The sequence below is a fragment of the Pantherophis guttatus genome, chromosome 14 (assembly GCF_059756535.1).
Source record: "Pantherophis guttatus breed Tessera chromosome 14, ASM5975653v1, whole genome shotgun sequence".
In the NCBI taxonomy this organism is placed as follows: Eukaryota; Metazoa; Chordata; class Lepidosauria; order Squamata; family Colubridae; genus Pantherophis; species Pantherophis guttatus.
In genome coordinates this window covers 4,362,808-4,423,755 of record NC_142076.1, presented here as the reverse complement: position 1 = coordinate 4,423,755, position 60,948 = coordinate 4,362,808, and the positions used below count along the sequence as shown (strand labels likewise).

Sequence of the window (60,948 nt, the reverse complement as noted above, 5' to 3'; positions counted from 1 at the left end):
AGCTCTGAAGACCTGCTGGGTCCTCTGAATTGCACGCATGCACACCGGAGGCCCGAACACCAGCTGGGGTGCACACGCATGCGCAGCTGGTGAGTTGGGCGACAGCTCGCGTGCCCGGACAGATGGCTCTGTGTGCCACCTCGGGCATACGTGCCATAGGTTCGCCATCACGGTACTAGATGGTGTAGAAATGGATAAACTTACACTGAAAATCAAACCGAAAGATGACACAGAATATTATCAAATATGGAATTTATTCTACCAGTGGTTGGAAAAAGGGGTGGAGAGTAAGAACGGAATCTGTATTATTAAGCAAATTAAATACTCGGGCAACACGAACCTTATTAAGCAATAAGAAATGCAATTAATAGAAAATTAATAACATTTATTTTTTAAAAAGAAAAGAAAACAGGTGATTCTGGATGATACAATCAGGATAACAGATCTAGAGGGCTCCAGACTGGGGAAATAGCATGCTAAAGGTTAGAAATGTGGGCACCGGGCAGGGGTGAAATCCAGCAGGTTCTGACAGGTTCTGGAGAACCGGTAGCAGAAATTTTGAGCAGTTTGGAGAACCGCCTCTGGCTAACCCCAGAGTGGGGTGGGAATGGAGATTTTGCAATATCCTTCACCCAGGAGTGGGGTGGGAATGGAGATTTTGCAATACCCTTCCCCCAGGAGTGGGGTGGGAATGGAGATTTTGCAATATCCTTCCCCCAGGAGTGGGGAGGGAATGGGGATTTTGCAGTATCCTTCCCCTGCCACACCCACCAAGCCACACTCAGAGAACCGTTAGGGAAAAATTTTGAATTTCACCCTTGGCACCGGGTAATTGTCATATTCAGAAGATAGAAGAGTACCAGTCTTACTGCCCTCTTTGTGCCTTGGGGCTGCATCTCCTTTTGAGATATATTCAGCTGTTGCCAAAAGAGATATGTTCTTTCTTAAGAGGGCATTAAGAGGGCATTTTTCAGGATGTAAAGCTTTGCGCTTGGCTGAATCTGATGCAAGACAGGTAGTCCTCGGCTTACGACCACAATTGAGGCCAAAATTTCTGTTGCTAAGCGAGACATTTGTTCAGCGGGCTTTGCCCCATTTTATGATTTTTCTCAGCCCAGTTGCTGTTAAGTGAATTGTTAAGTTAGTAACTTAGACGTCAAGTGAATCCTGCTTCCCCATTGATTTTGCTTGTCCGAAGGTCGCAAAAGGGGATCACATGGCTACTGCAACGGTCATAAGCGCACCTTCCGCCGCGCTGTGAAGACCTTTTTATTCCACCAGGCGGGCTTGGCCTAATCCTTTCCCTCTTTTTTAATATGTAAATTTTAATTTGTTTTAAATTATTGGGGTGTTTTAATTTGTCAGGGCCAAAACTATTTAATTCGATTTTATCTGGTTTTTTAAATTTTTTGTATCTATGTATTTTATTGTTTGGCTGTTCACCACCCTGAGTCCTCCGGGAGTAGGGTGGTATACAAATCAAATAAATAATAATAAAAATAATAATAATAAAGATGAGTCAGTTGTCAAGCGTCTGAATTTTGATCATGTGACCAAGGGGTATGCTGCAATGGTCATAAGTGTGAAAAACGGTCATATCAAAAGGCACTTTTTTCAATGCCGTTGTAACTTCAAGCGGTCACTAAATGAAATGTAGTAAGTCAACGACTACCTGTATGCTAGAAGGCAAGTCTAGGCTCGAAGTGACCTTTGCTTTGAGCCAAGAAATAAGCTTGTCCAGTTTAGAAATGGGGGCATTTCACATTCAGAAGATAGAGAAGTACCAGTTCTTACTGCAACTCACTTTGGAGCAGAGGGACATCAGGTGTGAAATGGGTTTGAATCCTTGCCCGGCTCTCAAGCGTTCTCATGATTTACTCAGCCAATATACACTGCAGAGAAAGAAAGAAGTAAAACAAGAGAAACTCTATCCAGTCCCAAACTCTTGTGTGGCAAGTTGGGGAAGGGGATGTGAGGCAGGACGGTTATCAAGGTAGATGCAGATACTTCGTTGAAGCATTTGCAAAATACAGGCAGATGAATCTCTTCCAGGTTCCCCGGTGTGCTGTAAGAAGTCACATATATACAGCTCAAGAAAGAGTTTCCAAATCATGAGATATGAGATATTTACCCTAGTGAAAATCTACAGAGCGTACTAAAAAGCAGAGACATCACCCTGCCAACAAAAGTGCGTACAGTCAAGGCTATGGTTTTCCCAGTTGCAATGTATGACTGTGAAAGTTGGACCATAAGGAAGGCTGAGCGCCAAAGAATGGAGGCCTTTGAACTCTGGTGCTGGAGAAGACTTCTGTGAGTCCCTTGGACTGCAAGGAGATCCAACCGGTCAGTCCTAGAGGAGATCAACCCTGACTGCTCTTTAGAAGGCCAGATCCTGAAGAGGAAACTCAAATATTTTGGCCACCTAATGAGAAGGAAGGACTCACTGGAGAAGAGCCTAATGCTGGGAACAACTGAGGGCAAAAGAAGAAGGGGACGGCAGAGAACGAGGTGGCTGGATGGAGTCACTGAAGCAGTCAGCGTGAGCTTAAATGGACTCCAGAGGATGGTAGAGGACAGGAAGGCCTGGAGGAATGTTGTCCATGGGGTCGCAATGGATCGGACACGACTTCGCAACTAATAACAACAACTCTAGTGAAAAGAAGGACCTGGGGTGACATGATAGCAATGTTCCAATATTTGAGAAGCTGTCATAAAGATGACTATTTACCAAAGGACCAAAAAGAAAGATGAGAAACAATGGATGGAAACTTACCAAGGAGAGAAGCAACCTGGAACTAAGGAGAAATCTCCTGACAGTGAGAACAATCAACCAGTGGAATTTCTTGCCTTCGGAAGTTGTGGGAGCTTCATCCCTGGAAGCTTTCAAGAAGAGACTGGACAGCCATCTGTCAGAAATGATGCAGGATCTCCTGCTTGGGCGGGGGGTTGGACTAGATGACCTACAAGATCCCTTCCAACTCTATTGTTTTATGATTCTATCATTCTATTCTACAAAACTTTCCTCTGAAATTCCTTTCACAGGAGAAAATAGTTCCACAGAATGTTCATGGTGCTGGCGAAGGCAGTACTTGGCACGATGTCAAGACATATTTTTCATGTTAAGTGTCCACAGTTGGCAAGTGTTAATCTGCCCATGGCTTCATGTCTGATAAGACAAACAATACTGTCAAGTCTTTTAGCCTTCATAAGTTATCTATTTGTCTGTTTTTCTTGTCTAACTAGGAATTTTATGAAGATCAAAAACCATAATTATCTAAAAACATTTCCCCCCCTTTTTATATACCCCATGTCACTGCAGCCTGGAATATTTCAGTTCTGCTCTTTCTGTGCTGTATCTTACTACTAAGGTCTTCCCTTCTAATATATTATACACTTCTAATCATCTTCTATTAATGACCCCATAATCCCCTGCAGGGTAGAGTTTGGGCAACTGAATGGAGCTAGCAGAGTATTTACTGGCCGGATGCCCTTCCTGTTGCCAATGCAGAGTTTTGTTCAGCAGACACATTCTCAGCGTGCCCAGAGAGAGAAATATCTGTCTCTATCTAGGATCGAATTCATAGCCTCCTGATTATAAGCCGAGAGCTCCACCTCTAAGCCACTGCACCACTCATATTAATCAGGATTGAACTCCAGGTTGTGGGCAGAGTTACGCATTGTTGCAGTCTAATCACAGTGCCACCACATCAAACATTAAGAATGAAAAAAGAAGTGAGGTTCAGAATTAGGAGCACCATGGGATATGTTGAACCTAGAGGTTAATGAAAACAAGCATCTTAAAAGAAAAAAACAAAACAAAATGCCTTCTTCCTAATCAGCCAAACTATAGTTGGAGAAAAAGGGAATTGCCCATCACCTTGAATGGCTTGAAATTTTACATCTGGAAATCCTCTGTGTGAAGGATAGTCCAGTCTGGGTCCTGGCCATTGGCAGACGAATGGCCAGGGAGCAGGGGTGAAATGCTCCCGGTTCGGACTGGATCGCCCAATCTGGTAATGATGGCGGCGGATGATTCGGAGAACCGGTAGCAAAAATCCTTGCCCCTCCCCCATGCCCAGCTGAGCCACGCGATCATCAGAGGCTTTTTTTTTTACTTTTAAAAGCATATTTTCTCCTGCTGAAAAAAATGCTTTTAACAGTAAAAAAAAAAAAAAAGAGGTTGTAGAAAAAATGCTTTTAAAAGGCTCTGACGATCCCAGGCGAGTTGCCTGATCGTCAGAGCCTTTTAAGCATTTTTTTTTACAAATGCTTTTAACCGTGTCGTGCCTTTGCGGCCTCTGACCCGGCACCGAACTCACCTAGCTCCTTGGTTCTCCGAGGAGCTTAGGGAGATGAAGCGCCGGAAAAGACGCCTGGAGAGTAGTTGGAGGACCAGCCGCTCCGAATCCGACCGAACACTGGTGAGGTCTCATATTAAGACCTACCTAGTGGCAATAAAAGCGGCAAAATCTAGCTATTTTGCCGCTCTTATCGCGTCATCAGATAATCGCCCGGCCGCCCTGTTTAGGGTGACCCGCTCCCTCCTCCATCTGGAAGCGCGGGATGACCCCTTGCAGGGCCGAGCTGAGGACTTTGTGCAGTATCTGTATGATAAAATCGCTCAGATTCGGGAAGGGCTGGCCTCTGACTGGGTATGTCCGGATGGGATGACTGAGGCAGGTCTTGAGAGTGTTATCTGGGGGGAGTTCGATCCTGTGGCTCCCGAGGACATGGACAGGGTCCTGGGACGGCTGAATGCGACCACATGTTTATTGGACCCGTGTCCCTCCTGGTTGGTACTGGCTTCCCGGGAGGTGACACGAGGCTGGCTCCAGAAGATTGTTAACGCTTCTTTGAGTGAGGGGGTCCTGCCGGCCGCTTTGAAAGAAGCGGTTGTGAGGCCCCTCCTCAAGAAGCCCTCTCTGGATCCGGCTGTTTTGGCTAACTATCGTCCAGTCTCCAACCTTCGCTTTGTTGCGAAGGTTGTTGAGAGTGTGGTAGCACAACAGCTTCCCCGGTACCTGGATGAAACTGTCTATCTAGACCCGCTCCAGTCCGGCTTCCGACCTGGGCACAGCACGGAAACGGCATTGGTCGCGTTGGTGGATGATCTCTGGAGGGCTCGGGATAGGGGTTGCTCCTCTATCCTGGTCCTGTTAGACCTCTCAGCGGCTTTTGATACCATCGACCATGGTATCATGTTGCACCGGTTGGCGGGGTTGGGGGTGGGGGGCACCGTTCTGCGGTGGTTCTCCTCCTACCTCTCTGACCGGTCGCAATCTGTGTTGACGGGGGGGCAGCGGTCGACCCCGAGGCACCTTGCTTGTGGGGTGCCACAAGGGTCGGTCCTCTCGCCCCTTCTGTTCAACATTTATGTAAAGCCAATGGGTGAGATCATCCGTGGCTTCGGGGTGGAGTTCCATCAGTACGCTGATGACACCCAGCTGTACATCTCCACCCCAGGCCACCCCAATGATGCCCTTGAAGTGATGTCCCAGTGCCTGGAGGCCGTGCGGGCCTGGATGGGGAGAAACAGGCTCCGACTCAACCCCTCCAAGACCGAGTGGCTGTGGCTTCCAGCGTCCCGATATAGCCAGCTGACGCCATCGCTGGCTATTGGGGGCGAATCACTCGCCCCCACGGAGAGGGCTCGCAACTTGGGCGTCCTCCTGGACGCACGGCTGTCTTTAGAAGACCATTTGACGGCCGTGGCCAGGGGGGCTTTTTATCAGGTTCGCCTGATACGCCAGTTGCGCCCCTTTCTAGATTGGGACTCTCTACGCACAGTCACTCAGGCACTAGTCACTTCCCGCCTGGACTACTGCAACGCTCTCTACATGGGGCTCCCCCTGGGGTGCACCTGGAGGCTCCAGCTGGTCCAGAATGCGGCTGCGCGGGGGATTATGGGGGCGACGAGGCGCTCCCATGTGACACCTCTCCTGCGCGAGCTGCACTGGCTCCCGGTAGTCTTCCGGGTGCGCTTCAAGGTGTTGGTGACCACCTTTAAAGCGCTCCATGGCTTAGGGCCGGGGTACTTACGAGACCGCCTACTGCCACCAATAGCCTCCCACCGGCCAGTACGCTCGCACAGAGTGGGCCTCCTCACGGTGCCGTCCGCCAGATAATGTCGGCTGGCGATCCCCAGGGGGAGAGCCTTCTCTGTGACGGCGCCCACCCTCTGGAATAACCTTCCCCCGGAGTTACGTATAATAACAGACCTCCGGATTTTTCGTCGGGCCCTGAAAACTTATTTATTTCAACTAGCTGGGCTGGCTTGAGCTAAATTTTAAATTGGTTTTAAATTGGGTTGTTTTAATTTACGGCCAGAATATCTAATTATTTTAATACTGTTTTTTAAATTTTTGTATGCTTTGTTTTTACTTAGGCTGTGCACCGCCCTGAGTCCTATTTGGAGAAGGGCGGTATAGAAATTTAAACAAATAAAAAAAATAAACAAATAAATAAATAAAAGAAAACAAAAGCCACTGACGATCAGGCTGGGATTGTCAGATCCTTTTAAAAGCATTTTTTTTACAACCTCTTCAGCTGAGGTTGTAGAAAAAATGCTTTTAAAAGTAAAAAGAGCCTTCTCTGTGGGGGCACCTACTATCTGGAACGAGCTCCCCCCGGAGATACGGAGGATCCCGGATCTGCGCATCTACTGCCGCGCTCTAAAGACCTTTTTATTTCAACAGGCAGGCCTGGCCTAATTTTCTCCCTCTTTTTAAATTTTTTAAAATTTTAAATATTTTTTAGTATTTTTATATATTCAGATGTTTAAATTTGTTTTAAATTGATTGGGGTTTTAATCTGTCTGGGCCAAAACTATTTAATTTGATTTTATTTCTGCTTTTTAAATTTTGTATGTATGTATTTTATTGTTGGCTGTGCACCGCCCTGAGTCCTTCGGGAGTAGGGCGGTATATAAATCAAATAAAAGTAAAGTAAAAAAAGTAAAGTAAAAAAAAAAAGTTGGCCACGTCCACCCAGTCACATTACCCCCCACAACCAAGCCACACCCACAGAACTGGTAGTAACAAAATTTACATTTCACCACTGCCAGGGAGGCTTCGGAGCTGAGCAAGATCAGCAACCCCGGGGACTCTGCAGGCTCTGCAGTGCCTAAATTCCCACCGGAATGTAGAAAGGCTACAATTTTCAGGGTCAGAAAAGGAGTCCCTGTCAGGCATAAATGCTCTGCCCGTGCCAGGGATCAGCTATAGCGCAGTAGTGCAGGGGTTAACCCAGACTCCCACCTGGTCAGCTCCTCCCATAGACCCCTCCTTACCTGAATCCCTGCCCACAGGTATAAAAGGTGGGCACACTCCCCCATGTCCCAGTTCCTGATGTATCCAAGCGATGATGTGATGAACCTGCAAATAAAAGAGATATATTTTACTTGATGACTCAAGTCTCTTCATTGGGCCTGATCCACCATCCCTCGTAACAAAATGGTAGCAGAGGATGGTTGGTAAGGCCCAAAGATCCCAAGCCACAAGACAAGGACCCATACCTACCTGCAGAATGGCGACACCCCCGAAGCAACGGGAAGGCAACCCACCGGACACGCCAGGGAAAGCAGGATCCTCAACCACCCCCAAAACCACCGCAACGGAAGAAAAGGGGGAGATCCAGAAAGGGAAAAGGGGCCACCACGACGACCAAGAAGGAGAGGAGCTGCGACTCTACGTCCTGCAGCTGTTGAAGGAGAGAGCTGGCGACAAAAACCTCCTTACCGACCTGCGGAGCTTCATACTCGATCGCGAGGCGGCAAGGAGCGAAGAAGGCTCGGACTCAGAACTCGAGGAGCTGGACTCGGTGAGTGGATCGCCCAAGAGGGCACTTCCAACGGCCACTGAGCCCCAAAGCCCCGCTCTAAATTTGAAACGGCAGCCATCTTTGTCCACGTGCTCGGACAAGATGGCCGACCTCCAACCAATCGAAAGCAAGAGTTCAAAATGGCCGGCGCGCGAAAAATGCCGGACCATGAACCAGGAGGAAAGTGACCGGGGAGAGGGGACCGAATCCGACTCTGACCCCTGGTACACCCCCAGCGAGCGGCAAGTGGATAGGGCCATGAAGACCCTTGCCGCCGCCTTCGGCCCAGGCCTCAAAATTACAAAAGAGAAGCCGGAGAGGCCAAAACAAAAGGGAAGGCGAGGAGAGGGGCAACGAAGCACCCACCCGAGAGCCACCGACGCCCGTGCCAGCCCGTCAGCCCACCTACGCACCCCAGGGACACCGCGCCTCCGATCGCCCAGGCCACACACCCCGGACCGCGCAGACTGGGGCAGCTACTTACAGCCATCACCGGAGCCTCAACGCCGCCAGGATCTTCACTCCGGAGAAGCACACCTGGACCCCCAAGTCCGAAGCCGAGGCCTACCCGACCGGCAGAGGCCTCTACAGCGGAGCCGCGATGAACAGGTCCTTCCTCGGCGACGGCGGAGCTGAAATGGACTTCGCGCATGCGCTCTTCCGCCTAGAAGAAGAAAAAAGAAAAAAATTACAAAGCGGGACTTTTAAACTACCGGCAAGCGTTCCCATGCCTTACTGCTGCTATAAGGCACATAAGGAACCATGGACAGCAGCCAGCAGTAAGTAACTTTACTAATAGTGCTGGAAACTTACCAGTAGACTTTCCCAAGTTGAGGATGGATGGGGGCAATATCCTAGAGTGGTCACAGCAGCTCCAGGTGGTGTTTCTGAAAGAAAACATGTCTCATTTTATTAATGACCCCCCAGAGAGGCCATGGACTTTAGAGCTGGATTGCATGCACCATAAGGCATTCTACCTTTTAATTGCCAGTATTTCCCCCACAATTTACCACTGTATTGGCCATAACCTCACAGTATCCGAAATTATAGGGAAAATGTTTGGATTGTTTTATAGTGAGAGTGTGTCCACCACCACACAAATTTCCAAAGACTTCTTTTCCGCCAGACTTAAACCAGGGACCCCCATGAGTGAGCACCTAGTGTCCTTAAGCGGTACCAGAGCAGAGCTACACCTTAGGGGAGAAGTTATTTCCGACCAAATCATGAAGAGTGTGATAATCAACTCTTTAGATCACTCATGGAATAACTTCCTGACACACTTAGACACCGTCAGTCTAGGGATGCTGTCCGTGGAGAGGCTATCCAACAGGCTTATCGCAGAAGATAATCTGAGGAGGAGCCGCCCCGGCCCTCCCAGAGAACACAAAAGTGAGAAGAGAGTAGTCTTCCAAGAGAAACAACATAACACCCCCGAGTGCTACATCTGCGGGTCGAGGGGACACATCAAAAGGGACTGCCCCAAGAACTATAGGGAGAGAGGCAGGCCAGAGCATAGGTACAGACAAACAGAAAGGCACACATCCGAAGAAAGGTATAGGCGTAGAGACTCACCCATCCCCAGGGATAAGAGGGGAAACAGGGACAGTTCACGCGACAGCAGGACAGGGTCCTTATATGGGATAGGGGAGCACACACACACCACACACCAAGACAAAGACACCAGCTCTTGGCTCCTAGACTCGGGGGCCTCCAACCACACCACATACAATCAGAAACTACTCTCATCATTCAAGAGAGAGGATTTTTCTATCAAAGTTGCAGACCAAAACCAGGTTAGAGTAACAGGCAAAGGGACCATTACATTACCAGGCGTAGGGAAAATAGAGGGGGTACTATTAGTCCCGGAGATACCCCACAACATTCTGGCCGCAGTAAAGCTTAGCAAGGAATCAGGGGTTGAGATGATATTCACAAAAGGCAACGTCAAGGTTAGCAAGGACGGGAAAGATATAGGAAGAGTAACCATTAACCAAGGGTTACCCTACATAACTTTCTATGAGGATTACGCCCACAGCATAAACACCAGTTCAGAGAACGCAGAAGACACTGACCAAGGCAGGACTGAAGGTGAACAGATAGGCGGGAGAGAGGTAGATAACGATGGTAACACGACACCAGAAACACAACACAACAAACACACCCAAAAGAGACCATCAATAGGCAAACCAATGCATGACAACTGTGCCCATCTGCTGCATCGCAAGCTTGGACACGCCAGTTTTCCCGTGATACAGAAAATGGCCAATTGTACCGAGGGTGCCATAATAAAAAACTGTGAAAACTACCTCGAGTGCTCGGTGTGCAAGTGTTCAAAACTGAAGGTAAAACCCAGACCCAAGAAGTCGTTACGCGCCGCCAACCAAATATTCGACTTAGTACACATGGACCTGGTAGGGCCCCTAAGGCCATCCATAAATTATAAGAAAAGGTACTTCCTCACCATAGTGGATGACCATAGTCGATATGGCTTCGTCTACACATTAAGAAAAAAGGATGAGGCCTTCCAAAAATTCAAAGAGTTTTATAAAAGAGTAGAAACCCAAAACAACAAACAGATCAAACAGATCATGACCGACAGAGGGTCTGAGTTTCTATCTAAGGACTTCTCACATTGGCTCAGGTCCAAAGGCGTGATTCACTTTACGTCGTCCCCGTTTTCCGCCTTTCAGAACGGGGTCGTAGAACGACGGAACTGCACACTGCAAACGATGGTCAGGTGCGCCTTAGAGGACGCGGGCATTGGCCAACACTTCTGGTCTGAAGCCCTGGTCTACTCCAACTATACATTAAATAGAACATGGTCCAGTGTGATAGGCAAAACGCCCTACGAGATCATGTATAACAAGAAGCCACAGATAGCACACCTACATGTGTTCGGTGTAACGGCTGATGTACACATACCCAAGCAGTTACGCAAGAAAGGGGATAAGGTGTCCAGAAGGCTCAGGTTTATGGGATACGAGCCAGGAACCAAGGGCTTCAGGTTTGTGGACAGTAATAATAGGTTTGTGATCTCTAGAACAGCGGCATTCCATGAGCAAGCCAACTGGTCCAGATTACACCTAAATGAGGTACCCACCGAGCGGGAGGATAGTCCAATCGAGCAAACCCAAAACGAAAACGAGACAGCGAGTAGACAGGAAGGGAGCAGGCCCAAGCCCGACCTCCAAGGCATCAAAGTTGAGGGATGGAAAGAGAATCATCCCAAGATAAGTGTTGAATCACTGACACAAAGAGAGGCCAGATATCTGCATGACACTGAGCAGGCAGCAACCAGGCCTGTCAGGTCAACCAGAAACCAGCTGCCAAAAAGGTTGAATGATTACGTGATGCACGTGCACACAAACCACGTTACGCCAAACTCCTACGAAGAGGTACTGAGACTACCCCAGGGGGAGAGGGCAAAGTGGGAGTTAGCCATGGCCAAAGAACTGGACAGCCTGAGGAAGCTGGAGGTATACACCCCCACCAAAGTCCCAGAGGGCAAGAACACAATAGGCACCCGGTGGATATTCAAAGTCAAGAACCTAGAGGGCGGCCAAAGCCTATACAAGGCAAGATTAGTTGCCCAGGGGTTTGCCCAAAGGTTTCCGGAGGACTACACAGACACCTATTCGCCCACCGTAAGAACAGAGAGCGTCAAAAGCACCTTGGTCATCGCATCCTTGCTAGGGCTGGAAGTGCACCAGTTCGATGTGCAGACCGCCTACCTGCACGCCAAACTAGACAAAGAGATATACATCAGAGCCCCCCACAGCAAAGAAACCAACAGAGGGGACACCTGGTTACTCCATAAGAGCCTGTATGGACTAAAACAATCAGGCAAACGATGGTACGAATGCCTGGTAGAGGCCCTGAAGTCTATGGGATTCACGGCGACCATAGCTGACAACTGTTTCTTCACCAGGAAAGAGGGGGACTCACCAGAATACATCCTAGTTTACGTGGATGACATTCTATACATCAGCAAACACGAAGCCAACCGCAACACCTTTGCCAGCAGGCTAAGCAAGCATTTCACCCTAAAATACCTTGGGAGGATAAACCGATACCTGGGGATACAAGTCAACCAGACGCCAAAAGGTTTCCAACTGTCGCAGAAAGAGAAGATAGAAGAGTTACTCCATAAGTGCAACATGGCAGACGCCAAGGGATGTGATTCACCCATGCAGGCGGACTTCCTAAAAAACATGCATGATGAATCACCTGAATTTGGAGACAACACGCTGTACAGGTCAATCATAGGCTCCCTCCTGTATATCGCTAACTGGACAAGACCGGACATTGCTCTATCCGTTAATTTGCTATCCAGGCACGTGAGCAAACCCACCACATACCACTGGGACGCAGTGAAAAGGGTGCTAAGATACCTGAAACAGAGTGTCAATGCATGCTTAACCCTAGAGCCTGAAAAACCCGAAGAACCCATCCTCTCATGCTACGCTGATGCTGACTGGGCCGGAGACGCCAAAGGCCGCAAAAGCACATCTGGGTACATATTCTACTTAAATAACTGCCCGGTGCATTGGTACTCAGGCAAACAAATCCTGGTGGCAACTTCGACTACTGAAGCTGAATACATATGCCTCTCCAAAGCCGCCAACAACCTCATCTGGTTCGACAACCTACTTGCCAGCGTGTGGAGAGAACCAGCTTACCCAATAAATATCTACGAAGATAACAAAGCCGCCATAGAGATATCCATGTCCGACGCTGTAGGGCAAAGGTCAAGGCACATAGACATAAAGTATAAGCACGTTAGACAGCTCTCCAGAATTGGTTTCATAAAGGCCATACACTGCGATACAGAAGAACAGACCGCAGACATACTCATGAAACCCCTACAGGGCAAGCAACACTCACACTTAGTTTCCAAGCTCAACATTCACCCCAGGGTACCAACTAGTCAGTCAGGCCTACAGACACGGGTCAGGCATTTAGAGGGGAATTTGTCAGGCATAAATGCTCTGCCCGTGCCAGGGATCAGCTATAGCGCAGTAGTGCAGGGGTTAACCCAGACTCCCACCTGGTCAGCTCCTCCCATAGACCCCTCCTTACCTGAATCCCCGCCCACAGGTATAAAAGGTGGGCACACTCCCCCATGTCCCAGTTCCTGATGTATCCAAGCGATGATGTGATGAACCTGCAAATAAAAGAGATATATTTTACTTGATGACTCAAGTCTCTTCATTGGGCCTGATCCACCATCCCTCGTAACAGTCCCAGCTCTGCCTCCCCCACAGCCATGTTGAGCCTGGAAAGGGGTTGGAGGGATGCACAGTCTTGTTCGCTAACACGCACAACCCTCCCCCCCACCAATACATACATGCATAAACACATACAGTAGTGACCAAAATTGTGGAAACCTTTTGGGAAAAGTGTTTTTTTAAGATTTGATGGCTAATAACACCACTTTTTTTTGGAGTTTCAAGATCATCCTATTCCACTGCTGGAATGGCCTGGGAATAGCCCAGATCTTCACCCAATTGAAAATCTATGGATTCGACTAAAAGAAACTTATTAAGTCGGAAGCGACCCAGCAATAAAACCCAGTTAATAGAAGCCATCCTTCAATCTTGGTTTCACATGATAACAGCTGCAGAACTCAAAGACTTGGGTTCACTCCATGGGAAGCCATTGTAAGGCCGTCATTCATGCTAAAGGTTACCCAACTAAGGATTAACTGACATGGGGATCATTTTTGTATATCTCGTTTTTTCTACGTGTTTCACTTTTCTTCTTTATACTGTAACTGCTATTCTAATAGCAAATCCTTCCTAAAAGTTATTGCATTACATTCTTGATTAAATTATCTTTCCATTGATATATAATTTTATGGTAGTACTCTCTAAAAAAGGGGTGTTATTATTAGCTAGTTTTAGAAAATACACTTTCCAAAAGGTTTCCATAATTTTGGCCACTACTGTAAATGCAACATGGACAGCAGAAGCACACTGACTTCAAGTCCTTTGTGGACTTGGGTTTCCAAAGGGATCCGCCGGTTGATGCAACGGCCTCATATAGACCCAGCGTCAGGCGAAGGGACGGTTTGGCATTCCTGCCCCCCCCCGATACACACACAACGTGCCTGGCTGGGGTATTCAGGGCACCTTAATTAGTTGTGCATTCGGTAGCCTGCCATTTTTCTGTCCAATTAATTCTTTTATTGGGGACCGGATAAAGCGAGACAAAAGCTTTGTAAGCCCTGACAACTCATTAGCATTCAACTTCTCTCACTCCGCTTCTTCTCACCAGTGGCTGCCCACATCTTGCACTCGTGCAGAAAAAGAGGGGCTTTTCCCTCCCTCCCATTACTCTTTAATTTAGAAATAAAGATGGCTTCCTTTCCTTTCTGCCCTCAGATTAACTCTTCCTTCCGCCATCAGGGAGGGGATGCAGAGTCCAAGAAAGATTCAAGGCAGCTATAATTGTCCGTAAGACCAGGGCTCCCAGATCCGGGTTGCAAAACTCCAGATACTTTTAGATGCCAGTGAATTGATATAAAAACTGTTTCTTTCAGCCCTTGAGAGTCTCAACATCTTTTTGATATTGTGGTGATCAAAACTTATTCCAAGTGTGGTGTTACTAAGGCTTTGTAATGCAGTACTAGTACTTCAGGTGATCTTGATTCTATCCGTCTTTTAATGCCGCCTAGGATCGCATTGGCTTCTTTGGCTGCAGCTGCAAACTGTTGGTTCATATTTAAGTGATTGTCCGCTAGGACTCCAAGATCTCTCTTACCATTCCTGGCATTAAGCCAAGCTTCACCTAGACTGTACCTATAGTTGGTTTTTCTTGCCTAAGTGTAAAGCCTTACTTTTATCTACATTGAATTTCATGTTGTTAAAGGTAAAGGCAAATGTTCTCCTTACACATATGTACTAGTCGTTCTCAACTCTAAGCGGCAGTGCTCAGCTCTGTTTCAAAGCTGAAGAGCCAGTGCTGTCCAAAGACGTCTTCGTGGTCATGTGGCTGGCATGACTAAACGCCAAAGGCACACAGAACGCTGTTACTTTCCCACCAAAGATGGTCCCTACTTTTCTACTTGCATTTTTTACCTGCTTTCGAACTGCTAGGTTAGCAGAAGCTGGGACAAGTAACGGGAGCTCACCCCGTTACGCAGCACTAGGGATTCGAACCGCTGAACTGCCGACCTTTCGATCGACAAGCTCAGCGTCTTAGCCACTGAACCACCGCGTCCCTCAGCCACTGCATCCCTCTTCATGTTCTTAGATAGGGCCTAGTATTCAAGTCTGTCCTGATCTCTTTGAATCTTTCATTGTAATGAGGGAGAGAAAAAGGAATGAAAAATATTTTGCCCAGTGCTTGTAGTCACAGTTAGTAAAACATCTTACATTACTTGTAGACGTGAATATGGAGATGATATGAAAAGCAGAGAAATTTGCTCCTCGTGGAAGAACAAAAAAAAAAATCTCCCTCAAATCGGAGCACACAAAGAATTCAAGATCAGTACTTTAATTTTATTGAAGTGGGAAGTAGAAATGCTTGTCCTTTCATCTGTGGTTACAAAAAGAGAAGTTGAAGTTCCTCCTTTCTCTTCCTCTTTTGAACCGAATTCCGAAAGGACAGGGAAAATTTTCAAATGTTAGGAGCAGGTTCTTGTTGGGATTTCCCATCAAATGGGCATTTTTACAGATTAACAGAGTTGGAAGGGACCTTGGAGGTCATCTAGTCCAACCCCCCGCCCAAGCAGGAGGCCCTACACCATTTGTGACCGATGGCAGTCCAGTCTCTTCTTGAAAGCTTCCAGTGATGAAGCTCCCACAACTTCTGAAGGCAACTTCTGTTCCATTCGTTGATTGTTGTCACTGTCAGAAATTTGAATGAAAGTGAAGCCCTAAAATAGCACTCGTGGAAACACGCATGATCCATGGAATCCTCAGGCAGCAGAGTGGTCCCTAGCTATAAGGACAACTGGGAGGAGGAATTAAATTTGCCTTGCTTTGACTTCCAACATTGGTAAGACATTTATCCAAGATCATGAATGACAACCTCAATTAAGAGTTGTCTAAGCAAGTCCTGAGAATCTTATAAACAAAAACTGGCCCAGGGACAGAGAGAGAAAAGAGAGCCAGCTGGTGTAAGTGGTTAATGTACCAGGCTAGAAACCAGAAGGTTGCAAGTTCTAGTCTTCCCTTGTGCACAAAGCCAGCTGGGTGACTTTGGGCCAGTCCTTACCATCCTGCCTGCTATTCCTTGGCATATTGCATCCTCTTTTCAGCCAGGATCCCCAGAGAATGTTTAGAATAACGGAGGCACAAATTGTGGGTGTCATGAAAGAGCAGCCAACTTTCACTTTTCTAAAATTTGCAGCATGGTGTGTGGGAGTAGGGAGGGGAGGGTTATTATTATTTATTTTATTTTATTTTATTAAATTTTTATACTGCCCTTCTCCTGGACTCAGGGTGGTGAACAGCCAAGAATAAAAACATCACATACAAAATTTAAATTTTTAAAAAAGAATTAGACAAATTTTGGCCCAATTAAATTTAAAACACCCCAACTAAAATCAATTTACAATTAAAAATATCTAAAAATATCTAAGGGGTGGAGGGTTTATGCCCATCTTGATGAAATAAACACTTATGCCTTAAGTGTTCAAATACTGTAAGTAATTTGTCCATACTTTAGGAACAGATGGACAAACCTTTCCTTCCTTCCTCTCTCCCTCCCTCCCTCTTTCCTTTCTTTCTTCCTTCCTTCCCTCCCTCCTTTCTTCCCTCCTTCCTTCCTCCCTCCCCCTCTTCCTCCCTTCTTCCCTCCTTCTTCCCTCCCTCCCCCTCTTCCTCCCTCCCTCCCTCCCCCCTTCCCCCCTCCCCTCCTCCTCCCTCCCTCCCTCCCCTCTTCCAAGACAGAGTGGCTTTGGCTTCCAGTGTCCTGATATAGTCAGCAGGTGCCATCGCTGACTATTGGGGGTGAATCCCTGCCCCCCACAGAGAGGGCTCATAATCTGGGTGTCCTCCTGGATGCACGGCTGTCTTTAGAAGAGCATATGACAGCCGTGGCCAGGGGGGCTTTTTATCAGGTTCATCTGATTCACCAGTTGCAGCCCTTTCTGGACCGGGACGCCTTGCGCACGGTCACTCACACCCTTGTCACCTCCCGGCTGGACTATTGTAATGCTCTCTACATGGGGCTCCCCTTGAAGAGCACTCGGAGGCTCCAACTGGTCCAGAATGCGGCCACGTGGGTGGTTATGGGCGCAACCCGTTGTGCCCACGTGACACCCCTCCTGCGCGAGCTCACCGGCTCCCAGTGGTCTTCCGGATGCGATTCAAGGTGTTGGTTACCACCTTTAAAGAGCTCCATGGCACAGGACCTGGGTATCTTCGAGACCGACTTCTGCCACCAGTAGCCTCCCACCGGCCAGTCCGCTCCCACAGAGAGGGTCTCCTCAGGGTGCCTTCGGCCAAGTTATGTCGGCTGGCGACGCCCAGGGGGAGGGCCTTCTCTGTGGGAGCCCCAGCCCTGTGGAATGAACTGCCCCCGGAAATACGTAAGATCTCCAACCTCCGGGTGTTTCGCTGCGCACTGAAGACCCTGTTGTTCCGCCAGGCCAGGCTATCAATGTAATGATTTTTAAATTGGGTGTTTAAAATTTTTGGGGTTTTAAATTTGAGCCGAAATTATTTAATAATTTTAATTATTTTTAACTGATGTCTGTCTTTGTGCTTTTAATAGGCTGTACACCGCCCTGAGTCCTTCGGGAGAAGGGCGGTATAGAAATAAAATTATTTATTTTATTTTATTTTTTATTTATTTTTTCCTCTCTCTCCCCCTCCCTCCCTCCCTCCCTCCTTCCTTCCCTCCTCCCTCCCTCCCTCCCTCCTCCCTCCCTCCCTCCCCCTTTTCCTCCCTCCCTCCTTCCTTCCTTCCCTCCTTCCTCTTTCCCTCCCTTCTTCCTCTCTCCTTCTTCCTTCCTTCCTCCCTCCCTCCCTCCTTCCCTCCCTCCCTCTCTTCTTCCTTCCTTCCTTCCTTCCTCCTTCCCTCCCTTCTCTCCCTCCCTCCTCCCTCCCTCCCTCCCCCTTCCTTCCTTCCTTCCTTCCTTCTTTCCTTCCTTCCTTCCTTCCGCAAATAGGTTCCTCTAAAGTTTTTCAGCCCTAAAATTTAAATACATTTGGTCCTCCTGTTTTCTCCATTTCCAATTTGCTTCTGCAATTTTACCCAGCCTACACCGTATTCTTCAAATGATTTACCCAATATCACACATTGTTTTTATGAACAGTCATTGGGTTACGGTTGGCAAAATGCATTGCAAAATCAGGAAAGGTGTATTTCAGTTCTTGACTCAAAACAAAACAGAAGTGCCCCAGCACTTTTAAAGAGTAACCATTTGTGATGGTGCAGGGTTTTGTAGACTTCATCTCTTTTCATTAGTCTGTGGAGCATTTGGTTTGAGAATGTGGAATCAGATACATTTGTATTCAAATGCAAATTAACTACTCATGTGAGTAAAAAAAGGTATTTTCCTCCACTAGTTATTGTTAACTATAGGGGGACAATGCTCATCTCTGTTTGAAGGCCATTGAGTCAGCGCTGTCTGAAGACATTTCTGCGGTCATGTGGCCAGCATGGCGTCACAGAGCGCTGTTACCTTCCCACTGATGTGGTACCTATTTATCTACTCACGCATTCATGTTTTCAAACTGCTAGGTTGGCAGGAGCTGGGACAAGGATGAGAGCTCACCTTGTCGCACGGAGCCCGGGTCTCAAACCTGGGCTGCTGGCTTTCCAGCTGACAAGCCTAACATGTTAACTGCTGAGCATCGTCCCACCCTTCCTCACATGAATAATAGTTCCCTGCTGTGGAGTTCTTTTCCTGGTCTTGAAGGGCAGGAAACCAGGAAGGCTGCAGAGGGATGGAGAGAGGAAGGCAAAATGGAGTTTGAACCAAGGACATTTCTGCAAATCATGGCCACCTTGTTGAGGCCACTAGAATTTCTCTGTAACTCTCTTTTCTGGAAGCTTTTGAAAGCAATTCTACATTTTCCCGTGGAAAGAGAATGACTGAGAATAAAGACAGGAGATCTTTACTATTTAATATTCGTCACAATCCAGTCATGCCCCCATCTAAAGCTACTTTTCAGTGCCTTATTAGGAGGGAAGCTTTCTGGAGTTCCAAGCGGCTCCCACTGACTGAACTAAAGCCTTTTTGCATTCTAATCTTACATATGGAAATGCCAAAGGCGTCAAATGCAAAGACTTTTGCATTCTAATCCCAGAGGTGGAAATCAGATGATTTTCATATCTAGGATTAGAATGAAAAAAAAAACCTTTTGGTTCAAGCAATGGGACCATGTGGCCGGCATGACTAAACGCCAAAGGCGCATGGAACGCTGTTACCTTCCCACCAAAGGTGGTCCCTATTTTTCTACTTGCATTTTTTACCTGCTTTTGAACTGCTAGGTTGGCAGAAGCTGGGACAAGTAATGGAAGCTCACCCCGTTAAGCGGCACTCGGGATTCAATCTGCTGAACTGATGACCTTTCAATCGACAAACTCAGCGTCTTAGCCACTGAGTCACCATGTCCATGTGTGTGTGTGTGTGTGTGTGTGTGTGTGTGTGTGTGTGTGTGTGTGTGTGTACCTTGGCCAACAGATCTCAATGGAAGGTGCTTTGCGTAAGATTTCCAACCTCCGGGTATTTCGCTGCGCACTGAAGACCCTGTTGTTCTGCCAGGCAGGGCTATCAACATAATAATTTTAAATTGGGGTATTTTAAATTTTTGGGGTTTTAAATCGGCCAAATCTATTTAATTATTTTAATTTTTAATCATTGTTGTGTCCTGTGTTTTTAAATTGGCTGTACACCGCCCTGAGTCCTTCGGGAGAAGGGCGGTATAGAAATAAAATAATAATAATAATAATAATAATAATAATAATAATAATAATAATATTATTATTATTATTATTATTATTATTATTATTATTATTATTATTATTATTATTATTATTATACAAAAAGCAAATTAAACGGCATGTTAAATGTGGTTGGCAGGCATTCAGCAAGCTAGGCATAATTTCCAAGAACAACTTCTCCCTCTGCCTGAAGAGAAAAGTTTTTGATCAGTGTGTGCTACCTGCTCTACTATATGCCAGTGAAACAAGGCCACTAACCTCACAATCGTTTCAAAAGCTACGAGTGGAGCAAAGAGCCATGGGAAAAGACAGTTTTGGCATCACAAGGCAAGATAGAAAGTCATCCTGCACATGGATTAGAGAGCCAACGAAAGCATATAATATTGTAAGGAGAGTAAAAGAATGGAGATGGAAATGGGCTGGTCGCCTAGCAAGAAGAACTGAGGGCAGGTGGACCAAGGGGGTCATAGAATGGATCCCATTTGATAAAAAGCGTCCACAAAAGAGACCTAAAACAAGATGGATCAACGACATGTATGCAGGCCCAACTGGCAAAAGGAAGCTCAGGACCACATGGATTAGAAACATGCAGAAGACGGAATGGGCCAACTCACTGCAGCCAGCTCGCTCCGGCCAATTTACCACCAACTCACCATGGTTAACTCATAAGTTGGCTGTGACAAATTGACCATTGTGAGTTACCCAAGGCGAGTTGGACATGGTGAATTGTCATAGACCCATCATGGCGAACCTATGGCATGTGTGCCACAGGTGGCACATGGAGCCATATCGGTGGGCACACAAGCATTGCCCTAGGTCATTCCAGCGTGCATGTGTGTGCCGGCCAACTGATTTTGGGCCTTCTGGACCCCCGGAAGTTGGGAAACAGGCTGTTTCCGGCCTCCAGAGGGCCTCTAGGGGATGGGGAAGGCCGTTTTTGCCCTCCCCAGGCTCCTAGAAAGGCTTTGGAGCCTGGGGAGGGCGAAAAACAGGCCTACCGGGTCCACTGTGCCATCATGTGCCAAAAGCAGGGGGAGCGCAGGGGGGTTGTGTGCACATGCGCAGGGGAGCAGGGCGCATTGAATTATGAGTGTGGACACAAACGTGCGCGACCCCCTCCCCGTTACCTCTGCTTTTGGCACACGGTTAGCAAAAAGGTTAGCCATCACTGTCATAGACCCTGCAGAACAGGCCTTTATCTTGCAGTGGCTAGCAAAGGTTGGAATGATGATGTATATATTTATATATGTAGGCAAGTTTTGGTGTATTCGGGTCTTTTCCAGTGTAAGATTGAGAGTATCTTGGCGACGTTTTGATGAGGTCCCACTTGTCATCTTCAGGCTGGTGTCTTCGGCTTCGTGCTTGTGTGAGGAAAGCGTGATCGGAGCTGCCGTCTCTCTATAAATACTGGTGGGGAGGTGTGGGGTGCTGGCTTTGTTGCTGTGAGCGGGTTGGTTGCCTGTGTTGTTACATCTTGATGAGTTGATGTTTGCAGATTAGTCAGCTGTTTTGTAACATCCTGTGTGGGTGAGGTCCTTGATGTGTGCCCATTAGTCTTTTGTGTTTTAACGACCTGGGTAATGGGCTGTGTGTTAACATCCTGAGTTCTAGTGTTGTGATATCCTGAGTTTTTTGGTGTAATGTCCTGAGCAGATGGCTGTGATGCCACATCCCGGGCTTTGGTTTGGCTCCGAGTTTGAGGTCTTGCCATGTGTTCATGGCGTATGTCAGTTTACTTTGTGTGGGGATCGGAGGGGGGTGCAGCAGCTGGTGATGCCACCGTGGTCTGGCTTCTGGATGGTGGTTGTATTTCGTCTATGGGATGGGCTTGGGTTTGAATCTGGTGAGGATGATTGGTGGTGGTGTCATGTGTTATCTTGGGTCTGGTGTTAATCTTCGTGGCTGGGACTGTTCTGTTGACTAGGGCTAGTTTCCAGATGTCCAGTAGGCGGGAGGTATCATCGCGTTTATTTATGTTATGGGGGTGTTTCTCTATTTCGATGGCTTATATATGTAGGTACTGTATATATGTGGATGTTTTACCCATATTTATATACAATATATTTAATATTTATCAAATTGTTCTTTTGTTCTTCTCCACTCCCCACGCCCCTTTTTTTTACAGTCCTGGTATTAAGAGTAAACTATAAGCCAAGCTCCCATTTTGGCTGCTGTGTTGGTTGTTGGTTGCAAACTTTCCCAAAGCATTTTTCATCGGGAAGAGCAAGGGGGGAAACGGGCAGATGGGAGGCAAACCAACAGGACAAAATGTGCTCACAGAGCAGCCACCTCGCTGAGCCGCAGAAGAGAAACAAGTCAAAGAAAATAGAGCTTTAATTCCTTCCAAGGCGAGGCTTGATGGGGGGGGAGGGGTCAATCAAGCAGTGCTTTCTGCCGTGTTTGTGCCAAGCTGAGGGTGCATTTAATGCTCTCTCTCCAATTAATTCCAGCCTTCTGCATTGTACTGATAATAGGATGGCTAATAAGGAATTACAGCACACACCTCAGTTCTGCTTAATTTTGGCCAGAAGCAACACTTTGCCCAAGACAGCCTTCTGCCTTAAGGTCCTTTTCACCTGTATTTCTAGGGAGGACCAACACATTGCCATGGCGAAAACAACAATCAACAATATCCAATCCTCTTTTTTTTTTTAAATTTGATTTATATGCCGCCCTTCTCCAGAGACTCAGGGCGGCTTACAATGTGCTAAGCAATAGCCTTCATCCTTTTGTATATTTATACAAAGTCAGCTTATTGCCCCCACAAACTGGGTCCTCAATTTACCCACCTTAGAAAGGATGGAAGGCTGAGTCAACCTTGAGCCTGGTGAGATTCGAACCTGCAGTAATTGCAGGCAGCTGGTCTTAATAACAGGGTGCTTTAGACCACTGTACTACCAAGGCTCTTTACTCTTTGCTCTCCTTCTTAAAGGTGTGCCGAAATGTATGGAAAACCAAAGTGTTTTACTTTACTTTCTTGCAGATTTATGACTAGATGTTTTAAATAATATATTGGAACACACCAGTAGTGAAATCATAATCATATAATCATAGGTTTATTTGTCAAGCATATATAAGATAACAGGTAAAAATATAAACATAATTTGAATGCATGAAAAGAGTAAGAGTAAAAAGGAATATTAGGACAGGGACGGTAGGCACGCTGCTGCGCTTATGCACGCCCCTTACAGACCTCTTAGGAATGGGGTGAGGTCAACGGTAGACAGTTTAAGGTTAAAGTTTTGGGGGTTTGGGGAAGAAACCACAGAGTCAGGTAGTGCATTCCAGGCATTGACCACTCTGTTGCTGAAGTCGTATTTTCTGCAATTGAATTTGGAATGGTTTACCTTGAGTTTGTATCTATTATTTGCTCGTGTATTGTTGTGGTTGAAGCTGAAGTAGTCATTGACAGGAAGGACATTGTGGCAGATAATTTTATGTACTATGCTTAGGTCAGACTGAAGTCGGCATAGTTCTAAGTTGTCTAAGCCCAAAATTTGGAGTCTGGTGGCATCAGGTATTTTATTGCGGTTAGAGGAATGAAGGCCTCTTCTCGTAAAATATCCTCTGAAGTCTGCCTTTGGTTCTGTGAGTCTGCTACTGAGCACGCACTATGTCTGAGGTGTGCCCGTGCAGCACTAAAAGAGGAAAAATTTGAAGCCTTCTGAGTCTGCAAAGGTAAGTAGAACAGTGAGGGGGGGGAATCCACTATGCCACAGGATTTAGATTAGCTAGAAAGCAGGAAATCCGATGATTCTAGCTAATATAAATCACATGTCACAGCTGATTGTCGCCCAGCTGATTGTCAGAAATATCGGTTCGCCTGAACTGGTAGCATTTTTTTACAACCGATTCACCCGAACCGGTCAGTAGCATTTCACCCCTGGAACACACAGCGAATTGATTTCCCTGGTTGGGAGTGGACAAGAAAAATGTAGAAGGAATCTTGGAGTACTTCTATTCAATCCCCTGCTCAAGCATGAGACATCATTCCATCCTGGTCAAATGGTTATATTTTTGAAAACCGCCAGTGATGGAGCACCCACAATATCAGGACGCAAGTTATTCCACTGATTAATTGTTCTTGCTGAATTCGATTGGACAACAGGGACCAGCGGGAGGAGACACCCAAGGAAGGGAAATGTAGACTTGGGGATTTTGGCGCGCGCTTTTCAGTTCTGGCTTTGCTCTATTGTATTTCACTTGCCCTTTACTAAATTATACCTTTCTCAACAAATGGAGTTAAGGATCGTTCTTGCTTAAAGGTCCAAGCTGAGGCAGGTCTGGCATTGGTTTCTTCTTCTGGGGGTCCTTTCAGGTGCTGGAAGAGTCCTTTAGTGTTTTCCCTTTGCCTTTTCTTCTCAAGGGGAAACCTATCTGGCTCCTTCAGCTTCTCCTGCTGAGCCTTAGATTTAAGTCCTCCTGTCCTTTCCCTTGAAGGGGAGTCAGGTGTAGTGGTTAAAGGTATCAGGCTACAAACTGGGTGACTTTGGGTCAATTCCTTCAGTCCTATGAAGAAGGAGACAGCAAGCCACTTCTGAAAAATGTTGCCATGATAACTCCACATACTTCTCCAAGCAATTGCCAGGAGCCAAGACTGACTCATGGGGAAGAAAGAAACAAAACAGCCACTCCTTAACCCTTCATTGCATCCTGTCCACCTTGCCTGAATTCTTCTGAAAAGTGAAGTGTCTAGAACAGGGGTGTCAATCTAGATTTCATTGAGGACTGCATCAGGGTTGTGTTTGAGGGTGGGGGGGGCATGGCCAGATCAACATCACTTGTGTTGGGGGGGGCACCTGCAAAAGGGGAAACATTTCTCCTTTTGTTTTGTTTTGCTTTGAGTTTGTTTTGATAGAATTCTTTATTGGCCAAGTGTGATTGGACATACAAGGAATTTGTCTTTGGTGCATATGCTCTCAGTGTACATAAAAAGACAACATATATTTGTCAAGAATCATATCATTTAATGATAGCCATAGGGTATAAATAAGCAATCAAATCATACTAGGAAACTATCAGTATAAATTGTAATGATACAGCAACAGTCATAGAATTGTAAGTGGGAGGAGATGGGTGATAGGAACGATGAGAAGATTAATAGTAATGCAGACTTAGTGAATAGTTTGACAGTGTTGAGGGAATTATTTGTTTAGCAGAATGATGACCTGGGAGAAAAAACTGTCCTTGTGTCTAGTTGTTCTGGTATGCAGTGCTCTATCGTGTCATTTTGAGGGTCGGAGTTGAAACAGTTTATTTCCAGGATGTGAGGGGTCTGTAAATATTTTCACAGCCCTCTTTTTGACTCATGCAGTATATAGGTCCTCAATGGAAGGCAGGTTGGTAGTAATTGTTTTTTCTGCAGTTCTAATTATCCTCTGAAGTCTGTGTCTGTCTTGTTGGGTTGCGGAGCCAAACCAGACAGTTATAGAGGTGCAGATGACAGACTCCATAATTCCTCTGTAGAACTGGATCAGCAGCTCCTTGGGCAGTTTGAACTTCCTGAGTTGGCACAGAAAGAACATTCTTTGTTGTGCTTTTCTGATGATGTTTTTGATGTTAGCTGTCCATTTTAGATCTAGCGATATGGTAGAACCTAGAAATTTGAAGGTCTCTACTGTTGATACTGTTGTTGTGGCTCCGTGACCTGAGCCTGTGTCATCGGCAGGAGAAGACACCGAGAGTGAAGGAGAGGAGTTGGCAAGGCCTCCCTCTCCAGGACCCTCCTCTTTGGCAATGCCTTTGGTGTCCGCTGAAGGGCAAGAGATAGGGCCGGGGCCAAGCACATCCACGCAGCCACAGGTGGACAGTGATGAGAGTAATGAGTCTTGGCTGGATCCACGCCAGCATCGTAGAGGTAAGTGCGCGCAACAGAAGAAAAGGCATGCCCGAGGTTAGGCTAAGTCACTGGACCACACCCCACAGTGTATAAAAGGGAGCGTGGTGGCCAGTCAAGCCGTGTGCCGAACAAAGCTGAAAGCTTCCACGCCATTCTGCATTGCCGGACTTTTGCTATAGACTTTGCTGGATTATCTTTGGACTTGATTTACTCTGTAATTATTGAGCATTTTACTTTGATGTACCAGAAGTGGAGAGAAGTTATCTCTTCCCTTCGTAAGTAATAAACTCTTGGCAGGCAGCCACTAGGTTGCTGCCAAGTTCTGTTATCATAAGGAAAAGGATTTTGTCAGCTGGTTTGGTCTTTAACTCTTGGACGTCTGTTGGTGTGTGTGCGTGTGGGACGGGGACAGAACAACTGTGTTGTCTAGTATTGTAAGAGGTGGTAGTATGGGAGGGTTTCTCTTAAAGTCCACCACCATTTCTACGGTTTTGAGTGTGTTCAGTTCCAGATTGTCCAGTCGCACCCTGAGGTTCTAGCCCTCTGCAAGCGAAAACGGAGCTCAGGCACCCCCCACCCACCGAGCTCCATTTTTGCTAGCAGAGCCACCGTGGTTGGTCCTTCAGTGTTTCCAGGGCAGCCCTGAGGGCCAGATCTAAGCACCCCATGGGCCGAATCCGGCCCACAGGCCTTGAGTTTAACATCCCTGGTTTAGAACATGACCTGATTAATGCAGAACATTGGAGGAATAACGATTTCCTGTGATATGGAAACTGTTCTCGTTTCCATCAATGCAGCCTGAAATTACATTTGCCTCTTTTGGGAGTAAAATAGATCGCACTGTGAAATTCTGCTCAGCATGTAATCAGTTACCATACCAAGAACATTTTCATGCATTAAATCAGATACCATGTCAAGTATCTCCCATCTTATATTTATGCATTTGCTTCAACTTTTCATGTGAACTGACATTTATTTTCATTCAATTTCATCCTCTTATTTTCATTCTGTTCGTCTAACTTACAAAGGTCATTTTGAATGTTTTCTTTCTTTCTTTTAGCTATCCTATGCAGTTTGTTAAAACTGCAAATTTTGTAGCCATCTCTCTCCCCACTCCTCCAAATTCCTTTTCTATGTCATTAACAAAAACACTGAAGAGGTGGAAACCCTAGATCTGAACAACAAATGGCATGGAAAGACTAGACTAGACTGGACTAGAATAGAAAATACGGAATAGAATAGAATAGAATAGAATAGAATAGAATAGAATAGAAAATACGGAATAGAATAGAATAGAATAGAATAGAATAGAATAGAATAGAATAGAATAGAAAATATGGAATAGAATAGAATAGAATAGAATAGAATAGAATAGAAAATATGGAATAGAATGGAATGGAATGGAATGGAATGGAATGGAATGGAATGGAATAGAATAGAATAGAATAGAATAGAATAGAATAGAATAGAATAGAATAGAATAGAATAGAATAGAACAGAACAGAACATACAAGGAATTTGTCTTGGTGCATACGCTCTCAGTGTACATAAAAGAAAATAAAGAAATAGTCAACACTGGATATTTAAAACTGAACCCTCAGCTTTCTATCTGGATGAACAACACATTCAATACCTTTTTAAAAATATCAGTCTTCTTCCATTGCATTTATGAAGAAAATTGGCAAGTTCTCCCACTAAAAATAACAAAATATGAAAATCTCATTGATCATGGAAAAAACCATTGCAACCAGCCTGCCTTCCACTGAGGACCTGTATACTGCATGAGCCAGAAAGAGGGCTGAGAAAGTATCTACAGACCCCTCACATCCTGGACATGAAATATTTCAATTTCTCCCCTCAGGACGCCACTATAGGGCAATGCATGCCAAAACAACCAGATATAAAGATTTTTGTTTTCCTCGTGCCATCACTGTGCTGAACACTTAATTCCCACAGCACTGTTTCATTTCTCATCATTTCTCATCTTCTTATGTTTCCTACTATCTTCTCTTTCTAGTATCTTATGATGTATCACTTGTTTGTATCTTGTGATTTATGATCTATGACTTACCACTTTGGTGTTTGTATGTAAGATGATTAGGGGACTTGAGGCTAAAATGTGATGAACGGTTGCAGGAACTGGGCCTGGCTAGTCTAGTGAAGAGAAGGACCAGGGGAGACATGATAGCGATGTTCCAATATTTGAGGGGTTGCTATTTTCCAAAGCACCTGAAGGCCAGACAAGGAATAATGGATGGAAACTGATCAAGGAGAGAATTAAGGATAAATTTTCTGACAGTGAGAGCAATCAACCCATGGAACAGAAGTTGCCTTCAAAAGTTCTGGGAGCTTCATCACTGGAAGCTTTCAAGAAGAGACTGGACTGCCATCGGTCAGAAATGGTGTAGGGTCTCCTGCTTGGGTGGGGGGTTGGACTAGATGACCTACAAGGTCCCTTCCAACTCTGTTAATCTGTAATCTGAAATAAAGAATATCCCTTATCACCATTAACCACAAATGCTTCTTTCAGGCATTCTAAAATAGAAGAATGATGACTAGAATGTACGGAACAGAGACTGACAACACGGGACCCCGGAGTCACTTGTGTCTCTGAAAACATTGAGTGTAGTCCAGCCACATCCACAGGTTGTCATGAAAATGGCAGTCACAGTTGGGCAATCAAGTTTCTGCCTCTATGTAAGAGTACGTTTGTAGCACACCTCAGCATTTCTGACCATATACTGTGTACGGCCTGCAAAAATCTCCCAGTTTTCAGATTTTCATGTGACAGAATGGGAAATTTACCACATGAGTGGAGAGTCCTTCCATTAGCTCCCCATTAGCTCCAAATATTAATATTCATGAAATGTAAGTATACATGCATTTCATTCTGGCCCCAGAGCAGGGGTGAAATCCAGCAGGTTCTGACAGATTCTGGAGAACCTGGAACGGAAATTTTGAGCAGTTCGGAGAACCGGCAAATACCACCTCTGGCTGGCCCCAGAGTGGGGTGGGAATGGAGATTTTGCAATATCCTTCCCCCAGGAGTGGGGAGAGAATGGGGATTTTGCAAGATCCTTCCCCCTGGAGTGGAGTGGGAATGGAGATTTTGCAGTATCCTTCCCCTGCCACGCTCACCAAGCCACGCCGACCAAGCCACACCACACCCATCAAGCCACGCCCACAGAACCAGTAGTAAAAAAATTTGGATTTCACCACTGTCCCAGAGTCACTCGTTGCATGACTCTGAAACATCAAACTCTCCCAGGTTGTGTACCTGGGATGGAATTTCATACCCTCAGTGTTGCAATATTTTCAGGATCAGACTCAATAATATTAGTAAGAGTTAAAGGTTTAAATATATTTCCTTTTATTTACAATAGGCATTCTATATTCACTGAATATTCACAGATAGAAGCGAGGAAAAGGGTGTAGGTGGCTCCTTATATATACAATGGGTGGAGCTATAAGTGGGAGTGGTGAATTATGAATACATTAAGAAGTGAAGAATAAGTTAACCCCTGATACCCTGTTCATATATTATTTACATATTAGAGAATAAGGCATTTACATCTGACAAATCCCCCTCTAAATGCCGATTCGTTATACAACACCAATTACATTCAGATTCAGGACAATACAATACATATAACTTAGAAGTTAAATATTTGTGTTGCTTAGAAGGTAAAGGCTTTGTCAATATGTCAGCTAATTGTTCTGAGGTATCACAATGCACTGCTTTAATAAATCCATCCTGAGATAATTGTCTCACATGTTTAAATTTTATATCTATATGTCTGGACCTTTGTCCAATGGCATCAGATCTAGATATTTCAATGGCTGCTTTATTATCTTCATGCATAACAAAAGGCAAAACAGGTTTTTTCCAAACATCTGAAATTAAATCATTAAACCATACAAGGTTATTTGCAGCTTTGGATAAACAAACATATTCCGCTTCTGTCGTTGAAGTGGCCACTAGTTCTTGTTTACCAGTGTACCAGTAAACTGGACAGTCATTTAAGAGAAATATATAACCAGATGTACTTTTTCTACATGAGGTGTCTCCAGCCCAGTCTGCATCTGCATAACATGTAAGCTTTGGTTCTTTATTGTCTTTAGGTTCTAATATTAAGCAAAAGTCTAGTGTACTTTTCAGATATCTTAAAATTCTTTTAACAGCTTCCCAGTGATACATTGTTGGTTTGCTGACATGTCTGGATAATAGATTGAGTGGTAAGGCGATATCTGGTCTAGTCCAATTAGATATATAAAGAAGTGAACCTATGATTGATCTATAAAATGTGTTATCCTTGAATTCGGGGGAAGATTCATCAGTATTTCTTAGAAAATCAGTTTGCATAGGAGTATCACAAGGTTTGGCATTGTTTAAATTGCATTTATTTAAAAGTTCTACAATCTTATCTCTCTGAGTAAGTTTGAATCCCCTTCTAGTCTTATTAATTTGGACACCAAGATATTTGTTTACTTTACCTAGAGATTTTAACGAGAAATGTTCATTTAGTTTGGTTACAAAGGTTTCTCTTCTCTCTTTATGTTTTCCTATGTATAAAATGTCATCCACATAAATCAATACAAATTCAATGTAATCATCATCCTTTTTGACAAAAAAGCAGTTATCAGCAGTAGTAGCGTTGAAGTCCATGGTTCTAAGTACTTTCACTAAACAATCATACCATCGTTTACCAGATTGTTTTAACCCGTATAAACTCTTGTTTAACAACCAAATTTCATTTTTGTTTGTGTATTGACTGTGAGGTGCTCTTACGTATATTTCTTTATCTAGTTTAGCGTGTAGATACGCAGTCTGTATGTCGTATTGAAATACATCAAGGTTGAGTGCTGATGCTACCACTAGAGCTGTTTTGACACTCTCTGTTCTAACTGTGGGGGAATACGTGTCAGTATAGTCCTCCGGATATTTCTGTGCATAACCTTGTGCAACTAGTCTAGCTTTGTATAGAGTATTGCCTCCCTCTAAGTTCTTAATTTTATATATCCACCTGGTACCAATAATTGTTTTATCCTTAGGTGCAATTGCAGGTGTAAATACATTTAATCCTTGTAAACTTTCCATCTCTTTTTTCATCGCTAATTCCCATTTTTCCTTTTCTTCACGAGGGAGTTTTAACACTTCCTCATATGTATTGGGTGTTGTTGGCTCACCATCCATATGCATTATGTAATCCTTGTATTTATTTGGCATTTGATTTCTGGTGTTTCTAATGGTTTTTTCAGGTTTACTATCGTTATCATGCAAATATCTTGCTTCCTTTTTTGTTAATGTGTCTGTCTTAATTTTGTGTTGGCTATTTGTCCAAATTTTGGTTTTGTTCTTATTTTTGTTGATATTTTGCTTTTCTATGATCCCTTCTTCATGAGATTTTGTACCTTTATATTTATTTGGAAATATTTCATTAAGATGTAATTTAGACCAGTTAGCCTGTTCATGGAACACAGCTGTTCTGGAGACTATAAATTTGTTATTGTTATCAATGAATCTGTACCCTTTAGTACCGGTTTCATATCCCATAAATCTGAGTCTTCTGGATACGTTTTCTCCCTTTCTTCTTAATTGTTTAGGTATGTGTACGTCTGCAGTGACTCCAAATATATGCATGTGTGCTAATTTTGGTTTTCTATTATACATCACTTCATATGGTGTCTTATTTACAATGCTGGACCATGTTCTATTTTGTGTGTAATTTGAATAATGTAAGGCTTCTGACCAGAATTGTTTGCTTAAGCCAGCATCTTCCAATGTGCATCTAATCATGGTTTGTAATGTGGAATTTTTCCTCTCTGCAATCCCGTTCTGGAACGCAGAAAATGGACTAGATGTGTAATGTAACATTCCTTTGTCTTTTAACCATTGGGAGAATTCTTTAGACATGAATTCGCATCCCCTATCTGTCATAATTTGTTTTATTTTGATGTTGTGTTGTGTTTCTATGCGTTTGTAAAATTCTTTAAATTTTTGAAATGTTTCATCTTTGTGTTTTAATGTATAAACAAACCCATAGCGGCTATAATCGTCCACTATTGTCAGGAAGTAACGTTTTCTATAAGTGATTGATGGAGTTAATGGACCAACTAAGTCCATGTGTACTAAATCAAAAATTTTGTTAGTTGATCTAGTAGATTTTCTTGGCCTGGGGCTAGTTTTTAGTTTTGTAGATTTACATACTGAGCATTCCAAATAGTTTTCACAATTTTTTATTTTAACACCTTCTGCGTGTTCAGTCATTTTTTGTACTACAGGAAAACTGGCATGTCCTAACTTCCTATGTAAGATGTGAGCACACTCATCATGAATTGGCTTACCTATTTTTGGTTTTTTTTCATTGTGTGCATCTTTGTGATCATGAGATGTTTTACACTCATCATTGTCACTATTGCTAATATTTTCATCATCTACTTCAATACAATCTTCCATATTTGAGTCAATGTTATGCAACCATTTTTCCTTAGTTATCAGATAAGGTAGGCCTCCTTTAATCATCACTGTGCCTATATTTATTTTATTCTTCTCCAAAATCGCTTTTCCTTTTGAAAAAACAATGTTAATGTCAGAATCTCTACTTAGTTTTATAGCACTTAGTATGTTATGAGGTATCTCAGGTATTAGCAATACCCCCTCTATTTTTCCTAGACCAGGCAAGGTTACATTCCCTCTACCTAATACTTGCACCTTTTCTTGGTTAGCTACCTTTATTACAAATTTGTCTTCTGCAAATGAAGACACTATATTTTTGTTATTAGTGATGTGATTAGTTGCTCCAGAATCAATAAGCCAATTATTGTTCTCATTTTGCTGTATGTTAGTGTTGTCTTGTTTATTTAGCCCGTTCAGTGAGCCAGATTTTCTATCCTTTGAATTATCTCTGCCCCCTCTATTTTCTTTGTAATTTGGTGGGCTCCTATATCTATGTCTATCTATGGAAGACTGTCTATAATTGTATTTGTTTCTATATTCTGACCTATGCCTTTCTCTTGAAATTTTGGGACAGTCTCTTCTATTGTGTTCCCTGGATCCACAATTGTGGCATTTAAATGTTTCATTATATTTTTCTTGGAAAGCTACTTTCCTATATGGTTTGTGTTCTGTGTGATTGCTAGAACGATTCCTTCTTGAATTGTCTTCTGCTATCAATTTATTGGATAGACTTTCTATGGATAAATATCCTAGATTGATAGTGTCTAAATGTGACATAAAATTGTCCCATGATGAATCAAGTGAGTTGATAATAACACTTTTCATTGTTTGGTCTGAAATCACCTCCCCCCTCAAATGCAGCTCAGCTCTTATTTTGTTTAAATATATTAAATGCTCACTTATGGAAACCCCTGGTTTTACCCTAGATGAAAAGAAATCTTTAGACATCCTTGTGGTGGTAGCTACACTGTCACTGTGAAACAAATTAAACATGCATTGAATGATTTCTGAAACAGTCAGATTTGGCTTAATGCTATGATACATTGCAGGAGACACACTAGATATTATTAAGAAAAATGCTCTATGGTGTAAACAATCTATTTTTAGAGTCCAAGGTCTTTTTGGGGGACTAGTGATAAAAAATAATAAGTTTTCCTTCATAAAGACAACCTGGAGCTGTTGATACCATTCTTGCAAATTAACGCCATCAACCCTTAACTTTGGGAAGTCACTGGGTAAATTTCCGACATTATTGTGTCCATTACTTACAACCTGAGGTAGTCCGTGGTCTCGCAAGTGTAGAAAATTGCAAAACGGCATGGGGATGCTCGCAACGAGTCTGCATGGTCTCCTCGCCAGTTCACGTCTTCCCGGACCGTCTGCGTAGTTTTGCGCATGCGCGTTGTCCATTTCTTCTTTGGAGTCGTCGTGGAAGGTTCTCTCCATTGTGGCTCGCTCGTTCTGCTCCTCTTCAGATGAATCGGTCTCTGGTTCGATTTTGGGAGTCTTGATGACGGCGGCTGCTCTTCCTCTTCCCCTGAGGGCTTTGGCGCTTGCTTCGGTCTGTGGCGTAGGGCGGTACCGGCAGGGCTCTCTGGGTTCGGGCGTCGGCGTTCTCGTAGTCAGGATGGGAGCGGGCAGGTCTTTAAGCATCGGCTTGCTCGCTCGCTTCTTCGGTAGCTGTTTGTTAATTTTTAGTTTTGGCCCAAATGCAGCAAAAAGCGTTTTCATTGCTGATTTTATTTGGGAGTTTGTTGAATCATCTTCACTTTCTGATTCTGATTCTTCTGAGGAGTTTGAATCTTCTTTTTCATTTTCGTTGTTTGATAACGTTTTTCGCGCCAGAAATTTTGAATTGAGCATTTTGATTGGCTCTGCTTCGCTCACCCTGGAGGCCTGTTGAAACCAAGATGGCTGCCATTCAAAATTTCGCGCGGGATCACCGTTTTTCTTCTTCGTAATGACTTTCTCTGCAGTCATATCACTCACTATTTTTGGGTCTTTAGACTTTTCATTAGTGATGTTTTTCTCTCTCGCTGCTCCGCTGTTCTTCAGCATATCTTGGAGTTTCGCGATGAGGCTTTCATCATTCTTCTGGCTCTTTAATAGTTTTAATATCTCTGACCTGAGTTCGTTATTCTCTATTTCGATTTCCTTCTGGTCATCAATTTCATCTATTATTTCTTCGTCTTCAGTGGTGTATTCTTCGGATTCTCTCGAAATTGCGTTTGTGGATTCGTTGATTATTTCTTGTTCTGTTTCCATTTCTTTGCTGTAGGCCCTGGTGTTGGGCCTATCTTTCTTAGACATTTTTAAGTTTTTTATTGAGTCAATTAACCATCCTCTGCTACCAGCTTGTTGCAATATTTTCAGGATCAGACTCAATAATATTAGTAAGAGTTAAAGGTTTAAATATATTTCCTTTTATTTACAATAGGCATTCTATATTCACTGAATATTCACAGATAGAAGCGAGGAAAAGGGTGTAGGTGGCTCCTTATATATACAATGGGTGGAGCTATAAGTGGGAGTGGTGAATTATGAATACATTAAGAAGTGAAGAATAAATTAACCCCTGATACCCCGTTCATATATTATTTACACATTAGAGAATAAGGCATTTACATCTGACACTCAGCCCAATTCACATTGATTTCTGGCCTCCCCCTTGTTCAGTCTCCCTTCTGTGCCCAGGCTTGCTTGAAATGCTGTATATCTAGGCTCCAAGAGCCAGCTTTTCTAGCATCCAAATAGGGAAAAATTCTGGGGTTGTCTGCAGCAAGGCAACACAAGATATGGAAACCCAACCTCACAGGGATGTCCCTGTGCAAGACCCCCCCCCCCTTAGCTGCCTGCATCGTGACACCGTTGCAGGTGGGGCATGTGTAGTGACATGGGTGTGCATTGCTGGATGCTGCAAAAAGAACAATTTGTTCCTTGCTTGCTGGCAAAAAACGGACCATCAGGCTGTTGGTTTTCTGATAGTAATTGACAAATGACTGCCAACAGCAACCCATCCACAGCCTGTTGATGGGCTGTTTGTTTTCCTAAAGAGGATTAATTAAAATTCTCCTCCTCCTCCTCCTCCTCCTCCTCCTCCTCCTCCTCCTCCTCCTCCTCCTCCTCCTTCTTCTTCTTCTTCTTCTTCTTCTCCTCCTCCTCCTCCTTCTCCTTCTCCTTCTCCTCCTCCTCCTCCTCCTCCTCCTCCTCCTCCTCCTCCTCCTCCTCCTCCTCCTCCTCCTCCTCCTCCTCCTCCTTCTTCTTCCAGATATGGGCTGCTAAACAACTCAGCTCGTACCTTGTAATTATTTTTGAGAAACAAAAAGAACTTTCCCTGCCATTATCCTATCGCTTTGTGCTCTTTTGCATTGAGGTCTTTGATTTCTTCAAGAAGGGGTGGGGCCCCCCTATGGGGGGAGGGGGGCGTCTTGCCTGGAAGTCACTAAAATCAGGCCGAAGATGGAACAACGAGGACCATTTAAAGTTATTCATCATATATCTGTAAATGAGGAAGTGGAGGAAGTCAGCATGATAGCAATTCCATATTAAAAGATTTTCACCAAAGCAGAGTGCAAGAGGGTGAAAATGCACCTGCATTGATTGAACTGTGAAACCAGATGCCTTCCAGCAATCGCGGATGAACAATTATCGGATGGGTAGAAGGACAAAGGGAAACCAGGTTCTGCAATTTTATTGAGAGAGACAGAAAGTTTCCCCTCACCTATAAAATTTCCAGAAACGAAAAGGGGCTCATTCCAAAGTTCTACAGATACGGCTGTGATTAAAAAACTTCCTCTACAAAATATTGCCCGCATATTAATGGGGTGTCTAACGGCACTTTGTTTTGAAGAACGCTGAGATAATCTTTTAGCAACATCTGGTGGATAATCTTGAGGACCCAGATGGCGTGACTGAAAGTCTCCACATGAGGAGAAAGTATCTCCCTCTACATCTTTGGCATTTGGGAGGGATAAAACGAAAACTTAGCGGTGAAATTCCTTCTGAAACCCAATGAAAATCAAATCCTGAGGGTAAACCTAGGTTAGAGGTTTCACAGGACACCAAAGTTCTAGGAGTGATTAGGAAAGGCCTTGCCAAACACCAGATTTTTGTCAGAAAGAGAAGAGTGAGAAGGTGACTCATGCTTTATATTTCATAGGAGTGAAGGTTGGCACCAGCTGGTTTTAAACAAGAAGGTAGAAATTGCTCCATTTCTGCCTCTTTTAATTTGGTAACTCAGACTAGATATGGATGGAAGATCTAGGGAAGGTTAAAACTCACAAATTAAGGCAAATACATGTACCGTAGTGGCCAAAATTGTGGAAACTTTCTAGGAAAAGTGTATTTTTGAGGTTTGATGGCTAATAACACCACTTTTTTTTTTTTTTTTTTTGGTGTTTCAAGATCATCCTATTCCACTGTTGGAATAGCCTGGGAATAGCCCAGACCTTCACCCCATTGAAAATCTATGGAGCCGATTAAACAAACTTCTTAGTCAGAAGCGACCCAGCAATAAAACCCAGTTAATAGAAGCAACCCTTCAATCTCGGTTTCGCATGATAACAGCTGCAGAACTAAAAGACTTGGTTCACTCCATGGGAAGATGTTGTAAGGCCGTCATTCATGCTAAAGGTTACCCACCTAAGTATTAACTGACATGGTGATCATTTTTGTATATCTCGTTTTTTCTACGTGTTTCACTTTTCTTCTTTATACTGTAACTGCTATTCTAATAGCAAATCCTTCATAAAAGTTATTGCATTACATTCTTGATTAAATTATCTTTCCATTGATATATAATTTTATGGTAGTACTCTCTAAAAAAGTGGTGTTATTAGCTAGTTTTCCCAAAAGGTTTCCAGAATTTTGGCCACTACTATATATTGGAATAATGTTTCAGAAACCAATCTGGGTTTGTCACCGGGACCAGAGTTTCAGTCTTTCAAGTTTTTGAGCTCATATTGGAACCCATCCTCAGGGAACTTCTCTGTGTCAGCTTTGGGCTGTTCTGTGTGTAGTATTTATATGTTGGCTGTTGTGTGTAGCTTTTTAGATGTGGATTGGGGTGTCGATGGCTGGGTATTAAATGTTACATGCAACAGCCACTATATAAATACTACAAAGAGCCCAGTAACTGATTACATTTCCAACATTTGGTGGACATGTTTTTAAAGCATGTTTTTACATGCTCTTATTACCATATGTGGTGGACGTGTCCAAAGGCTAAAAAATATTGGATAAAAATACGAATATGGCTAGGAGAAATGACAAAACAACAAATAGATTTAAAACCAGAATTGTTTTTGTTGGGTATATTACCAGAAAAATACAATAAAGGAAATACATACTTAATTTTACATGTTTTAACAGCAGCGAGAATTGTATATGCACAAAATTGGAAAAATGAAGATATTCCTACAGAGGAAAGTGTAATAAAAAAATATTAGAATGTGCCGAGATGGGTAGATGAACAATGAAAATTAAGGATAAAGAGGAAACGGAATACTTTTTAATACGGGGGACATTTTATCAATGGCTAGAAAATAGAAGCAGAAGTTAGAAACTTAAAATTGAAAAGAATGGTTAATTAAATAATGTAAAGTGAATAATTAAGGATAAGTATTATTATTATTAATATGTTATGATGAAAATCGTTATAAATAGCAGCATGAAGATTTTTGTTATCATTACTCAAAATCAATTGTACCCAGACAGCACACTGTCAATGTGAATATTGAGTTTTTATGTATACCAAAGAAAAGTGTATAAATAAAACATATAAACAAACAAACAAACAAACAAACAAACAAATAAAAAACATGGTCGCACACGATGTAAAAAAGATGTTGAACTTGAGACTCTAGAAACAGTGCAGAAAAGATGATTAAAATATTTAATAAGACTATTTCATTCATTCAGATCTCGGATGTCTTCTGCTTGTGTTCCCTTTATTTTATTGAGCAGTGTATAAAAAAGATTTTGAGACTCTGGAAAGAGTGCAGAGAAGAGCAATCAGGGTGATAAGAAGACTGGAGGCTAAAACATATGAAGAACGGTTGCAGGAACTGGGCCTGGCTAGTCTAGTGAAGAGAAGGACCAGGGGAGACAGGAGAGCAGCCTTCCAATATTTGAGGGGCTGCCACAGAGAGGAGGGGGTCAAGCTATTCTCCAAAGCACCTGAAGGCCAGACAAGGAATAATGGATGGAAACTGAACAAGGAGAGATTCAACCTGGAAATAAGGAGGAATTTCCTGACAGTGAGAACAATCAACCAGTGGAACAGAAGTTGCCTTCAGAAGTGGTGGGAGCTTCATCACTTGAGACTTTCAAAATGAGACTGGACTGCCATATGTCTGAAGTGGTGTAGGGTTTCCTCCCTAAGCAGGGGGTTGGACTAGAAGACCTGCAAGGTCCCTTCCAACTCTGTTATTCTATTTTATTCTATTCTAAATAGAAAACATACATATATACATACATACCACACAGAGAACAGCCCAAAGCACACAGAGAGAAGTGCCTTGAGGACGGGCTCCAGCACGAATCCGAAAGCTCAAATCTTTGGTCCTGGTGACCGACCCAGATTAGATCCTGCAACATTATCCTGGGATACCATGTGCCTTTGCCTTCATTCATTGCCACTTCCTGATTTATTGCTTTTTCCACACTCATCAAAATTAAAAAAAAACAATCAGAAAACAATTTTAGGGTGCTTCTTTCTGAATGTCTATACAGGTAGTCCTCGACTTACGACCACAATGGAACACAAAATTTCTGTTGCTAAGTGAGAGACTTGTTAAGTGAATTTTGCCCCATTTTCCAACCTTTTGTTGCCACAATTGTTAAGTGAAACACTGCAGTTGTTAAGTGAGTAGCACAGTTGTTAAGTCAATCTGGCTTCTCCAGTGACTTTGCATGTCAGAAGGTTGTAAAATGGGATCACGTGACCCCGGGGCACTGCAACCGTCATAAGTATGAGTCAGTTGTCCAGTGTCTGAATTTTGATCGCGTGACCATAGGGATGCTGCAATGGTCGTAAGTGTGAAAAACGGTCATAAGTCACTTTTTCTCAGTGCCAATGTATCAGGCTGGACAAACTCACTGACATGTGGTTGGCTGGTTTTTTTTTTCAGGAATAAAGGTAAAGGTTCCCCTCGCACATATGTGTTAGTCGTTCCCGACTCTAGGAGGCGGGTACTCATCTCTGTTTCAAAGCCGAAGAGCCAGTGCTGTCCGAAGACGTCTCCGTGGTCATGTGGCCGGCAAGACTCAATGCCAAAGGCGCACGGAACGCTGTTCCCTTCCCACCAAAGGTGGTCCCTATTTTTCTACTTGCGTTTTTTACCTGCACACCAGAACAACTAGACACAAGGACAGTTTTTTCCCGAACGCCATCACTCTGCTAAACAAATAATTCCCTCAACACTGTCAAACTATTCACTAAGGCTGCACTACTATTAATCTTCTCATCATTCCCACCACCCATCTCCTTCCACTTATGACTGTATGTGTTATGTCCTTATAAGGACATCCGCCCTGATTGGCTGCTAGCCATCGGGCGGGAGATTTGAATCCCTGTCAAGGGGCGGTGCGTCTGCCGGGAGCGAATATAAGGAGAGCTCCGGCAGCGCGCCAGCAGTCTTGTCTTATACTTTGTAGCTAATAAAGTTACTTAATGTATCGAGCTGGTCACGTCTTCATTTCCTGCGCCTGATCTAACACTGGCGCCGAAGGACTAGAGAAGAGAACCTGAGCAAGACTCGTGGCACGATCGCCCACCGAGCTGAAGTCACTAAACCACAGCGACTTCCAGAATGGCAACCCCGCAAGCTCCGATGGCCGCACTGAACCCATTCGATCCATCCCGAGAGAAGTGGAGGTCGTACATGGTCCAATTCCGGCAGTTCCTGCGAGGCAATGGCTACCAGAACCTCGACGATGAGCGGAAAAGAGCCCTTTTCCTGGCTCACTGCGGATCGGACGTCCTGGAGATGGCGATTGACCTCGTGGCACCCAGGGACATTGAGGAGATGTCCTGGAACGACTTGCAAGAAGCCTTGCAGGAGCACTATGCACCCACAGGCACCCCAATCATAAACAGGTTCACCTTCCAGCAGAGAAACCAGCGGGAAGGTGAATCCATCAAGGAATTCGTGGCAGCGCTTCGCCAAATCGCTGCCAACTGCGAGTTCGACAACGTGGACAATGCCATCCGTGACCGCGTTGTCTTTGGAATGCGAGATGTGGGACTGCAGAAGAAGTTCCTCAGCCGAAAGAGGATACCACTCAAAGACGTCCTCGATGAAGCAACAGCGGCTGAAACATCTGAGAAAGCAGCCGCCGCGATGGTTAAAGCAAGAGGGATCCACAAGATCTACAAGTCGGGCCTGAGCTCCTCAGATGACTCAACCACACAAACGGAGTCTGAGGAGGAAATGGCCGTCTACAAGGTTTCCCGCCCACCCCCAGGCGGGAAAACCCACAGCATGGCGACTGGGGAGAACGATGCGGCAGTTGCAAAGGCGACCACCCCAGGGCAACCTGCAGATGGAGGGACGTGACCTGCCGCCGATGCCTGAAGAGGGGGCACATCGCCGAGGCCTGCAGAGCAGCAGATCCAGCCCCGGAACCACCCAGACCACGATTCCGCGAGAATCGCAAAGATAACCAGAGGACATCCAAACGGTCCTCGATCCAGTCCCGGCACGGGGAGGAGGAATATCCCCGCAACAGAACGGTGCACCAGACAACCATCGCTCACACAAGCGACGAGGGGACCACCAAGTTCCACGTGATGCTGCTGGCAGAGGGGTCACCGTGCAAGATGGAGGTAGACTCCGGATCCGCTACTCCATCATGGACTGGCAGCACCTACAGCAGCTGAAGCCATCCTGCAAGAAGACCCAGCTGAAAACCCTGAAGTCAAGGCTTGTGGACTTCAACGGAAACCCCATTTGGATCCTGGGCAGAACCACCATCCACATCAAATACAAGGACTTTAACGGAGAGCTGCCCATCACCATCGTGGAGAACAGCCGACCGAACCTGTTAGGAGTGGAGTGGTTTAAGCCGCTGGGGCTCTCCATTGAGGGCATCCACGAAATCCATAGGGACGAACTCGACACCATCCTCGAAGAGTTCAAAGAAGTCTTCGATGGTAAGCTGGGGAAATTTGTGGGGAGGCCAATTTCCTTTAATCTGGACAAGGGAATCACCCCAATCAGGCTTAAGCCCCACCGAGTTCCGTTTGCCCTGCGGCCGAAAGTAGACGAACAGCTGGATAAGCTGATCGCCCAGGGCGTTCTGGAACCAATCGATCATGCCTCATGGGAGACCCCCATTGTGACCCCACTGAAGCATGATGGGTCTGTGCGCATCTGCGCCGACTACCGTTGTACCATCAACAAGGCGTTGGCACAAAGTGCATACCCAGTCCCAGTCGTGCAACATCTGTTGCATTCCCTGGGAACGGGCTCAATTTTCGCGAAACTGGACCTGGCCCAGGCTTACCAGCAACTGCCAGTGGATGAAAAAACGGCGGAGGCACAAACAATTGTCATGCACAGGGGGGCATTCAAATGTAACCGCCTCCAATTTGGAGTCAGCGCTGCCCCAGGCATTTTCCAATCCATGATGGAACGCCTTCTCCAAGGCGTTCCAGGGGTGGTGCCTTACTTCGACGATGTGCTTGTCTCAGGTGACTCAAGAGCTCAACTCCTTGAATGGCTCAGGCTTGTCCTGCAGCGGTTCAAGGCCAAGGGCTTGAGGGTCAGGCGGGACAAGTGCACCATAGGAGTACAGGAAGTCGAGTTCCTGGGCTATCTCATTGATAGCACTGGCATCCACCCCACCAAATCAAAAGTGGAAGCAATCCATGAAGCTCCAAGCCCAAAAAACAAAACGGAGCTTCAGGCTTTCCTTGGGTTGCTCAACTTCTACGCCATTTTCTTAAAACAGAAAGCCACAGTTGCTGAGCCACTCCACCGCCTGCTGGGGAAAGCGGCTTCCTGGAAGTGGGGCCAGGAAGAGGAAGCAGCATTCCGGGCCATCAAAGGACTATTGACGTCCAAGAGCGTCCTCATCCAATACAGCGAGACGCTCCCCATCAAGCTGACCTGTGATGCGTCATCTTACGGGATGGGGGCAGTTCCCAGCCACGAACTGCCCAACGGCTCGGAAGCCCCGATCGCTTACTTCTCGAAGACCATGTCCGGCGCAGAACGGAACTACAGCCAGCTGGACAAAGAAGCCCTGGCCATCGTGGCAGGAGTGAAGCGCTTCCACGAATACCTCTACGGAAGACGCTTCACCGTAGTCACCGACCACAAGCCACTCCTGGGACTCCTCGCAGGTGACCAACCCACCCCGACCTTCATGTCCCCGCGGATGACGAGATGGGCCATCTTCCTAGCCGGCTACTCCTATAGGCTCATGCACCAGCCAGGCACAGCCATAGGAAATGCCGACGCGCTCAGCAGATGCCCATCGAAGAATCCAGTCGAAGACCCAGCCCCCACGCTCCACCTATTCCACATAGACGACGACGCCAGCTGTCCAGTCTCATCCGCAGATGTGGCCGTCCACACCCAAAAGGACCCCACACTCCGCCAAGTGAAGTCCTGGATCCTCAGAGAGTGGCCATCGGAAAAGACGGAAGAAAGGTTCAGCCCGTTCGCCAGGAAGCAGAAGGAGCTGTCCACCATAAAGGGCTGTCTTCTATGGGGAGACAGGGTGCTGATTCCAAGCACTCTGCAACGGTGGACCTTAGAGACTTTGCACAAAGGGCATCCGGGCATCGTCCGCATGAAGGCCCTGGCACGGAGTTACGTCTGGTGGCCCTCCCTGGACAGAGACATTGAACAATGGGTCTCCAGATGTGACCCGTGCCAAGAAGTTCGCCCAGCGCCGCTGCAATCCGAAGTCGCGAAGTGGGAGACCCCCAGCAACCCCTGGTCGAGGATCCACATCGACTTCGCGGGTCCGATGCAAGGGCGACACCTCCTCATCGTGGTAGATGCCTTCTCCAAGTGGCTCGAGGTGGTACCCATGGCATCTACCACAACAGAAGCGACGATCCGAGCCCTGCGCCGTCTGTTCGCCACACATGGACTACCGGATGTGCTGGTCTCCGACAACGGCCCCCAGCTCACATCCCTGGCCATGGAGTCCTTCCTGGCAGGACTGGGCATCCGCCACGCCCTGTCCGCCCCGTACAGGCCGGCCGGAAACGGACAAGCTGAACGCATGGTGAGGCTCACCAAAGAGGCACTCACCAAGATGGGCCCGGGAGACTGGCAAGAACGGATAGACAACTTCCTCCTCACCCAGAACATCACGCCGCATGCCACCACCCACAAGAGCCCGGCCGAACTGCTGATGGGCAGAAGGTTGAGGTCACCCTTGGACCGGCTGCACCCCCAATACAGCCCGGAAGTGACCGCAACCGCCAGCCGCCCGCTTCGCGCCTTCAGCAACGGAGATTCAGTTTTCGCGCTGAATTTCAACGGCTCTCCTAAGTGGCTGAAGGGGAAGATTGCCAGCACAACCGGCCCCAAATCCTACACCGTCGAGTTGGAAGATGGACAGGTCTGCAGACGTCACATCGACCAACTCCGGAAAAGGTGGGGGGGAACACACGAAAACCAGCCTGACGAGGGAGGCCTACAACACCCAGACGAGGTAGGCCTCCAACACCCCGGCGAGGTAGACCTACCACACCCAGTTGAGGTAGGCCTACAACACTCCGGCGAGGTAGGCCTACAACACCCCGACGAGGTAGGCCTGCCACACCCCTGCGAGGCAGAGCAACGCCATCCCAACGAGGTCGGCCCAGCACACTACCAGGTACTGTCACGTCGGCAGTCCAGCGAGGGAGACCGGGGCCAGCCACATGGGGGATGCCAACACCAACCCAGCCAGGTAGGCACACGGCACAACAGGGCCAGGGACCACCAACCCAGCCCACAAGTAGACCGGGACCTGCCCGGAGAAGGAGCAGCGCACCCCACCAGTGACGGCAGCCTACGCCAGCCCGGCCAGGGAGACCGCAGTTCCAGGCGAGTAGACCGGGACCCAGCCAAGACGGGCACCCCTCTACCCATGGGCGAGGGTGGCACACGACTCCCCGGCGAGGGGGACCCCCGCCCATCTTAGGAGACAGCCAGGAAACAACAACCCGACCTGGATGACCCCAGGCACCAACCGGCGGTAGACCAGGGACTAGGGGGAAGGGAAAGCCGACAACAACCCGGCCAGGGAGACCTGCACCACCCCGGCAGGGGAGACCTCCGCCGCCCCGCAGAGGTAGGCCCGCAACAACACCCCGACCAGGTCGACCACCGCCAACCAGACCGGGTAGACCAACGCCAGCCCAACCGAGTAGACTGACGCCACCCCTGCGAGGTCGAACAGCACAATGCAAGCCAGCACAACCCGCAGCCGGCGGACCGAACCCGAGGGCACCGAGCGGAACCACCACCCAGACGGCAGCAAGCCGGACCGCAACCGAACCGCAGCACCCGGGAGACCAGGGAGGAGCAAGCGACAGACTTACCGAGACTCAGACGCTCTTCCTGGGTCGGAACCGAGCAACCGAGACGAGGCGATAGATCCACAGGCCAGGAGGAAGACCACCAGAACCAGCCATCCAAGGTCTGCGGTCCGGCCGGAGGCGCTGAGGGTGACCCCGCTCACTCGACAGCCGAACCAAGCCCGGTTCCAGGGAGGGAACCAGGAGACGAAAGAACCCCGTCCGTCCAGGCCAGAGACGGAGAACAAGTGGGACTACGCAGGTCAGCTAGGGTGCCGAGGCGTCCTACGTACCTGCGCGACTACATGACTTTTGTTAACGAAGTTTGCCAGTTCCCGGACTAAGGGGGGAGGAGTGTTATGTCCTTATAAGGACATCCGCCCTGATTGGCTGCTAGCCATCGGGCGGGAGATTTGAATCCCTGTCAAGGGGCGGTGCGTCTGCCGGGAGCGAATATAAGGAGAGCTCCGGCAGCGCGCCAGCAGTCTTGTCTTATACTTTGTAGCTAATAAAGTTACTTAATGTATCGAGCTGGTCACGTCTTCATTTCCTGCTCCTGATCTAACAGTATGACTATAATTTTGTTGCTTGTATCCTTACAATTTATATTGATACTGTTTCCTGATTGCTTATTTCTACCCTATGACTATTATTAAGTGTTGTACCTTATGATTCTTGATGAACTTATCTTTTCTTTTATGTACACTGAGAGCGTATGCATCAAAGACAAATTCCTTGTGTGTCCAATCACACTTGGCCAATAAAGAATTCCATTCCATTCCATTCCATTCCATTCCATTCCATTCCATTCCACTCCACTCCACTCCACTCCACTCTACTTTATGTTGATATTGTTTCCTGATTGCTTATTTGTACCCCATGACTATCATTAAGTGTTGTACCTTATGATTCTTGATGAACTTATCTTTTGTTTTATGTACACTGAGAGCGTATGCACCAAGACAAATTCCTTGTTTGTCCAATCATACTTGGCCAATAAAAAATTCTATTCTATTCTATCGAACTGCTAGGTTGGCAGAAGCTGGGACAAGTAATGGGAGCTCACCCCGTTACGTGGCACTAGGGATTCGAACCGCCGAACTGCTGACCTTTCGACTTAATTGACAAGCTCAGCATCTTAGCCACTGAGCCACCGCGTTCCTATTTCAGGAGTAGGAGGGGTTAAATGCCTGGAGTCAAAGCAAAGGTAAAAGGAAATGGCTCCTTGGGTTTTCAGGATGGATGGGGATTGCATTGGGAAACATGCTTAGGCCTGCTAGCTCTTCTTAAATTAGGTGTAAAATTGACATTTTTACAAACTGGCCTGTTGCTGCACATGTGGGGTGGGGGGGCTAAGGGGGGAGGGAGGGAGGGAGGGACAGGGGATAAGTCTTTTCTTTGGGCTGTCACCCACCAAGCGTGTCGCTTCTCGGAATATGATACGGCACCCGAAACAGCTGCTTGGCTGTCGGAATATCAGGCTGGCTGGAAACGCTCAGGCTGATCATGCAAAAGACACACAGAGAAATCAGCTCTCAGCACCGGCTGGCTCATGTCACAGGATCAGAGGCAGCCCGAGATCATGTTGGCGTCTGTTCTGGTGCAGTCAAGGAAGCTGCGGCGTCAAGCAGGAAAGACAATCTTGCAGAGTCTCTGGGCCAAAAGAAGGGGTGCAGGCCAGGGGAGTTGGGTGGGCCATCCCACCCTGGTGAGTCCCCTGTGGATGTCGAGGGCAGTGAGCGCTGCAACAGCAATAGTGCTTAGGCTTAAATACTGCTTCATAATGCTTTGCAGCCCTCTCTAAGCAGTTTAGAGTTAACTTTGGCAACTTTAAGATGTTTCTGATACAGATTAACAGAGTTGGAAGGGACCTTATAGGTCATCTAGTCCAACCCCCCACCCAAGCAGGAGACCCTACACCATTTCTGACAGATGGCAGTCCAGTCTCTTCTTGAAAGCTTCCAGTGATGAAGCTCCCACAACTTCTGAATCCAACTTCTGTTCCATTGTTTCATTGGTCTCACTGTCAGAAAATTTCTCTTTATTTCCAGGTTGAATCTCTCCTTGATCAACTTCCATCCACTATTCCTTGTCTTGCCTTCGGATGCTTTAGAAAATAGCTCGACCCCTTCCTCTCTCTGGCAGCCCCTCAAATATTGGAAGACTGCTATCCTGTCTCCCCTGGTCCTTCTCTTCACTAGAGTAGCCATGCCCAGTTCCTGCAATCATTCATCATATGTTTTAGCCTCCAGTCCCCTCATCATCCTGGTTGCTCTTCTCTGCACTTTTTCTAGAGTCTCAACATCTTTTTTTATAGTGTGGGGACCAAAACTGGATGCAGTACTCTAGGCGTGGTCTTACTAAGGCTTTATAGAGTGGTATTAAATTCGTCAAGGTTAAAAAACACTGGTTTAAAGAAAGCATGGGGAATACTGTTTAGTCAAGGTAACTTGTGATGAGTTTTTCTGTTACCCATTCAATCAAGGCAGCTGCGTTTGCACAAAGCATCCGCCGGGGTAGTGTTAACCTTAGCTTTTTGTGGCTTTGAGTGTCAGAGGAACCAAGCCCAGAGAGTTCATTTGTGAACCAATGGACTGTGAGGACGCAATCAGGGCTACGTCGGTGTGGCACCGGTGTCCTGCTGCTCAGCCAAACTCATCCATTCCTTTTTCTAAATCATAATATTGTTTTCCTCATTCCAATGCTCCAAACTGCACCAGGACTTGAATTGGATCTGTTAGATCAGGCTCCCGCCCGATGGCTCGCAGCCAATCCGGGCGGATGTCCTTATAAGGACATAACACTCCTCCCCCCTTAGTCCGAACTGTCAATCTCGTTCACAAAAGTCACGTAATTGCGCAGGTACGTAGGACGCCTCGGCACCCTAGCTGACCTGCACAGTCTCACTTCTTCTCCGTCTCCGGCCTCGATGGACGGGGCTCCTTCGTCTCCTGGTTCCCTCTCCGGAACCGGGCTCGGTTCGGCTGTCGAGTGAGCGGGGTCACCCCCAGCGCCACTGGCCGGACCGCAGACCTTGGGTGGCTGGTTCTGTTGGTCTTCCTCCTGGCCTGTGGATCTATCGCCTCGTCTTGATTGCTCGGTTCTGACCCGGGAAGAGCGTCTGAGTCTCGGTAAGTCTGTCGCTTGCTCTTCCCTGGTCTCCTGGGCGCTGCGGTTCGGTCGCGGTTCGGCCTGCTGCTGGTTGGGTGGTGGTTCCGCTTGGTGCCCTCGGGTCCGGTCCGCCGGTCGCGGGTGGTGCTGGCTTGCATTGTGCTGTCCGACCTCGCAGGGGTGGCGTTGGTCCCCTCGGTTGGACTGGCGTTGGTCTACCCCGTCTGGTTGGTGGTGGTTGACCTGGTCGGGATGTTGTTGTGGGACTACCTCTGCAGGGCGGCGGAGGTCTCCCCTGCCGGGGTGGTGTAGGTCTCCCTGGCCGGGTTGTTGTTGGCTTTCCCTTTCCCCTAATCCCTGGTCTACCATCGGGTGGTGCCTGGGGTCATCCGGGTCGGGTTGTTGTTCGCTGGCTGTTCTCTGAGATGGGCGGGGGTCCCTCTCGCCGGGGAGTCATGTGCCACCCTCACCCATGGGTAGTGGGGTGCCCGTCTTGGCTGGGTCCCGGTCTACTCGCCTGGAACTGCGGTCTCCCTGGCTGGGCTGGTGTAGGCTGCCATCACTGGTGGGGTGCGCTGCTCCTTCTCTGGGCAGGTCCCGGTCTACTTGCGGCCTGGGTTGGTGGTCCCTGGCCCTGCTGTGCCGGGTGCCCACCTGGCTGGGTTGGTGTTGCCATCTTCCGAGCGGTTGGCCCCGGTCTACCTCGCTGGACTGCCGACGTGACAGTACCTGGTAGTGAGCCGGGCCGACCTCATCGGGATGGCGTTGCTCTGCCTCACAGGGGTGTGGTAGGCCTACCTCGCCGGGGTGTCGTAGGCCTACCTCGCCGGGGTGTCGTAGGCCTACCTCATCTGGGTGTGGTAGGTCTATCTCGCCGGGGTGTTGGAGGCCTACCTCGTCTGGGTGTTGTAGGCCTCCCTCGTCAGGCTGGTTTTCGTGTGTTCCCCCCCACCTTTTCCGGAGTTGGTCGATGTGACGTCTGCAGACCTGTCCATCTTCCAACTCGACGGTGTAGGATTTGGGGCCGGTTGTGCTGGCAATCTTCCCCTTCAGCCACTTAGGAGAGCCGTTGAAATTCAGCGCGAAAACTGAATCTCCCTTGCTGAAGGCGCGAAGCGGGCGGCTGGCGGTTGCGGTCACTTCCGGGCTGTATTGGGGGTGCAGCCGGTCCAGGGGTGACCTCAACCTTCTGCCCATTAGTAGTTCGGCCGGGCTCTTGTGGGTGGTGGCATGTGGCGTGATGTGCTGGGTGAGGAGGAAGTTGTCTATGCGTTCTTGCCAGTCTCCCGGGCCCATCTTGGTGAGGGCTTCTTTGGTGAGTCTGACCATGCGTTCAGCTTGTCCGTTTCCGGCCGGCCTGTACGGGGCGGACAGGGTGTGGCGGATGCCCAGTCCTGCCAGGAAGGACTCCATGGCCAGGGATGTGAGCTGGGGGCCGTTGTCGGAGACCAGCACGTCCGGTAGTCCATGTGTGGCGAACAGACGGCGCAGGGCTCGGATCGTCGCTTCTGTTGTGGTAGATGCCATGGGCACCACCTCGAGCCATTTGGAGAAGGCATCTACCACGATGAGGAGGTGTCGCCCCTGCATCGGACCCGCGAAGTCGATGTGGATCCTCGACCAGGGGTTGCTGGGGGTCTCCCACTTCGCGACTTCGGATTGTGGCGGCGCTGGGCGAACTTCTTGGCACGGGTCACATCTGGAGACCCATTGCTCAATGTCTCTGTCCATGGACGGCCACCAGACGTAACTCCGTGCCAGGGCCTTCATGCGGACGATGCCCGGATGCCCTTTGTGCAGAGTCTCTAACGTCCGCCGTTGCAGAGTGCTTGGAATCAGCACCCTGTCTCCCCATAGCAGACAGCCCTTGATGGTGGACAGCTCCTTCTGTTTCCTGGCGAACGGGCTGAACCTCTCCTCCGTCTTTTCCGATGGCCACCCTCTGAGGATCCAGGACTTCACTTGGTGGAGTGTGTGGTCCTTTTGGGTGTGAACGGCCACATCTGCGGATGAGACTGGACAGCTGGCATCGTCGTCTATGTGGAATAGGTGGAGCGTGGGGGCTGGGTCTTCGACTGGATTCTTCGATGGGCATCTGGATGTCCTTATAAGGACATAACAGGATCATCTGCCCAATTGTTCCTCAATGACACTCCCAATTTTGTCATCCGGATAGTAGCCATCTGCGGTTGGGATGTCTGCTCTTTGTATTATCTCTCCTCCTGGCCCTTAATTCTCCTGATGGGGAGGGGGAAGGAAACCAATGTCAGGGTTCCAAGTAACACCCCCAATGAAAGAAGATTCTGAGGCTAGAAGTTCCTCAAAATTCCATTTTATTAGAGACGTCATATTGGCACACCTGGGAAAACCCGAATCTGAAAGCTTCTGGGTTTTCCCCACCCAAAAGAAAGTCCAAGTCCCTGCCCAACACCCACATGTCCATCACATGGTCCAATCAATCCACCGTCCCAACTGGAGGTACCTCCCAGTTCCAGCCATCCAGGTGCAGGGCAAGACGTCCTTGACTCTCTGAGAAAGGAATGTTATTATAACTATATATAGTTCCATACAATTCCCCCCTCCCAATTTCCCACAGTAGTAAACGTGGCAGGCCTGAAGATCCAAAGAAAAAGATGGCTTCCAGGCCTGACAACCATTAGAAAAAAAAGCCCCCGACCTGAAATCGTTTCAAACTTGAACCCGTCTTATTCGGTTTTTGCTTGCAGGACTTTCTACTTCTCCTGGTGGAGAAATCTTCTCCCCCAGTTCCAGAGGCCAATCTCTTCAGAGAAGAACTTTTTCTGACTGGTAGGAAGACATCGTGTGGAAGTCGCTGGCCCCTTGCTTTCTCAAGCTGTTTTCGGCAAAGCCTCATTACCGCAGAAGTCCAGCAGCCACAAAATCTCGTGGGGGTCCAGAGGTCGCTGACCTCGGGGAATTCAGGCGCCAGCTCCAAAAGTTTTGCTGGGGAAAAGGTCCATTGAGTTGAAGTCAAGCATGCAACACAAACGGGGTGCCCCACAGCAGCTGGGATGCAGGTCGGTTCATGTATTTCCCCGTCCCCTCTCAAGCCAAGGAAGAGTCTTCAAAGTACTGGGGAAGAGAAAAAGCTGGGTTTTCTTCTAGGTGACATCTGAAGCAGGCATCAAGCTACGTTCCTTTTTCAACCTTCTTTCCTTTCAGGTCTTGTTCACCCACAACCTGCCTAAACTCCTAAGGGCTACATTGGTGGAGCGCACTCAGAAGTTGTGATCGTATTGGTGAGGTGTTGGGATTATTGTGGGCTGTGGGATCCCAGTCTGTTCAGTTGGTTTATGGTTCGAGTTCTTCTGCAAACTGGGAATTAGTCAATGGAATGGTTGGGAAGTGCGGTGTGTTAACACCAAGAAAAAAAAAATCAGAACCAACTTTTTACTGGCACGCAGAGCTGTTCAGGAGTATACAGATTATCAGAGTTGGAAGGGACCTTGAAGCTCATCTAGTCCAACCCCCCACCCAAACAAGAGACCCTACATCATAACTGACAGATGGCAGTCCAGTCTCTTCTTGAAAACTTTCAGTGATGAAGATCCCACAACTTCCGAAGGCAACTTCTGTTCCATGGGTTGATTGTTCTCACTGTCAGAAAATTCCACCTTATTTCCAGGTTGAATCTCTCCTTGTTCAGTTTCCATCCATGATTCCTTGTCTAGCCTTCAGGTGCTTTGGAAAATAGGTTGACCCCCTCCTCTCTGTGGCAGCCCCTCAAATATTAGAAGACTGCTATCCTGTCTCCCCTGGTCCTTCTCTTCACTAGACTAGCCAGGCCCAGTTCCTGCAACCGTTCATCATGTGTTTTAGCCTCTGACAGAAATGAAAGGGGACAAATGATGAAATGAACATTAGGTGGTCACAATGCAAGCTCTGATCCTTTGGTATTTCTGTTGTGACTTTACACACCTGTATAAAAGGGCAGAGTTTGCATCACAATGGTGTGATGCCCTCTTCGTTATCCTGAGAAAAATGGGGATTGTTCTGTCATGAGCATGGAAGAGGTTTGCAAGGGTGTGTGTGTGAGTGGGCGGATGAGATGTGTATGCTAGTGTCATGGTGCAAATAACATGCATTACAACAAGAAACTAAGCAGGTTATTTCCACCATGGTATCAGGATACATCTGATATCATTTGGATGTCTCTGGAGATTCTTCGTCCTCCAGGTCATGGTTGTCCCAAAGGTGCTTTTTCAAGAGGCAACTGGACTTTCTGTTTTTTCTTTGAAGACGTTTCGCTTTTCAACCCAGAAGCTTCGTCAGCTCATCATCCAAGAAGCTTCTTCTCCTTCAGCTTCTCAGAGCTAAAGAAGCTTCCTGGATGAGAAGCGAAACATCTTCAAAGAAAAACCAGAAAGTCCAGTTGCCTCTTGAAAAAGCACCTTTGGGACTATCATTATCACCTCCCGTCTTGACTACTGCAACAGTCTCTACCTAGGGCTGCCCATGAAAACCACTCGAAGGCTTCAGCTGGTGCAGAATGCGGCCACGCGGGTTGTGATGGGAGCATCCCGACACTCCCATATTACCCCTCCTGCGCAATTTGCATTGGCTACCGGTTGGCCTTTGGGTGAGGTTCAAGGTGCTGGTTATCACCTACAAAGCCCTTCATGGCCTAGGCCCGGGATATTTGTCGGACCTCCTGCAGCCAGCGACAATTCCCAATCGCCCGGTGCGTTCCCACAGACAGGGCCTCCTCAGGGTGCCGTCGGCCAGACAGTGTTGGCTGGTGACCCCCAGGGGGCGAGCTTTCTCTGTGGGCGCACCCACCCTCTGGAACCAACTTCCTTTGGAGCTCTGGATGGCCCCTGACCTTCGCTCATTCTGCCGTGATTTGAAGACCTGGTTGTTCCGCAGCCTGGACTGATGGGGGGGTGTCTTAATGAATTTTAAATTGTTTTAAATTGGAATTTTAATTTTATATTGTCTTTTAACGAGGAACTGTGCATTTTTACCATTGTGAATCGCCCTGAGTCCTCAGAGATAGGGCGGCATATAAATTGCATTATAAATAAATTTTGATGTCACAGCTGGCAGTGATGCCAGGCGGGTGAGAGTGAGATTTCAGTGGGTTTTTGTTTTTTTGTTTTTGCTTTAATTTATATGCCGCCCTTCTCCGGAGACTCAGGGCGGCTTACAATGCGTTAAGCAATAGCCTTCATACTTTTGTATATTTATACAAAGTCAGTTTATTGTCCCCACAATCTGGGTCCTCATTTCACCTACTGTCAGTGTTCCAAATTATGATCTCCTTCAGCGCTGACATGAATGAATGAAAGAGGGAGAAGCCTTGCTTTAATGCTGAGATGAACTTTTACCTAGTTCCCTGCTCTTCAGTAGATAGCGTTACCTGGGTGACAGAGGGAGGGGGGAAATTCCTGTGAAAAGAAAGTGCTTGGGACAAAGAGACGGATCTGCACGATGGCCAATGAGACATTGGGGTTGCGGAACGGAAAGGGAGGGGTTTGGAAGGAGGTGCCAGTTTTGGCTACACACAGAGTTCAGGGATGTCGTTCTCCTATTCTTAAATAAAAAAAAGATTCATTAGAGACCTTGCGTTTGAGAATGAAGTTTATTTAAGATAGCAACGAAACTTGACACCTACTTTTGAAAGGATGGAAGGTTTTATTTGTTAAATGATGTTGATCCTTTTTTAGGGCTTAAGCTGGGTTCTGGGGGTGCCCAGTGACGAACTATCATGAACTGCAGAGTGGTTGGAAGTAAGTTGGGGGCTTTCAAAAACAAACAAAAAAGCAGAAAGGTTAATGTTCCCATCTGCATTATCTGAAAATAAATCAGAACAAAAAAAAACCCCTCTCAGCATTAATCAGGGCATCACACTCAACATGACATAAACAAACAAGTTAGCCATAGCATCAGTAAACTCGGAATTTAAGGACTATGAAATATTTGCAAAATCATACCCAAGGATCAAAATTAAAGCATCGTTTAAGGATCTAATCCCTGGTTTTAAAATTGCTGGGTTGCCTTCAGAGTTCGCCCATGTTCAGTTATGCAATTGTCTATAAATGTTTATAGCAGTGGGAACCTGCTAGCACACAATTAGTGAATTGTTGTGCAAACCCACAGATGCTTATGTAGTAGAGGGCACGGGAAGGCCATAGTGCATGGCAGGCTATGGGTTACCTGTGTGTAAATCATTACAAATCCTGTCCGCTCTGCTGTTTCTACCACTAAAATAATCTTCTGGCCAGCTACTTTGCAGGGATGGGCAACAGGTGTCTCCTGGGTTGTGACGCCACTGAGCAAAAGCGAATGGACTTTGCGCCATTTCCAGAATGATTATGAGGTCAGGACAGAATAGAGCTGGAAGGGAGCTTAGAGGTCTTCTAGTCCAACACACTGCTCAAACAGAAGACCCTCTACAATTTGAGAAGTGATTGTCCAGCCTTTGTTGTGACCCAGGCCCAAGTAGGTATTATCAGACGCAATCAGTTCTAAACAAACAGATTGTATTAGAACAGCTGAGAATTAACTCATTCTCAGCGTAGCCCAAACTAATTCAAAACAAATTCTTCATAACACAGTTCTTTGGCCTTATCACCAACCTTGGTCTACTTTGGCAACCTGCCAAAGACTTTTCTTGGCAAAAGTTCAGAAGCAGGAGACACCGACAAGAAATAAATGCAGCAAGACAAGAAACAAATCTATTGACGTTGTTTTCCGGCAAAGAGGCCAAGAGCCGTTGCTGGTCTTTTAAGCCTTATGGGAGGGGACAATCATCTCCTGGCCTTACTCCTGAGTTGTCCCTTTTGCTTTAGTTGCTCTTGCCTTCTGGCAACTCTTCTCATGCGTGCACTAGGAACAGGTTCCTCCTGTTCCTCTGCCTCTCTGCTATCCGCCTCTGGAGGCTCCAGAGTCCACACATCACTCCCAGATGGCCCTGGCCCCATCTCTGCCTCCGATGCAGAGCCCTCATCTGGGCCTTCCCCAGCCTCCAGGACTGGCCCATGGTCCTCCCTAGCCTCCTCACTGTCCAACTCCACTGCCAGGTCCTCAGGCTGCTGGCAGACCACAACAGTCTCTTCTTAAAAGCTTCCAGTGAAGAAGCACCCACAACTTCTGGAGGCAAGTTTTTTTCACAGGTTAATTGTTCTCATTGTTAGGAAGCTTCTCCTTAATTCCAGGTTGCTTCTCTCCTTGATTAGTTTCCATCCATTGTTTTCTTTTCTGGCCTTCTGGTGCTTTAGAATATAAATTGATCCCCCCTCTTCTTTGTGGCAGCCCCTCAAACACTGGAAGACCGCTATCATATTATCCCTCTTTTCTCTAGACTGGCCATATCCAGTTCCTGCAACTGTTCTTCATATGTTTTAGTCTCCAGGCTTTTAATCATCCTAGTTGCTTTTCTCTGCACTCTTTCCAAAGCCTCAACATCTTTTTTGTAATGCGATGATCAAAACTGGATGCAGAAGAGAAGAGAAGAGAAGAGAAGAGAAGAGAAGAGAAAGTAGAGAAAGAAGAGAAGAGAAGAGAAAGAGAAGAGCCTTGGTAGTACAGGGGTTTAAGGCACCCTGTTATTAAGCTGGTTATTAAGACCAGCTGCCTGCAATTACTGCAGGGTTCGAATCTCGCCAAGGCTCAAGGTTGACTCAGCCTTCCATCCTTTCTAAGGTAGGTGAAATGAGGACCCAGTTTGTGGGGGCAATAAGCTGACTTTGTATAAATATACAAAAGGATGAAGGCTATTGCTGAGCACATTGTAAGCCGCCCTGAGTCTTCGGAGAAGGGCGGCATATAAATCAAATTAAAAAAAAAAAAAGAGAGAGAAGAGAAGAGAAGAGAAGAGAATTCTTTATTGGCCAAGTGTGATTGGACACACAAGGAATTTGTCTTGGTGCATATGCTCTCGGAGTAAATAAAAGAAAAGATACATTCATCAAGAATCATAAAGTACAACACTTAATGATAGTCATAGGGAAACAGTCAATATAAATCGTAAGGATACCAGCAACAAGGTTACAGTCATACAGTCATAAGTGGGAGGAGATGGGTGATAGGAACGATGAGAAGATTAATAGTAATGCAGACTTATTCCAGGTGCAGCACAATGCTGCGATGTGTGTGGCAGTATCATGGCTGGCACCTCAGTTAGCTTGCTCTGTGTCTCTTAGAAACAGAAATCCAGTAAAAGAAATAAACAAATAGCCCCCAACCATTTCAGGGTGGACCATCAGCCTCTCCTTCAGAGCCTCTCTAATGCAACTTCCTATGATCGAGGGAGTTTTATTTTTCCCCAAGTAATCCTTTCTTTAACACTCATTAAAATTACTTTCATTCTTCCTCAGGCTGTTTTGCTCTTTTAGGCAAATGCCAGAAAGGCACATTTGTCATGGAGCAAAGAATTGGGTTTGTTTTGCAAAATTTGGGGTGGAAATAATGAGATGCAGATTGCATTTCATCTAATGCTAGTGTCCATGCTCTTACCGACTTTGATTCTCTGGCCTTTTGCACAGAGGGAAAAAAATCCATTCTTTGCAACCCCAAGCGTTACCTTTGTGGTGATTCCACCCCTTTTGTGTCTCTTTCACTGCCAACCTACCAATGGCAGGATTTAGTGGTATTGCCAGAGCTCTGGGCAAGCTTCTTTTTCATGCTTCCTGGAATGGTGTATTTTTGGGCTCTGGCAGTTTCTCCTGCCAGACCTTATTCCGTCTGATGAATGCAAATTGGCTTTTGAAATTACCGGTATTCTGAAGAAGACAAGAATTGCACAGAAACTTTTGTGGGACGCTACTCCTACAAATTAATATTTTGAGTAATATTAAAAAAAAAGGGAGGAAAAATATTTCCCCTAAAAGAGAAATAAAAAATCTTAAGGGAGACAGAAACTCAGAGCCCCACCTCCCTCCCCCCAGCAGATATTTTGTGCCCATTAAAGACTGGGCCAGCCTATCTACAAAACAAAAAACCTTCGGCTTCAGGGTGATGGGATTAAAACATGACCCTTCAGAACATAATAGGATTAATCCATTAGCAGCAGAGCTCACTATATTGCACAATCTCCTAAGGACATTGCATCAGCCAAACTTCAACCAAGCTTGGCTCAGACAAACTCCTAGAACTTGTATGTGGCACCATGGGAGTCTGACAACAGCCAATAGAATACATGTTCTTGCACAGGAACAGGAAGCTCAAGTTCAAAGCCTCAGTAGAAGGTATAAATACCCCTCACTCTCAACTCCATGTGTTCAGCTGCAGCAGAGAACCATGTGCTTGGTGGTCATTCAACCATCTTTCCAATCAGCCTCCATGTTTCCAGTGTCTTCCTCTCGGCTTGGAACTGAACCAGATGGATATTTCATCCAACACTTTCATGGAGGATGGTGTACTGATTGGCCATGAGGTGGCTTAAGCACCTGTTTCCCTTCGTACAATCCTGTCCCCAGTTAAATACTGTTAAACTCCAAGGGAAAACATTCAATCCTGATGGAATTTTCTCCACCAGGCCTTTTTCCCCCTAGCAATCGCCTTTCGAGAGTCAGTTCCTGAGAAACTGTTGGCTTATGTCTACTTGTCTCTGTGAAAGTCAGGCACATCGTTCCTGAAGCTCTGTTTATTTTTTTTTATGAGCAACAGTTTTTTCCTCCATACCCTCAGGATACCTTTACTATAAGACAAGCATCCAGAGATGGGCTTCACATCACTTAACACACATGTGTGCCTTGCGCACATGCGCATTGCGTCAAAAATATGGCAATTGTATAAGACAGGATAGTGCCAGGAATAAGTGGGCAGGCCCAGCCGCTGGCCGTAACTACCGGTCCACCCAAACCAATCCGAACCGGCTGAATCCCACCCCTGCAAGCAACTACAAAATGACAGCAGGATTGAAGCACTTTCCAATGTGCTTCCAACCTGCCAGGTGAAATCAGTGTTTGCAAGAGTGAGAAACAGATGGGGCATATATACGGGGTCTTGCTATGTATACGTGTACCCAGAATTCGAAAGAGTTACAACTTAACAAAGCAGTTGCACCCGCTAATCTGACACAGCACCACAGAGCCGGAATTGGTCTCTTTTCAGCTTTCCAGCTTCCAAGTTCTTTACTTGACTGTACATGATCAGACCAGCTGTTCCTAGAATGCAGTGCCAAATGATAGAGAACATTTTAAATGAGTAAAAGTTAAAAGTTGAGCAGGAAAAAAAAATGTTCTGCCATTTTCCATGTCACTTCTTTCTCAGTTGGGGGAAACACAGATTTGTTTTTGAAATTTCTTTCAAAGAAGTGGATTGCAAGGAAAGCCAGATGGATTTTTTCCCTCCACTTACAGTATTTAGTGACAAGATAACCAAGTAATACGTTGGTGTTTTCTGTGTGTGAGGGGGTGATCCTCTCGGCAACCATCCTGATTTTCTACATGGATTAAGTCACTGTGTGCCACCAAGTCAGTGCTGACTCTTAGTAACCATAAAGAGAGACCTCCAAGAGAGGAATAGAGGGTATGAAGAGGAGAGGGAGAGAGAGGAATGGAAGAAAGGGGAAAGGAGGGAAAGAAAGGGCAGGGGAGAGGAGTAGGAGAGAAGGAGAGAAAGGGGGAAAAGAGGGGAGGAGTGGGGGAAAGGAAGGAGAAGTAGGAAAGAGGAAGGAAAGGAGGAGGGAGAAAGTAGAAGAGGAGAGGAGGGAGGGAAGGGAAAGGAAGAAGAAGGAGAAGAAAGCTTGTTGTGAAACGAGGGAAAAGAAAGAGTAGAATGCAACTAAAATTTATTTATTTATTTATTTTATTTTATTTTATTTTATTTCTATACCGCCCTACTCCCGAAGGACTCAGGGCGGTGCACATACATACATATACATACATACAAAATTTAAAAGTAGAATTAAAATCAAATTAAATAGTATTGGCCCAGACAAATTAAAATCAATCAATTTAAAACCAATTTTAAAATTTGAATATATAAAATACTAAAAGATATTAAAAAATTAAAAATCTTTTATAAAAGGGAGAGAAAATTAGGCCAGGCCCACCTGGTGAAATAATAAAGTCTTTAGAGCGCGGCGGAAGGTGCGTAGATCCGGGATCCTCCGTATCTCCGGGGGGGACCTCGTTCCAGATAGTAGGTGCCCCCACAGAGAAGGCTCTCCCCCTGGGGGCCGCCAGTCGGCATTGTTTGGCCAACGGCACCCGGAGGAGTCCCTCTCTATGAGAGCGTACCGGCCGGTGGGAGGCTACTGGTGGCAGAAGGCGGTCCCGCAAGTACCCAGGTCCTGAGCCATGGAGCGCTTTAAAGGTGGTAACCAAAACCTTGAAGCGCACCCGGAAGACCACCGGGAGCCAGTGCAGCTCGCGCAGGAGGGGTGTTACATGGGAACGCCATGTCGCTCCCATTACCACCCATGCGGCCGCACTCTGCGCCAGTTGGAGCCTCCGAGTGCTCCTCAAGGGGAGCCCCATGTAGAGAGCGTTACAATAGTCAGAACTGTAATTATTATACAAATAATTTATAAAAAAATGTCTTATTTGTATGCTTTCTTTAAGAAAATATGTATATGTATGAGTAATTATGTATAAGAGAATGTACATTTATGTTATCTGTATAAGAAATAATTTTTAAAAAAAATTTCAATAAAAAAAAGATATTAAAAAAAAGAGAGAGAGACCTCCAAGATGATCCGCAACATCAGGTCACATCAGGTCTTCCAGCAGCACACCCAATGCTACTGTAACTGAGTTCATCCACCTGGCTTCTGGTTGTCCTCGACTTCTCTTTCCTTCCACCCTTCCTAGCATTATGAATTTTTCAAGGGAGATGAATCTATGCATTGATGGGTTGGTTGATTGATTGATTATGTGACATCAACTTGGCATCAACTCTTAATGAGCACATAGACAGGGGTGGGCTGCTGGGGGGTTCGGGAGAACCTCTAGCTACAATTCTGTGCAGTTCGGAGACCCCCCAAATCCCGCTCCTGGCTGGCCCTGCCCACCCTGCCCCACCCCTCCCAGGAGTCCCCATGTGGCGCATTTTGGATGCAGGTAAGTGCAGGGCATGCATGGAAGCTCGGGGAGGGCAAAAAATGGACCTACCGGAAGTTTGGGAAGGCTGGAAACGGGACCATTTCTGGCCTCCAGAGGGCCTCTGGAGCCTGGGGAGGCTATTTTCGTCCTCCCAGAGACTCAAGAAAAGCCTTCGGAGCCTGGGGAGGGCAAAAAAGCCCCCCCCATGGTGCAGGAGGCCAACTAGGCCACACCCACCATGGCCACACCCACCCAGCAACAGGGCAGAGAACCCCTTGCTAAAATTATTGAAGCCCACCCCGGCACATAGATACATGCTCCAGGATGATCTGTTCTTAATCTGGGCCTTCAGGTCTTCCGATGGTGCTTCCATGACTATATACTTGAGTCTGTCCACTGTGCTTTTGGTCATTCTCTTCTTCTCTATCTTTCCATTTTCCTTACCATTATAGACCTGTCAAGATAATTCCTGCATTACCTCTATTAAATCTCAAAGGAAGACCTAATCAATAATTCTTCCATTGAGATACTTTTCTACTATGGTACTCCTGTCATTGATGAGGTAAAGTGTCCTTTTTAGGGATAGTTGTCACATTTTTCCTCCTGGCCTTGAAGTCCAAAGAAATCTTTCTTCCAACTTCTCTCTCCAGACACCTAAAAAAAAGTTGGCTTCGTAGGAAAGATTAAAGGTTTGGTCTTGGATTCGTTAGAGAAGAACATTAGAACTTCAGGGATGGAGATCCCTTTTCAGTTAAATGCCAGAGAAAGTTCTCAACTGCAAAGATGAAGTTGATTCTCCATTCCTTTTATTCTTTTGGAAATCTCACAAGAACTGGTTGTGTCACCACCAGACCTTTGGGTCCCAGGGAACCAGAGACATTTTGAGATCCCTCCATGGTGGTTGATCTTTTTAACTCTCTCTGTGTGGTTTGTATATTTTATATTTATTGTTTTCAGTGTTTTTCATTTTTAATAATATTTAATATTTTAATAATGATTATTAAGGCATTTTAATCATGGAGTCCTGAAGGGGACATGGTGGCTCAGTGGCTAAGATGCTGAGCTTGTCGATCAAAAGGTCGGCAGTTCAGCGGTTCGAATCCCTAGTGCGGTGTAACGGGATGAGCTCCTGTTACTTGTCCCAGCTTCTCCCAACCTAGCAGTACAAAAGCATGTAAAAAATGCAAGTAGAGAAATAGGAACCACTTTTGGTGGGAAGGTAACAGCATTCTGTGCACCTTTGGCATTGAGTCATGCCAGCCACATGACCACGGAGACGTCTTTG

General features: G+C 46.3%; 1 long non-coding RNA gene across 1 annotated transcript; it reads right to left on the bottom strand.

The window, feature by feature from the left end:
* Positions 1 to 8,428: 8,428 nt before the first annotated feature.
* LOC148112086 (uncharacterized) lies at positions 8,429 to 12,983 on the bottom strand. Its single transcript, XR_015729872.1, has 3 exons — positions 12,898 to 12,983; positions 8,632 to 8,705; positions 8,429 to 8,482 (listed from the first exon to the last, which is right to left on the bottom strand). It is a non-coding gene; the product is annotated as an uncharacterized LOC148112086 (long non-coding RNA).
* Positions 12,984 to 60,948: the final 47,965 nt, after the last annotated feature.